This window comes from Electrophorus electricus, chromosome 20 (assembly GCF_013358815.1).
Source record: "Electrophorus electricus isolate fEleEle1 chromosome 20, fEleEle1.pri, whole genome shotgun sequence".
In the NCBI taxonomy this organism is placed as follows: Eukaryota; Metazoa; Chordata; class Actinopteri; order Gymnotiformes; family Gymnotidae; genus Electrophorus; species Electrophorus electricus.
Genome location: NC_049554.1, coordinates 6,875,167 through 6,925,837, shown reverse-complemented (window position 1 = coordinate 6,925,837; position 50,671 = coordinate 6,875,167). Strand labels below are relative to the sequence as shown.

The following is a 50,671-nucleotide window of genomic DNA, read 5'->3' as shown; positions in this document are numbered from 1 at the left end:
GGGCTTGGCTGCATGATAATGCGACCTGGAACCACATTATATTCCCATTTCCAATATATGGCCCTAACGTCATTCTCTTGGAGGTAGATGATCCATCTGAAAAGCCTAGAAGAGGAAATCTGGTGGTTACAGACCTATGTAAGTGTTGGATGGTCAGTCATTACCTCCAAGTGAGCTCCTTCCAGGTCTCCATTGCGCCATAGCCCACACCATGGCTAGGCATCCTCTTTCTGATATGGCATAATATTTCCTCAGCTGCCCAGAACAGTGAAAACCTTAAAGCACAGGTCAAACCCCTTCTTCCCCACCCTCCTCCTGTGTTAGTAGCCATTTTTATGTCCTCAAAGGCCCTTGGACATCTCTCTACCTGATTCCATCTTACCTCATCACATGTAAAGCATGTAAAGCCCTTGTGGAGAAATTGGGTATGTAATAGTGATACAATCCTGGTAGAGCAAGGAATCTCTGAACTACTTGGACTACTTTGGTACTGGCATGTTGCAGACAGTTTTCATTTTCTCAGGGTCAGTCTTATTGTCCTTCCCTGAGATGATATATCTGAAGAAAGAGAGATTTTTGCATCAGGTTACACTTTAAGTGTCAGTCCTGGTTGATTTAAACATTGAAACATTGAGGTCTTTCACGTGTTGCTCTTCATCAGAAACATTAAAACATCAATTATGTCCAAAACAGTTGCTGGCTTTACAGTTTTTACCTAGCCCCCCGACAGTCTCTCAATTACCTCTGCTACAACACTTATGTAAGGCGTGGTAAAATTCTTATTGCTAAGGTTTAGCTACATGACTCAATCCAGGGGAAAGCACCATGTTCAAGTGTTTAAATGCACAGAGGCATTGACAACCCTCTATGAGTAGAAGCTCGGTCTTTTCAATCAAATCTTTGAACTGGATTAGGGTTAGGGTTACTGGTTCAGCATTATTGGCTTCAGAGTGTCAGTTCAGCAATGTGAATTTGCTATCAGGACTGCTATCATCGCTGAGCAATAAGTTTAAAATGATTGTGACTATGAGTGATAAACAGTTAGATGATGTCAGACAGAGCAATGCCAAAGACGCAGAGTAATTGAAGCCAGTGTCCATGGGCGCTGTAACTCCAAAGCGGAGCTGGGGAGTAGATAATTAAATAAAGTCAGGGGCATCATGGCGTTGTAGAACCACAGCTACCCTGAGGTATAGAAACAGACCTGTCAGTTCCAGCAATGATATGACAGCATATTAGCAAGTAAATCTGTTACAAATGCCAAATAGCCTGTGCCCATTCTAGGCTCACAAATAGCTGATGTTAGCAGCCTAAACACAGGCGGAATAGTTGTGGAGTGCATGAAATATCCAGAAATACTGACTGAGCGTGGCTAACAGTGCAGACTTAGTCATCTCCGTGGAGACTGAATGTCATTCTGGGCTCCTAGAGCTTGCAGTGGAAGAGCACATGCAGGTCAAGTAAGGGGAAGCAGCGACAAGCTCGGGCGAACATACACTCCAGAAAATATAACAAAAAGATGAGGAGAAAATAACCCTAAAGTCAGAAAAGCATCTAGAATATGAACATTTGTCAATATGTCTGCAAACTGCAAAAATCTGAAATAACCTGGCAAATGCGAGAAAATTGTGAGAGAGAAAAGAAACATCAGCTGAGCTCAACATACTCTCAACCGGAACTAACATGGACGGACTTTACTACTCATTTGTACATGAAGCACTTTTAACATCACCCTGAATGATTTTATGTGTAACAATTCAAACCTGTTGCTTTGTGAAAACACACAGTTCTCCAGTGAACACACAGTTCTCCAGTAAGCACACAGTTCTCCAGTGAACACAGTTCTCCAGTAAACACACAGTTCTCCAGTGAACACAGTTCTTCAGTGAACACAGTTCTCCAGTAAACACACAGTTCTCCAGTGAACACAGTGTAAACACACAGTTCTCCAGTGAACACACTGTTCTCCAGTAAACACACAGTTCTCCAGTGAACACACTGTTCTCCAGTAAACACACAGTTCTCCAGTGAACATACAGTTCTTCGGTAAACACACAGTTCTCCGGTAAACACACAGTTCTCCAGTAAACAGACTGTTTTTCAGTAAACACAGTTTTTCAGTAAATACACTGTTCTTCAGTAAACATATTGTTCACCAGCAAACACACAGTTCTTCAGTAAACAGACTGTTTTTCAGTAAACACACAGTTCTCTAGTAAACACACAGTTCTCCAGTAAACACACAACTCTCCAGTGAACACAGTTCTCCAGTAAACACAGAGTTCTGCAGTGAACACACTGTTCTCCAGTAAACACACAGTTCTTCAGTGAACACACAGTTCTCCAATAAACACAGTTCTCCAGTGAACACACAGTTCTTCAGTAAACACACAGTTCTCCAGTGAACACAGTTCTTCAGTGAACACATAGTTCTTCAGTAAACACACAGTTCTCCAGTGAACACACAGTTCTTCAGTAAACACACAGTTCTCCAGTAAACACACAGTTCTCCAGTGAACACACTGTTCTCCAGTAAACACACAGTTCTTCAGTGAACACACAGTTCTTCAGTAAACATATTGTTCTCCAGCGAACACACAGTTCTTCAGTAAACAGACTATTTTTCAGTAAACACACAGTTCTCCAGTGAAAACACAGTTCTCCAGTGAACACACAGTTCTTCAGTAAACAGACTGTTTTTCAATAAACACACAGTTCTCCAGTGAACAGTCAGTTCTCCAGTGAACACACAGTTCTCCAGTAAACAGACTGTTTTTCAGTAAACACACAGTTTTTCAGTAAACACACAGTTCTTCAGTAAACACATTGTTCTCCAGTAAACACACTGTTCTTCAGAGATTTACTACAAGAGAATTTTATTAACTTTCCTGCCTAAATTCAAGCTTTCTCTCATTTACCTGCAGAAATAGATGAGGACCGCCTTCCCAACCAATTATACAAGGTAATTTTCTCTACTCTGGAATTTTATGTTTAAATTTTATGTGTCAGAGTAGCTACTTAAAACCAGTACCCTGCAATCAAAGAAAATGTATTTGCAACAGTTCCTCCTTACTGAAGAAAATTAGATACTTTACTTCATACATGCAGATTTGATGCCTTATGCATAGCACTAAAAAATGGGAGGAAAGAAATATGATTGGTGGAGAAGATAAGACTTAGTTACTACACCCTCCTATTAATATTTCACGTCACCCAATTATTTTTGTTGATACATATTTTGAATGCACATTAAACAAAACAACAAACCCCTTCTGGATGTGCCCTCATGGCTGATTCATGTGGCAGTATTTGATGTGCCATCATGAAAACAGGCCCCTGAGGTAGTGAACATTACCAGTTGGAGTTTTGCACACTCACTTTGTTCTCTGCTGTGTTATATTTTGGGGCCTTTCTAGCCGGTGCAGATTCTGTGGCCCTGTGCCCACCACAATGTTGTGTTTATAGCAGTGAAGCGGATTCAGTAGCGGCTTTAGCACTGTGGACAGCAGCTGGTGGCCCAGGATCAAAGGGTTCTAATAGATGCCTCTGTCTATAAAATTCAGTAATACCAAAGTTTTGAGAAATTCATTGTCAGGGCAGAGAAAAATTCTTGATTGTGACTTTACAAAGCCCCAGTTGCTCTTAACCTCTAATTCATCATATAACTGCAATTATTTTCTCCTTTTTGTTTGGTTATTTGCTTGTCGTTTTCCTTTGTATTTCAGCAAGCCCTGTTAAATTCACCACGGCAGAGGCGGAAAGGAGTAAAAGGAACACCCACAATGAAAGGTAGCGTGCTTAATATTACTTCACATGAAACTACAAGGAACAGACCACAGATGGACAAGGTTTGTTATGGAGGTAATGGAGCCGAATATGCAGTAAGTTCATAAAGACTTTAAAGGTGTGAATGACCTAGGGATCAGTCAACAGGTGGATCAATGATGAATGAGGGTCATGAACTCTCACAGACAGTCACCCAGGGCTCAAATACCAAATAAAGCTTCTTCTCATAGCTTCAAATGAATGACACACAAGGGAGCACTGAAAATGTCTACTGGCTAAAGAAACAAACAGCAGTCCATTGCTGCTTACCTATACAAATGAACCATCTGCTACAGGTTCTTATCTGGGCTGGACAGTACTGGGCATGAAAGACCATAGAGCAACATCCATCTACACACCAATCATTTGTGTTATGACCCAATCTTGGCTGCGGATCGTAACATCGAGGAGCAGTAGCGACACAGGAATGAGAAGCAGGAATAATGGAGTGATTTATTTGTAGAGCGAGTGAGCTTCAGCAGTTGGTAAGCCAAAAATAATAAACAAATGGATTCACTCTCCTTCTCTGTTTCACACCTTCTGCTAAGACTAAGAAGGGGGCCGAACTTTCTAGGTATGTGTTGGGGGACAGGGCATGACTCGGGACAGGGCATGACTCGGGAAAATAATTCCTATAGGGAATGATCCACTGTGAATCAATTCAACAAAGAAAATCATACATTTACGGCCAATTTCTACTTCCTGGTTTTAGAATGAAGTTTGTAAAATAAACCTTATAATGGGTGTAGCAATAGGATAATCAAATTCCTTCCCCATATTCTAGAAGTTAACAAACTAGCGATTTAAAATATTTTGTCTAATTGGCTCATATAAGATTGCTAGTAAACAAAATTAGGAGTGGTTAACATTTGTTTGTTTACAATAAGCACAGACTCCCTCGATAAAGTGATGCATTTATTAACATAACATATGAACAATGGTGGCACTCACACACAACTTTATCGACAGACATCATGTACACATTTAACTAAACACAGACTACAACAACGTTTAACGATGACTACATATGTGTTTTGACATACAGCAGCAGGCTAACAATAATCAACAGAATACACACACTAACAGAGGTTTACACAAGACGTTAAACCCCGTTCAGGTACGTGCAATTATGGAGGGCGTGGTTACAAAATGGGGTGAAACCCCTCGCACAGGGACTTGTGACAGCAAATATCACAATTTGGAGATTATATTAGAATAGCCACACGTTATTGGCTAATTTCCCTTTGACATCATAGTAGGTAAAATGGCAAGTTTTTTTGAATCTGTGGGAAAGAGAAACATATATCTGTGAACACATTTCTGTCTGAAGAAAAAGTTGGTTGTCCTGGAGTTTGATGGAATTTATGGTCACAGTTCCTTTAAGCTTAACCAGGCTGGTAAGAGCTTCCCGCAATCCAATCTGTGGGTATTATGACACCTAAGAAGAGGGGGAAGGGTCAGAAAACCAGGCCAGCATAGTACCTTATCAGCTGGGCCATTTATGGCTTTGTTGCTCAGTATCATGGAGCCCAAGGGGTCTTGCTTCCTGCCCGTGGCCCAGGGTGAGAGAACGCGCACCCTGACCAGGTCAATGTTTCATCAAAGTATATCTTCACTACAGATATCACCGACTGACCTCATCATGATTTAATCCAATATCTCCAAGTTTTCAAGGCAGTAGTTCACTACTCTGAACTATGTCCACATGCATGTAGATTCACCTTCAAATGAAAAAAATTACATTAAATGTAGAGCTGGTAATATAAATGTGGAAAGGATAACAGAGAGGTGGATGTGACAATAGAATTTGGAACTGATAAGAGGCTTCAGAAAGCACCATATACTGTAACTCTCTATCCCAAAATGTGTGTCCTGTTTACCCCCTTGAGAAAGTTTCAACTCACACTAATTTCACATCACAGTTGGTGGGCAGGAACTGTTCACTTTTGTTCACTTTTACACTTAGCTTTTACTCTTTATGAAAGTGAAAAATTGTCACAATGCCCTGGGCACCCTGGAGGAGAACCCCCCTCCAACACACACACACACACACACACACACACACACACACACACACACACACACACACACACACACACACACACACACACACACACACACACACCCCCACACACACACACCAGGCATGGTCCCAATCACCCACTTAGTCATTACACACACCTGTACCTTGTTTGCACTCTTTGGTTCTCCGTGTTATTTAAGCCCTCAGGTACCTGCATTGCCAGTCATGCTGCACCTGGAGTCGATGTCTGTGCCTGCTCTCAAACGCCCTTCATTCCTGCCTTTGTTCTACACATTGATTTGTTACCACTGCACTGTCAGCTTTTTATATTCGAGTTTGCTTGAGCTGACCTTTTATGGAGGATAAATATTCTCTTGACTTTTGCTCACCTCTTGCTCCCTCCTTATGACAAACATTACAATAATATAGAATTATAGAGGATACTATATGTTTACATAATACAGTATTATAGAGGATACTGTATGTTTACATAATACAGTATTATAGAGGATACTATATGTTTACATAATACAGTATTATAGAGGATACTGTGTGTTAATACACTATTATAGAGGATACTGTGTGTTAAAATAAAGTATTATAGAGGATACTGTATGTTCAGATAATACAGTATTATAGAGGATACTGTATCTTTAAATAATACAGTATTATAGTAGATATTATATGTTTACATAATACAGTATTATAAAGGGTACTGTATGTTTAGATAATACAGTATTATAGTAGATATTATATGTTTACATAATATAGTATTATAGTGGATACTATATGTTATAATTCATTAAATTGAGTTGGCAATGCCTTTATATGTAGCATTATCTGCTATTTTTGTATGTGTTCATATTGAAATTAGTTATTACATCCTTGCTGATAATCTGAAATCTGTCATACTTGATTATGTAACTGGTTTTACTTCTCCATCTCTAAAAATCATTGTCACATTTGTTATATAAGGGATTTCAGAAGTACTTAAAAACTGCATTAATTAATTTAATCAGTTCCCAATGTGCTGAGTAAAGATCTATGTGAAATATTTCAACTTCTGGTTTTAAGATCTTATATTCACACTTTCATAAATTGGTTTTAAGTTATTATGGTTTATATTTTATCATTGAAGAACCCAGTGATTGAAACACTAGTGTGAGGTGGCTTAACCCATATACTCACAAATGAAAATACTTATAATACTAAATTATCCACACTTTACTTACTTACTTTACTTACTTATTACTTGTTGTTAGTTTTAAAGGGGAAAAAAAAAAACTAGAAAAAAACACAATTAGAAATAGCAGTTACATAAATAATCCAACAGATACTACATGTATCAGAGACATTGTTCATAATTTGCCTTTAGAGTTGCAGTTTCTGGTGGAACACCACCTGTACCGGCAGCAACAAGGTACTGCAGATGACTCTTCTGAGAGCTGTTTGTCAGACCGCCCAAGCCCAGAGGCCACCCACAGTGGGGAGGAGCTTCCAGAGGATGATGGGAGTTGGAGTGCAGAAGACAAGCAGACAGCTGAGGCTTTTGAGAAACTGCGCTGCCAAATGGACGGTAAGGAATGTGTAAAAAAAAAGTGAAAAAAGACGATGTGTGTGGGCTGTATGTATGATAATGTACAGCAATAAGGATGAGACAAACAGTGAAAAATGGACTTAAAGGAATGGTTCAGAAAAAATTGCAATTTCTTTTTGATTACCCCAAGATTAGCCCAGACATGTTTCCTTTATTAGTCTAGCATTAATAAGTGAGGGAACATTTCCACTTTTTCATTTCCTTGGTTTAAAGTATTATTAAGCTATACTAACGATATACTTAAATTCTTTTAAGATAAATAATTAGCTAAAATATTATGGCTAGTCCATTTTACAAATTTTACAAATTCTATTAATTTTAAAGTAGTTTAAAGTACATTAATGACTTAAAGTGAGGCACATGCATGTAGATTTGGGCACATATTTACACAAAATATTTTAGGTGAACACTTTCAATATTTGCCTACTAGAGGAACCTCATTTGCAAGTCTAACAAAATAATGTCCAACACCAAAGTGTTTTGGATGATTGACTACATTTTGGCTATGCGGAATATTTGTGTACATTTTATTTGCTGCTGAGCTATTGCTTTAACAAATAAACACACAAAGTCCATATCTGGCAATACTGTGAGAAGGCCTATAACCACTGTGGTCATGTGAGTTGGGATGTCTCCAAATCATTGTTGTTTTAATCAGTGATACGATGATACACAAAGTACATTTATTTTGTTGCATTTTAGGCATGTTTAAGAATAAAAAGGAAATACAAAATGATACTTTAAAGATTTTACAAAACTCGTTACATGCGTACAAAACATCCAACAAAGGTCTGTTTCTATTAAAGTATACAAAGTACATTTTGGTTGAAATATAAACCTCTTTCTAGAGTTTTCAAGGGTAAGCTTGTCAGAGGCATCAGGAGGAACAGAGCCTGCTATCCCTCAGGAAGAGACAGGCTCTACCACTGTTGCTCAGGCAACCACGGAACACCAAACACAAGCAGGTAAACCCACACATCTTAAAATCTGCTTAAAAAAACCAAACACTCATACTGTTATATCAGATTATAGTAGGTATACCTTATGCATTTTAACATTTAAACTGGTTCTCATGTTTCTTACTTTTGGATCACACTTTACTGAGCCATGAGGCCTTTTCCTTAGAACATACTTAGGGCAGCATGTCCTTTCAAATATTCAAATATCCAAATATTCAAATATCCAATGATTGCTTTGAATTAGTAAATGTGTTAACACCTCATTTTACTACTGTACCAAATAATAATATTCAGCAGTACTACCTAGTTGAGTTTGTTTTAAATCAGATTTTTTCCCCAGTCACCAGAATAACCATAAGATATTTTGTACCTGTAAGGCATATATGGATGGTTCTGATGTATTTTCTTGTATGTATATTTCCCCTTTATGACTCTGTCTTGGCTATATTAGGACAGTCCTCATCCACTGGGAGTCCAGCACCAACTGAAGTGTCGGACATACAGCAGTGAGAAGTTGATACACTTTGGTGACCAAAGGATGCATTAGAATGAAAACACAGAAAGCCTACTGTACTCTGCCAGTGCAAGGAACAAGGCTATCGACAATCCGAAGACTTTTATTAACTACTCAAGACAAGAAAATTGAGATTAATTCTTGACAAAGGCAAATTCATTATTTCATTTTTTTCCTATTATTTCATTATGGTACCAACTTCTTATAGAAATAGTGAAGCAAACTATTTCTATAAGATTTAATATCCATTCTCTGGTGGGGTGTGTGTGTGTGTGGGGGGGGATGTTTTGCAGGGGGGATAAACACCAGAGTAACTTGCATATTTGGCATTTTGTGTTCTCTCTGGAAGTTTAACTCTTGACCCTGGAGGTTTAACTCTTGACCCCGGTGTTGATAGTACCTTGCTCCACCTGCTCTGCCAGGTGAGGTACAGGGACTAAATTGGTATGAAACGTCAGGTTATAGATCCGCATCATTATAGCACTTTACATATCAATAGTCAATTCTAACCCTTCTAGACTATCATTAACTACTCTGATGTTGTAGAGGCAACGTATGTTTCATCTAAGCTTACTGTTTCATTTAGATGGCATAGACTAATAGTATAGACTACTAGCATAGGTTACTGCCATAGGATACTACAGGTAATCATGGTTTTATCAAATCATTAAAATTGGGAAGAACACTTATCTATCTGTCTGACCAACAAGTTCTGGACTGAGATTTCTTTTTCACCATGTTTAGATCTCAGCAATGTCAGGCATCCCTTCTGCTGTTAGAGAAGGACAGTATAGGACTAAACAACAGTCTCAATTGATTGTGGCTCAAACCTTGAATGAGATCTTTAATGCTTTCTTAGAATTGTGCAGTATAGAATAATGCTTTTGTGTAACTAAATTTAAAAAGTCCGCCTTTTCTGATATTTTACCCCAAAAGGTTTTGGACCTCTTTGAGCGAACCTATATTAACTCATTTTTAAATGCCACAGTATGTAAATTCCTTAGAGTAAATGCCATTATGTGGAAAAAAGCCCTGATGGCAATAGCCATTGGACACTCATCAACAGTGCGCACTGTATCACTGTACCCAATATTTGTGTGGGCTTGGATTAAAAAACCTTCATTCACTCTTTTGTTTATTGATTCTATGATTTGATGTAAAATAAATTTCAGTTGTTAAGACATAAGATGGGCTTGTGTTTAACAAACAAATATGTTAATAAAAAATGCAAAACTAACCACTAAAACCTATGGAGCGTAAGCTATGCAAAGGACGCATGAAACACAAATCAGTAAATCATCTGTCCCTTTGAGTCATATAATCCTTCTTACTTGTGCTTGTAAATATGACAATATATTTCCCTGAGGAATAGTTGAGCCCCCAATTGTCACTCTATAATTCACATAAAAAAATTAATCATTGTGGTTATGAAAAGGCAAACTGGTTATCAGCTCCGTTTATCTTGTAAATCGCAGAGTAAAGGTTTGTTTTTACTGTTAAGAATTAAGCTATTGTAAACATCAACTACAATTTTCTCACTAACATTTACAAAAAGACTTTGTTTTGTGTGGCGATACAAACGTTTCAACTTACTGTCTCTCCACGCATATCATAACAGTGACCTATACAGCAGTGACATCAGTGAATATTCAACACTGTGAATTCTGTGGTTTGTTAATCACAATTCAAAGTTTTTTTCTATGTACTAAACACCATATTTTGACAAATATTATATTTTACAATGAAACTAGGCCTGCCTCTGCTACAGATGTAATAGTTTTGTCATACACTAGTGGAAACTGTATAATTGTCCAGAAGAGTTGTGACAGTGTATTGAAAAGCTGGCGTGGGAAATGTCTGCTTTTCGTACCACTGTATGCTGGGATGAACCTGATGGCCCAGACACACTGATGTTTGGTAAGGGCAGGACTGGCGTGATGCCCCCATGTTCACAGTTCTGTCATCTTTTATTTCATGATATAATGACAATATATTGTGACTTGGCAGTTGATAGGATTTTATTACTATTAGTAATTTGCTGTTATATTCTTTTTCCTTTCACCATCTCTTTGAGAATGGCTGCAGGTATTTGTCATAAGACGTAAAAGAAAACAAAGTAGCTGCGTCGCCTTCTGCTTGGCATAAGAAACAGACTTTTTGCTGCTAATGTAAATCTATGCAGGCTGTAAATGTGCATAAACTCCTCCCTTAATTTTAATCTCAGCAGTACCATAAAGTGCGCATTCATGAAGTGAGAACTGCTAACCCTGCATGCAGTGGCAATTCTACAGTCTGTTGGGGCCAGAGGCAAAAACTGAGACCTGCTTAGGGAATTCCTGTCTCATATTCTCATTGCGAACTTTGCACATTGCCACTGCAGTAGTTTAAAATTTGTCAGCCCTCAGGGGCCCACTGGTCTGGGGCCCCAAGAAGTTGGCTGGTGGCAAACAACACCTCTGTGTGCAGCTCACTAGCAAATTTGCCTGCAGCTCAGTTGCTTAAGCAAAAAGGCTTCTGTATATTTTTACATATCTTTTAATAGATCAGCTTTAATTGCTTAATTACCTGCAAAAATGCATCAGCACACAGGAAAACAGAAAATTTCATTTGTCCCTTTGAATCAGTAGTGCTCATTCAGGATTCCTGAATGTCTACATTTTCTCTTTAACTTAAGCATCTAGTTTTGGATCAGTGTAAAACACTAAAACACTTCTGGTCACCTTTGTGAAACACACTGTCTCTATCTTTAAATGTAAAAGATTATCCCTTAATGTTTAAGGTTTTAATTCCTAAAACATTAGTGCTTAAAGCAGAGCAGAATGAGATGAAATTGTTGAATCTAATTAAATATCTTATTATTGTAAGTTTAATTATTGCACGTTTGTTGTTCAGCATTAATTCTAATACACAAACTTGGAATGGTGGAACGGTTGTAGATACAGAAATGAATAACAAGCAAAGGTCTGTAAAAATGTAACTACCAACAATGTAAATTGAAATACAGTTCAATCTTAATTGTATCTTGTTTTCTATACATTATTACTAAGGGGTTTTCTGCAAATCCAGGTCCACACCCCTAATGAGCCAATGTAACAGATGTAAAAACTCCCTTTGAAGCCAAGAGAGGAAAAACCTTGAGAGAGGAAAGCTGAGACAAAGAACCCACCGTCCACAACACTGGATAGTATAGTTTTGATGAAAGTGACCTATATTTAAAAAAGCTGACAATGATATGCTGAACTCTCAAGATCTATAGTCTTGACTTTCACCACCACTGGCAATGTTCGTTCATCTTCTGCTAATGCTGAAGCTAACATTGTTGCTTAGAGACATCGGCACAACATAAGATCACAACATAAGATTTGAACCACTGCACAGGTAGAACAGTAAGTGCCCACTGGCCTGAGTGCTCCAGTAGAGATATAATGCCTCAGCCTGTGGACGTGGCTAAAACCTTCATAATAGGGGATGACTCTGTCAGTGGTGTGAAATCTCAGCAACTCATTGGTTGCTGTGAGCCAGACATCACAGTCTCTGAGTTAAATGAGAATCTGAATAACACAACAGGGAAGTGGATTATTGTGCGTGTTGGCAAGAATGACACAAGAAAGCAGGTCTGAGTTATTAAAAAGGGACTTTAACAATCTCTTCAACACTGTGGGGACTCCACCCTGTCCTCCACCTCCACTCCACAACCCTGTGGGGACTCCACCCTGTCCTCCACCTCCACTCCACAACCCTGTGGGGACTCCACCTTGTCCTCCACCTCCACTCCACAACCCTGTGGGGACTCCACTCTGTCCTCCACCTCCACTCCACAACCCTGTGGGGACTCCACCTTCTCCTCCACCTCCACTCCACAACCCTGTGGGGACTCCACTCTGTCCTCCACCTCCACTCCACAACCCTGTGGGGACTCCACCCTGTCCTCCAACTCCACTCCACAACCCTGTGGGGACTCCACCCTGTCCTCCACCTCCACTCCACAACCCTGTGGGGACTCCACCCTGTCCTCCACCTCCACTCCACAACCCTGTGGGGACTCCCCCCTGTCCTCCACCTCCACTCCACAACCCTGTGGGGACTCCACCCTGTCCTCCACCTCCACTCCACAACCCTGTGGGGACTCCACCTTGTCCTCCACCTCCACTCCACAACCCTGTGGGGACTCCACCCTGTCCTCCACCTCCACTCCACAACCCTGTGGGGACTCCACCTTCTCCTCCACCTCCACTCCACAACCCTGTGGGGACTCCACCCTGTCCTCCACCTCCACTCACAGCTGATTTTGGCTGGGACCAGGTTGCTGCTTTCCCAGTCCTCAGGTACAGTATAAAATCAGCCCAACTCCTCCTCCACCCTCACACACCTCACACATAATAAGATATTATTCTTTTAGCTGAAACATGGTTAAATGAATGTACTGCAACAACTGTACTAATTGAGTTGCCACCACAAAACTTCAGCTTTATAAAGATGCACAGAAAGCTCTATTTATCATTCAATTATCATTCAGTCATCATTCAGTATCTCTGTGCAGTTCTGACAGGGATACCAAAAGTATTACTAGTAATGGTCTACAGGCCTCCAAAGTACAATGCAGATTATACTGATGAATTTACAGATATGCTAACTTTTATTGCCACTGATCTGGACCACTTTGTAATTGCTGGGGATTTTAACATTCTTATTGACAATTATGCCAAGGACCTCTGTGCCATGTTGGACTCTTTTGGTCTCTCTCAGCATGTAGTTGTGAGCACACACTGTCATGGTCACATGCTGGATTTGGTTATATTCTCGACATATCAGCCTCTGTTAAGGATGTAGCTTTGTCAGATCATTACAGTGTGTTCTTTCATATGTGGGCCTCTTTAGAACTCCAGAACTTCCGATGTGCCGCTTTTAAGAAGAGGTTTATAAATGGTAGAACGGCAACACTTTTGGTGAGGAAAATGAACACTGCGCCATACAAATGATCCAGGTTTGTTGATGCGTTGCTTCAACTCAAAAATTGTTAGTGTTATGAATGAAATTGCTCCTGCTAAAGCTAAAGCCAGAAATGCTACAGCAGGTCAAAGTCAAAAGAGAGAATACATAAAGGCTGAACACAGATGGAAAATCTAGTAAGATTATTTTTTACATTTACAACATAATTAAATGCAAAGCAAGACAAACCTTGTTCACCAGCATTATCAACAATAACCTTAACAATAGCAAATTACTCTTCACATTGGTTAACAAATTAACAAATTTTGTGAACACAAATGGCCCCTGAATTAATATCATCTAAAAGATGCAATGAGTTTGCATCCTTTTTAAAATTAAAATTCTCAAAATCAGATAAGTTGTTAGTGTTTCTATCCACCAATGAGTCTGTGACTGGGCCTTCACCACATCATCATGAAAATGTCCTGATTTAGTACTAACAATGACATTTTAATCAACACAATGTGGCACCTTAAACCATTTCCATGTAGCCTTGATGGCTTACCTACTACCTTAAAAAAGAATGTGTTTCACTCAGTAGCGGAAGAAATGATTTTATTGGGTTTTTTTCCTAATATGCTAAAAACTGCACTGTTGAATACTCTTTTAAAAAAGGAAAACTTGTAAGCAACTATGTTAAGTAATTACAGACCAATCTCAAATCTACTGTTTATTGGGAACATCACTGAGAAAATTGTTTTCAAGCATCTTATTGATTTTCTGTCTGCCAATGGCTGTCTAGATAAATTTCAGTCAGGATTTCAACCTACTCACAGTACTGAGACTCTATTCAAGATTATTGACATTTGTTTGAATACAGATTCAGGGAAGCTGTCAGTTCTACTTCTGCTTGATCAGTGTATCTATCTGATATGCTGCAGAGTAGTGAGCCTGGTAGAACCCTTAGGTCATTAGAAACTAGCCAGTTGGTCCTACCTAAGGTAAAAACTAAGCATGGAGCGGCAGAATGTAGCTTCTATGTCGTTTCTAAATAGGACCAGCTATCAGAGGATATTATAAAAGCTTGGTTTTAAATCAAAGCTAGGCTTTTGGCTCAGGTAAGATCAGTACATGTGGCACTGCACCTCAACTGTGGCACTGCACTTTTAACTTTTAAGCACCACAAATTTTATTTTACTTTTATTTTATTGAGTTTTAAATCTTAATTTATTCACTTTAATCTTATTTTAATTTCTCTTAATCTTTCATTTCATTTCTTTAAATTTCTCTATTTTATATCCTTGAACTCTGATTGTAATATTTCAATTTAAATTTTAATACAATTTCTAACATTTTTATTTCTTGCTAGAGACCTTCCCAAGGTGATAGATCTTGGGTTGCAAGCTTGGTCTATTATTATGTGAAACACTTTGAACTGCCATTGTGAATGAAAGGTGCTATTATAAATAAACTTGCCTTGCTTTGCCTTGAACTGCTGCTTATGTTAGATACAGACTGTTACACCGATGTGGAGTGGAGTAGTTCAGTACTGGGTGGCCCACAACACCAGAGGGAGCCAGAGGCTGCAAATGAATTAGTAATCAGCAGTGTGATCTCATACAGGTGTTTGCCTGATTATATAAGTGCTTTGGAAGGGCAGGTTTTGCGAGGGCTTGTTGTTTGACTGATGTAGTGTGTAATGCTGCTAGTACGGGGTGGGTCGGTGAGCCCTGGCTCTCTGTCAGGCTGTTTTCTTTTCATGGAGTGTTTGCACCTGTAAATTTATTTCATCTGGTTACCTGCAGTTCCTGTCCTTCCAACTCACTTGTCACATGTCTGAGCATTTTACCTTATTGTGTTCACAATAATTTTACAGTCTGCATAGTGTAGTGGGTTGAGCATTGTGCTTGGGGTGCCATTTGCTTAATTCAGTTCAAGTCCTGCTTTACTCAGATGAAGCCTTTTACTTTATTTCCAGTTCCCTAGCCAGTCCACCTAGTATTTACCGCCAGGGCAACAGTCCCAGTCAATCATATTAAAATGAGCGGTGCTGCACAGTGATGAAATACAAGTCAAGACAAAGCCAGGAGCTGTTTACAAAAGACCAGACAAAGGTGCTTGTGCTGCTTTTGGTGCCTAACTATGGCAAAATTCAAATTTTGATCCAGTAAAACTACTTGTTTAAGAAAAGCAAGGCACAGGGGAAAATGGACTTCTGAACAAAAGGTAACAAACTGCTAGCAGGGGAGGGAAATGTGCATAAAGGGAAAGTTACTTGTGTGAGGAAAACCACTGCTAGACACTGAACTTTTTTTTTTTTTTTTCTTCTCTCCCTTCTTGCTGTTAAGCATTTGCTTACAAAACAGCTTAATGGATTTTTGAGTTGTGGGCAGAGCCAAACTGTCAATTGTAACTTGAGATGGGATTGGCAACTTCCTACCCCACAGCTGCCAAAAATAAATTTAACTGTTGCAGAGGCTTGATGATGAGCAGAAAGTGCAACAGAGCATTGGGCTAAATTTCAGCATTCTCCAGTAGTTTGCCTCATGCAAGGGTTTCAACAGATGTGAGTTTTTTACTGGTTGGTGAGTTCTAAATTTGATTTGATGTCGTATGCAAGACCTTGACTGTCAGTTTGCACTGGGTTTCAGATGGTGTGCCGCTAGCTTCTGTGTCTAATGCTCTCACCTCAGCAGCACTTGGTCTTGCACTGTTATCATTTACAAAGACCTCCTACCTTTTTGCCAAAGAGCCCTTTGTCATGAAAATACAATTTTCATGCTGCTATGCTATTTTGAAGGATGAGGCCTATAATTTTCTTTGCTCTTCATTAGGGATGAACTATTGCAAATGTATTTCTTTAAGACAGACTCTTTAGACTGATATGAAAATAGTATCTAGTGTTTATAGAAATACAGAATACCACAGGTGTTAAATTAACACTGGAACAATTGCTGTGTACATCTTTTACAGTGGGATGACAGCCTATGATATGTAAATCATATCATGCTTTTCTCTAAGAGAGATGCATGATGCAAAATATTTCCTAATTGCATTTGACAGTGCCATGGTTTAAGACATGGCATTGTCTGTTCATGCTATTACGACTCGGTCTAGGTTGAGCGGTTACAAAATAAGCAAGGGGTGGGTGTCCTGAAGTGTTTGTAACCAGCTACAGTTGATGGTTTAGGGTTAGCATGTAGCATGAACAAGAACAAATGGAAAGATATATTGTTTGGGTTCTGTACAAGACAATAAACAAACAGCACTGAAAATAAACAAAACCCTGAGATGGCTTTTAATCTCTACCATACCTAACAGAAAACAAAAGACAAAACATGCACACAAACACAACACAATTGGCAACCAACTCTACTTTATATGCAAACTATACAATAGGAGATTAAATACAAGACAGATTATTTACAAAGACAAACCAGCCCTTACTGTTATCTTGCTGTTCTCTAAACACTTATTCATTTTTCTTTAAATTTGACTACATTCAACCTCCGCTAGACGTTGGAGGCTATCATGAAAAACTACATCCAAAGAAAATCTACCTAAAATCATAAGTAACATCAAAATGTTTCTTTTTCTATTATGGCCATTTCTGTTCTTTTTCATTGTGCAGAGTGCAGCATGTTTAGCTATTCTTTGTTCATCGTTCTGTGAGAAGATTCTAGTGCTAGAGCTGCACATCCAGACCTTTAGAAAATGATGGAGATATTGATGAATTAGAAGTACAAGCTCTGCAGGCCTTGGGCCACGTTAATGAGCCCTCAACTCTGGCCCTACAGCTCTCTCTTAGCAGTGTGAATGGGTGATGTTACAGCAAAATAACTGAGCTTTAGCTCACCCACAAGAACACCGCACCCATCCTATTGGTGTCCAACAGGTTTGTCCTATTCAGTGAGGCACCCTGTTGAAGCTCTGGTTATTGGGGACTCTATTTTATGACGTATAAAATAAGTTAGGCCCTTAGGGACGCAAGAAGTAGTAACATAGTAGGTCAGTACTAAGTCAAGCGTATGTCCACCAGAGTGCGTCGGTTTGCATACGTTGGGTGAAACCGATTCTAATGTAGAACTAAAGGCCGATCTCAGAGAGTCTTGGGCACTATCAAAGTGAATGTTGAAATCACTGAGTATAATAGCTCTTTCTACTAGCGTGACTGACTTAGAGAGGAAATCTCATTAATAAATTCTGAATAGGGTCCTTGTGGCCTGTAGATACAAATTAGTGGAAGAGGCTGGGTGGGCTTCTTATCACTGGCTACATTATGTTGATAAAAACATTTTGAAAGGACTTGAACTCATAACCAGCTTTCTGGTTTATGCCTAACCTATCAGTATAAATAACTGCAACGACCAGTTAGGTGAGGGCAGTACACCTAGCTAGGGTGCAGAAGGACACACTTGGTTTAAAGCTATGTATTCATTTGGCTTGATCAAAATTTGTTAGACAAAGTACATCAAGTCTGTGATTTACTCTTATCCAAGAGCCTGAACCTGCATCTCTGATCTCACGCTCAAAATCCTCCATTTGCTTACTAGATTCGCTGCCCACACACATTTTGAAGGAAATTCTACGTAAAGTCATTAAACCTTTATTAAATTTAACCAACTCCTCCTTGAACATTAGCTACGTACCTAAATCATTCAAATTGGCAATACTCAGACTACTTATCAAAAAATCTAACCTCGACCCATGTCAGCTGTCAAACTACAGGTTGAGCTCAAACCTTCCATTTATTTCCAAGATCCTAGAAAAAGCTGTAGCCCAGCAGATAAACTCATACCTGAATCAGAACAAGATACGTGAAGTCTTTCAGTCAGGGTTTACGCCTCATCACAATACAGACAGCACTGATTAAAGTAGTTCGACACTCGCTCGATGCTCATGTAAATAATATTTCTAGGGCTGCCTTTCTCCACCTTAGGAACATTTCAGAGATTAAGAAAATGCTCTCCTCACATGATGCAGAAAAGCTTGTCCATGCATTTATTACTTCTAGATTGGACTACTGTAATGCCTTACTATCTGGTTGTACCACTAAGTGCCTAAACAAGCTCCAACTAGTTCAAAATGCAGCAGCCAGAGTTTGATCACATTCCTTTTACATTGGCTCTCAGTAAAATTTCATGTTGATAGTAAAATACTTTTAATGACCTACGAAGCACTGAATGGTCTTGCCCCACAGTACCTTAGAGAACTCATAGTGCATCACGACCCACCATGTCTGCTTAGATCAAAGGTGCAAGGATCTTTACGAGTGCCAATAATAAGAAAATCTACCATAGGGGGCAGAGCCTTTTCCTATAAAATTCCCACACTATGAAATAACCTTCCTGTAAATGTTCGAGACTCAGGCACAGTCTCAATATTTAAGGCTAGACTGAAAACCTATCTGTACAGTCAGGCATTTTATTATCTACTTCCCATCTTGTGTAAAGGTGTAGATTTGGGGGTCCATGCGCACTGAGTTTTGGTAAACTGAGATGTTATGATGCTGTCACTTCACCTGTCTTTTGTCAATCAAGTTTGCTGAGTGCTGCTGTTCCAGGGTGCCCTCATGCCTCATCTTTGCACATTATAGTTCCCTAATTTACACACCTTCATACCTGGACATGTCTAATCTATTGTCTATCTGATGTCACGATGTTACTGAGCCTCAACCTGTCTCGGCTGCCGTGGCTGCTCCCACCACCCACTAATGCGCCCTGCTGTAGACCACCACACCTCCACCCCAGCCAACTTCCTTTCTGTTGCCCTTGACTGACATTATTGCAGAAGATGTGTTTCAGACACACACACTGTCAAAACCAGACTAGGACTTCAAGAAAAGTGGAATAGACATTAGTTGCTTATTTCTTTATTATTATTAATATTATTATTATTATCACTATTTATCCTACTCTATTGTAGTGTCCGTTGCCGGCCAGAGGAAGATGGGGGCCTCCCCTTTTGAGTCTTGGTTCCTCTCAAGGTTTCCTCCTCATGCGCTAGGAAGTTTCTTGCCACTGTCGCCCTTGGCTTGCTCAATGGGGGCTTGGACTTAGATATGTGTAAAGCTGCTTCGTGACAACGGCTTTTGTGAAAAGGGCAATATAAATCAGTTTGACTTTGGCGAAGGGCTATATACACAAAATATGCACAGCAGTTGAAAGAGTAAAACAATCTCAGAGTCTATAAATAGAAGCACCAGTCAAACAGTCAGAGATCTAAGCAAATGGGCAGTTTACTCATTACCATTTTAAGTCCTAAGAATGTGACGTAGAACGCACGAGACCCTCAAGGCGATGATGGCCATTCATGTACTGGAACATGGAGTGTACTCTGAGCAGAGGAGCAAGATGTGGTCTGGAACATAAGATACCTAAGAGGTACCTAAGTGAGAGGACAGGCAAAGTTAAAGGTTCATGGAATACTAATCTTTTGAACTAGGGCCTTCAAACTTGATGTATGCCATTTCTCTAATGATTAGTGTATGTGTGCCCTTGGAATGTTACTTTGACCTTTCCATTCTTGATCTATTTGGGCAAAATAGATCCCCAAACTCTGTGCTCTCCATCTCACTAGGCCTGGTTTATCTGTGCTAAGTTTGGGGTCCCTGGGTTGAATGAGTGTTTACTGGCTAACTAAACAGTGTGCTGACTATATAGGCAAATGTAAAGGGTGACACAAAGACCTAGTTTCTATATGCCAAGTTTGGGATTCCTAAATCACAAGTCTGGTCCAGAGGCCCCTGACACATTTCCTTTAACCTTTATAAATATAACACACCAGGTCTATTTGGGCAAAATCCATGTGTAGCAAATGCACCTGTATGCTCACAGGTACATTTGGTATCTGATGTTTTTAAGTTCATATGTCATATGTGGGTTGCAAGATCTCAAGCACATCAGATCAATTGTTAGTTTTAATATGTAGCACATTCCACACAATGCACAGAATTTTTTGAAAAGTGGAGTGGACCAGTGTTATTATGGACTTTTATAACACCCCCACCCCCAATCTCTGGGCTGCACCTGGAAAGGTGAACTGGGGGGTTGACTGATTGTGATATTTTATTGCCACACATGTGGGTAGTAATTATATTTGGTGCAGCATAATGTAACTTAACTCTGCTGTAACATAAAACACAACATACAAAATAGTGCATATGCAGTAACAATACAGTACACTATATGCAACATTTGAAACACTTAGTGTAGTGTGTGTGTGTATAGAAAGTTACAGTATTTCCATCAGAATGATCTTATAGAGGCTGAAAAGACTATGATATACTCTACTCCAAAGAGTTTAAAAACCTTATCACAGTAAAGTGGGTTGTCTTCATTTTTATGGATCTATAGTGTCTCCCAGAAAGAAGCAGACGATGGATGATGGAATAGATGGATGAGAGAAATCCATAATTCTTTTGGCTACTTAAAAGTGTAACGATGCTGTTGGCCCGAGTGCCGATGGGCGTGGAGCAGGACGCACAGACTCCCTCGATAGTGAAAGACATTTATTAACACAGAACACATACTATGATGGTGGCACTCACACACAACATTAACGACGGACATGTCTATACATTTAACTGGAAACAGGCTACAGCAATGCTCTTCTGTACATTGCGTTGCACCTACAAACATACAAAAGGCAAATACATACAAAAAAGGCAAATACATACAATACATACAAACAGAGGTGCCTGTACAAAAACTCTTAAAGCGCTGTGTTGCAGTGCCTGCTTTAGGCGCAGGCACTGCAGACGTGTCCACGGCCTCTACGGACACGCGGGGGTGCATGTCTGCCCTGATTTCCAACGCAGCCTCTCCCTTGACAGTCTTCCTTTCCTCCGCCACTCTAGGAGCGCCCCAAAAGCGGTCTGCCACCGAGGCTTTGGGCGGACCCCTCCAGTCTCGCTGGCGAGTCCACGGACGGGAAGGAACTCGGGCTTCAGCCCCGCCAGCCGGACATCCCGATGGCTCCACCAACTTGCCCTCTTCACGGTCCTTGTGGAGCACATCGGTACTCCTTGGCCCTGGCCCGATAGCCTCAGGCCCCCCCCAAGAAATTCCCGGGGGTGTTCCCCTCCAGTTCCGGAGTGGACGCAGACATCGGTCGCGGCTCTCTCCCCTGTGTCATGGGATCCAGGCAGCAGCGCAGGGGGTGCCTATGCATCTCCCCCGCTAGGAAGTCCATCATTCGACGAGGGAGTAGGTGTCCTGTGGTAGTTGGTCATTCTGTAGTGGGTTGTCTTCATTTTTATGGATCTATAGTGTCTCCCAGAAAGAAGCAGACGATGGATGATGGAATAGATGGATGAGAGAAATCCATAATTCTTTTTGCTACTTAAAACTGTAACGATGCTGTTGGCCCGAGTGCCGAATGGCGTGGAGCAGGACGCACAAACTCCCTCGACAGTGAGAGACATTTATTAACACAGAACACATACTATAACGGTGGCACTCACACACAACATTAAGGATAGACATGACTATACATTTAACATACATCAGCAAACAATGACCAACACGATACGCACACACTAGCAGAGGTTTAAATAGACAGACAAAACACACAACGTTAAACCCCCTGCAGGTGCGTGCAATCACAGAGGGCTTGGCTACAAATGAGGGTGAACCCCCCCCCCCCCCCCCCTGCATGCAGCAAGCCATATCATGTGACTCGTGGGGGAGAGCGTCCCATGACAAAAACTACACTGAATGTACACCAAATCTACTGAGGGAAGCGATTTTACAATGATGTTAGCTTTGCTAACAATACCTTGCAGTTTAAGAGTCTGAATATCTGTGTTTCCATACCAAACTGTAATGAATAATTTGAGAACACACTCAATGGATTACTAAAATTTCAGCAGTAGATTTCTGCTTACTTTATATATATATATATATATATATATATATATATATATATATATATATATATATATATATATATATATACTCTCAGGCTGTTCTTATTAAGACAATTTAAAATTATATATATATATATATATATATATATATATATATATATATATATATATATATATATATATATATATATATATATATACTCTCAGGCTGTTCTTATTAAGACAATTTAAAATTATATATATATATATATATATATATATATATATATATATATATATATATATATATATATATATATATGTAATTTTAAATTGTCTTAATAAGAACAGCCTGAGAGTTAATGATGAGAGTTAATACTCCACTTCAAAGAGTTGCCAATATAAGTTCCCAAATCTGTAAAAGATTTCACAACTGATATTGACTGTCGCAGGACCTGCCCTGGAATTTTTTCATTCTGTGTCTTCCTTCAATCTGTTTTAGCTGTATGCAGCCAGTGATCATTGCTAGTACACCATGTTACTGATTGGTTCAACTTCTGACAACAATATGTAGCTGACACTTTTATCTAAAAAGTGGAGTTCCAATTAATTGACTGAATATAACTTGAGCATTTGAGGGTTAAGGGTCTTGCTTAGTGGCAATTTGGCAGTAGTGAGAGCTTCCAATTACCACTGAGCTACAACTGCTCAGTTATCTGTTAAAAACAAATACAGTTCTGATGTTATAGCCCAATTATCATTATGAATAGAATAAAATTAGACAATACTCAAGGCTATGATTGAATTGTGATGCAGCTTATCTGTACCTTAACTTTAACTATCAGTTATCTGTATTGTTGCACTTTTGACACATTTGTTGGGTTTGTGTTTCACTCATTTTGTCAGAAGAATATGTCAGTATGCAACTTTAAGATCAGGCTCCTGTCTGGTGCACACACACTTGATGGGCAGAATTCAGCATAACACCTGAATATAACATGTACTGTGTTTCATGTGTAAACACACAGTCATTTCTGAACTTCATGTCCAAGTGCTGTCAAATTATTTGCCATTTTACACACACACACAACACTACTTTATCAGTAACAACTGTACTGAGTACTCACTAGTTACTTTATCAGTAAAAGGAAGGTGGGAGAAAAAAATATTATGTAACATTAAAGTGCATAAATAAATAATGCCAGAGCAATAATTTCTAGAGCATGTTGCACTTTTGGAGGTTACACGTAAAACAAGTAAATGAGTGGACAGTACCTTGTGAACAAGAACCTTGAGTGAACAGTTAGTATATGCACTTAAATGCTGAAGTGATTAGTTTGTGTATGTTCAAATGTATTCTGAACACCATCTGAACATCTTTAACATCTTTAGTGATCTGAGTATTCCTGTAATGGCTTTACTGTACTGGTAGAAGATTCCTCCGTGGAAACGTCACCAGATGTCCCTGGAAGGAAAGAAAACAACTAAGAAAAAGCATGTTTGCTGATCACATATTTAAAATTCTCACTTGTGAGGTGGAAATAAACACATTTAGGATTGAGTTCTCTGATTTTGAACTAATTTTGTTTAAAATTATTTGCATGTTATGCTCTGTGGGAGCAAATGCATGAATACACAGTTCTGGAAAATATTAAGCGTGTGTGCGTTCTACACAAGTCTAATTGAAATAATCTAGAACAAATTGAAAAAATGGTGACTTTCAGGTAAAAAGCAGATCCAGTGGACTTGATGATGAGGATGATGATGATCTCACATTCCCTTAACAAGATGTCAGTGCTGTTATGCCACCTGGTCATCCCTCTTCAGGGTTGTTGATGACAGACTGGACAGCTTCTGATGTCTCAGGGCGTCTCAGACTTGTGCTACCTTTGTCTCTTCTGCTAGGTTTCTTTTATGCTAACTATAATAAACACAACCGCTGTGTTAAGTATTGCAGGCGTACGTACGTCCTGTTTCGATTTCTCTCCATCTGAACTTGTTGTCCTCTGTATGGCGTGTCCATGTCAACCTAAAGCTCACAAGCTCCGTAGTGATGTGAAGTAGACTCCACTGTAGGCCCCTGGAGCTCTCCTTCCAGAGGGAACTAAGGAGAAAACACATTTATCACATCTCACCATAAAACACCAGCATGTGTAAATGCATTGTTTATATCAGTCACTGTTTCCAATTCAATTCCTAAAGGCATCTGAATAAAAAAAAAAAGTCAAAATGATCACCAATTCAAAGCGTGTGTGCCGAGGAGCTGGTTTATTTTACAAATTAGACTAAAACCTTTAAACCACACACACACAGCCATGGAACTATATTATATCTCTCTCTCTAATGCACCAAAACAGAATAATTACATGAATTCAAGCTCGTCACTCTGTTGTGCATGGGTACACCCCTTCCTCATTTGCCTTCTTGATCATAATTTGCAAAAAGTCATGTAAACTCAGGTTAACTTTAATTAGATTAATATGTGCACTAAAGTTTGCACTAAAACTTGTACTATGGTGAAGGGAGGATAATTAGCAAAAAAGAACCATTTTAAATGTTTGGACCTTGACGGCGATAAGAATTCTTGTTTTTTGAACTATTAAATCTAATGAAGACATGCCACACCTCAAAAACACAAGGAAGTGTTAGGCACTAAGCAGTTGCTGAGAACCTCCTAGGTAGAGTTTTAAACAGTAACTTGGAATCTTGCCCTGAAAATGGACAAATGTTTAGAACAAGGAGAGTTTTGATGCCCTCTTGTGGCATTTAGAACTCTGCAATACCTTAGTCACTTTGACTTAATTTCTTTCTAGAAAATAACAAAGAACAGAATCAATAATATTAATAATAATAATAATTATTATTATTCTGTGGCCTGAAGCCTGCCCCCAGAGGCCTGCACTCTGTGCCCATATGCCTGCCCACTGCCCCCAGAGTGCTGAACCCAGGAAATCTTCAAATCTTGAATGTCTCCATTTTTACTGGGATGGTAGCATGGCTGATGCACACATTTAACTGTTGACCTCACAGATATTGGTAGAATTTCTTCACTCCAAATATCAGGCTTTGTTTTTATTTGGGAATATTTCTTTTCTGCTGAGGAATGCGTATGAGATGCATAGGTAACTGGATGTTTGGCATAGTGCACTGAATAAAGGCTTCAGTTCTACAAGCGTATGTGTGATATGCCAAAGTAACCTAATTGGCCCTAATGAACCAAAGCATGCTTACTGGTCAGTAACTCCAGAATTTGTTTTCAGTGTATATATTGTGTAATGAAGTGAAAACAAGCATTCTCCTAGAGACCTTCAAAAATCTCTCTGAAATATTTTATTCATAAAAGTATTCAGACCCTTTATTCAGTACCTTGTAGAGGCCCCTCTAGCAGAAATTACAGCTGCACACCTGGATTTGGCTAGTTTATTCCATTCCTTATTCGAGATCCTGTCAAACTCAGTCAGATTGGATGACGAGCATCAGGGAAGTCTCCACAGATGTTTGATGAGGTTTAAGTCTGGGCTTTGGCTGGGCCACTCAAGCGAATTCAGAGATTTGCCCTGTAGGGTTATTTGGGTTAAATGCTCCAGATCATTGTTGAAACGTAAACTGTCCACCCAGACTGAGTGAACATGTGCTCTGGAGGGGTTTTCTGCAAGGATGTTCCTGTATTTAGCTGAATTCATCCCTCAGTTGATAATGGTCTCTGTCTCTGCTGCTGAGAAGCACCTGCCACAACCATATTTCATAGGTTCCACCATTATGTTTCATAGGTTCCAACACCACATTTTACAGGGTCTCATGCTCGAGAGCTTTGTTGAAACCACCGGTCCAATGTCTGTATGTCAGTGGGGAAATCATCTCATGGGAAAAAGTCTGGTTGAAAACACACTGAAAAGGCGTCAGACGAGTGAGAGAGTTGTGTTCATATTCTGCCCATAGGAGGTGCCAGTTGGTTTTTAGACACAAAATTGATGGAGGAACCTTCCTACCTCCTGGCTGACCCGTTCAACCTCACCATTACACTGGGGATGATTAGAAACTGACTCCATACCTGTGACGTGAATTGGGAACCAAGATCAGAAACAATTTTTTTCCAGTAGGCCAGAGATACGAAACACAGCTAAATACAGCTTCAGTGGTTTCTAGGACAGTAGGTAGGTGGGGAAAAGGAATGAGGCAAAACATCTTAGCAAATCTGTCCACCACTATCATCATGACAGTCTACCCCTCGGAAGCAGGCCTGTGATGAAGGCCTGTGGCAGGCCTGTGATGCAGTCCACTGCTATGCAAGTCCAGTGGCGATGTGGTGCAGGCAGGGCCAGCAATTTATCAGCAGAGAGCGTATGAGGGGTATATAACTGGGCACAGACAACACAGGACATGATGTAATCGTGCATGTCATCAGGATGGGAAGGCCACCAAAACGTTTGGGACATCATGCATGTAGTTCGTGTCTGGATGCCAATTACACAGGGTTGTGTGAGCCCATTCCAGAAGTGTTCCTATAAGAGAGGTGGGAACATATTGTTTACCTGGGGGGGCCTTCCTCTGGGCTAGGGTCATCCTGGAGAGCCTCCTCCTGATCTATTTGAAAACCCCAGCATATAGGAGCTAGGAAGCAGCTGTTAGGTAGGATAGACTCTGGATCTTGGTAAGTATCTCCTTTAGCGTGGATGCGAGGTAAAGCATCAGCCTTCTGATTCTTAGAACTTGGTCTGTACTCAGTCATAATTGTAAGTTGCTTTGTATAAAAGCGTCAACTAAATGCCGTAAATGTAAATGGTCTGTAAGAGACTGTGAAACGAAACCAGGAGAAGAACAATCTCCACCTGGCTTCCCTTGTTTTGAGTTGCCAAGCTGACTTGAGGTATTCCAGGTCTTTGTGATCCATATAAACCAAGAACGGGATGCCTAGCTCCCTCCAACCAGTGTCTCCACTGTTCCAGGGCTAGTTTGTCAGCTCTGAGTTTCCTACATTATAATTTCTTTCAGCGGTTTGCAGTTTCCTTTTGCTTCCTAAGACGTGTCAGGACAGCTGTAACATGTTCCACATGCTCTGCTTCTGACTGCGAAAATATAAGGAGGTCGTCAATATAAACAATCAGGAACTTGCCTACCATGTCCCGCAGGATTTCATAAATAAATGCCTGGAAATCCGAGGGGCTACTGAACAGACCATAAGGCATGACTAGGCACTCATAGTGTCCATGTGATGTTATGAACGCTGTCTTCCACTCGTCATGTATGCGTATAAGATTGTAAGAGCTACGCAGGTCTATGGGTCGGAGCAATGAAGGGAAAAGGGTAGGAATACTTCGTCACTTCCAGTAGTCGATGCAGGGTCTTAATCCCCCTCCCCTTTCCTCCATAAAGAAAAATCCAGCAGCTACCAGAGAGGTGGAGGGTTGAATAAAGCTGTGTTGGAGCACCTCAGGAATATAAGCCTCCATGGCGGCCTCCTCTGGATGGGAAAGTGAGTAGCCCTTGGCTCTCTGTGGTAAGGGAAAGGAAGGAGATCCACTGCACAGTTCCAAGGTCGATGGGGCGGACGTTCAGTGGCCTTCATTTTACTAAACACATCTGAGAAGCACTTATATGGGCAGTGGGATGGATTGTGAATATGGGGACTCAGGGCCTTCTACAGTAGTGGAGAGTACCGGCAGGGACATACAGTGTTGGAGACAATGCTTACTCCATGACAGCAGTTCAGCACCGGACCAAGAGATACTAGAGTCATGGGTGGATAACCAGGGAAAGCCCAGTATAATGGAGTCACTGGACATAGGGAGAAGCATGAAGTGAATCAGTTCACTATGAAATAAGGCAACTTTAAGTGTGACTAGAGCAGTTTGATGTTTACCAGCACCTTCACCAATAGGCTGGCGATTAATGGAATTAACATGTAAAGGGGGTTCTAAGGTAAGTGTAGTGATTCCTAGCTGTGCAGCTAACCCAGTATCTAAAAAATTGCCTGCTGCTCCAGAGTCATCAAAAGCAGAGAGAGAAACACAGTTACTATTGTCGGAAAGAACAACAGGAAGTGTAACCTAACAATTGTTAATGTGTAACAGCGAAGACGTGGTTTATGGATGTAGATTTCCTCTCACTTGTTATAAGGGGACGGCTAGGGCATCAATCACAGAATGTGTTTCACATGAAATGATTCCTGGATCTTTCTCATCAGCAGGATGATCGAAAACCACCTTGAAAAGATTGTAGAATCCAGTTTCAGACTGCAATACTGGGTCCTGGCTGTCCCAGAGAGCGGTTCCCCATGCCCCTGCCTCGCCGGTCAACAGTGATAACACGATTTCCGTGTCTCCTCAGTGAAAAATTGTGTAGCATGATGGGGGGGGGGGGGGGTACATGGAAAACTGCAAGAGGAAGTTCTTGCAATGGTCTGGTGAGCCATCATACCTCTGCTGCCCACTAGTATTTGATGTTTGTAATTTAATAATGAACTGCTGCACTAAATATTTAATGATTTTTAGAAGGTAGTTTTCTCTAAGCAGTAATAAATAACTGGCTTTAATCAGATGATGATAGTTAAATTTTCAAGCACCTGTGTCGGTTGATGGGTTCAGGAGGTTCAGGATTGTCTTGGACCAGAGGTATAATGATCTTCTCTGCCATGTCCATTAACAGTGAGAATGTGGGATCCACAATGAAATCAATAAAGCCTGCAAAGACATTAAAAGAAGTAATCTGTTATTAATTAGAATAATATCTCCCACAGGTAATGGACTTGCTGTATTAAACACATTTCTTATAGATTAAATAACCACAATAAACAGTAACTTGGAAAAGTCTGAGGCAACTAAGAAAATTGTGTTGAAATCTATTTATCATTGCAGTAAGTATTTATTTGCTTAAACAAAAAGTGCCACTATAGTCGATTCTAATTTTTCAAAAAAAATTTTCTCTTTTAACTTTTTAAAACCTGTCCAAGTAATTCCACACTGATTCAGTTATGCTGTGGGTTTAGCTGGGTTGTGCCATGTGCTTAGATGGTTTTGGATCTGCTCAATTCAGTAAGTGGATAGTTGTGGGTCTTAAATATTTGTCATTGTGTTTGACAAAGCAGAAATTAGTGTCTAGTCTCTATTCATGTTATATAATTTAACACACATATAAACACTTGCTTTCAGGATAAATAATTTTAATTTAATTTAAATAATAATGTAAGACATCTTAGACTTAACACAAAAGGTAAACTACATTTAAACCACTGGAATCACTCACATTTCTGTCACAGCCTTGCTACATGCCATTCAGCATATTGTAACTTCAGTAACTTAGTGTTGAAATAACTTCCAAGAGTAAATGGAGCTCATAGATTTTACTGTTTATTTGGAATAAAAGCAAATAGGAGAGAAATCTTTTTTTGTGTTAAACACTGAGCACTTTTTGTCTTTTTTTTTCTTTACTCACTCATGATTCATTCATCACTTTTGTTCCAACTCACTAGTTTGATTTCATTATAATGTTGACCCAGTTAGATGATAAATGATAAATTGCTCCTGGGTATATTTTTGACATAGTGACATGCAAATACTTTATAGACTAAGAACGCTGTCCCCTACCAATCTGAGACTGAGCTACTGGGGCAGTGTTTCGGTCACAAAGCGGTGAGATGGTTAAACCCAGTTCTCCTTCCTTATCTCCCTGTAAAAGAGAGACAAACCAGAAATTCATACCTTACTTTAAGTGTTGTCTGGGTAGAGAATTACTGTACAATTCTCTATATAAGCATACATGAAAGTTTGCATGCTTTTCCCATAGTATAATACATAGTCTTATTTTATTCAGGCACCATTTACATAAAACTTAAAGTTCAAAATTTGAAGGCCTCAGTTTAAAGTAAGTATTAAATTAACATGAAATAAACATGAGTTATTGAAAAACTGAAGTTTAGGAGAAAAACCATGCAGATAATTCACTTTATTCAGACCACCAACCCCCCAAAGCCCCCAGGGAGGCATAAATAAGTGAAAAAACAAGTTAACAAAAATATGACAATCAGTAACCCCAAAATAAGAATATGTGCAAAGGAGAGGAAGCTCATGTGTCTGAAAGTGAGGAGGATGGTCCCTCGTTGAGGCTTGGACTTGGACATTTGTAAAGCTGCTTTGTGACAATATTTGTTGTAAAAAGTGCTATAGAAATACATTTGATTTGATTTGAGATTAGTATTGTTAGTTATGTTAAAAGTGCTGGTGCACATTTTGATGAATAAGTCGGCACTGGGTGGAATATTGACATCTTTCTGCCAATTTGCAGATGGGAAATATATTGTGGAGTCAGTGTGATCAAATAATTTATAAAATTCACAAGTGACTTTTTAAAATGAGTTTTTAGAGGCTGCTGGTTTTCGTCTGTGTCCTCCCCTTTCTAATTGTGATCCCGTGTGAAGCTTGTTCCTGCGTCTCTTGTTCGTCTGTCGTTGTTTAGGTATATCCCGGTTGATCTCGTTCCTTGTTCCTAGGTACTTCCTCCCCGTGCTCCGTTTGGTTACCCTCGCTGTCTTTGTTCAGTTCTCTGCTGTTCGCTCGTTCTTCTGTCTCTCTGTGTTTTTGTCTACGCTGCTTTCCCCGTTAATATTTCCTTGTCCGGTATTCTCCCATTGCTTTGCTTCAGTTTGTTTTCCTCTTAATATATACACAAGTGTTATCTGGTTTTCTTTGAGCTATTATTACTTACGTTTTTTGCTTTGGTTGTTGTTTGCCTACCATTTGTAGTCCAGTTCTGTGTTCTTCCTTGCATCTTCTAGTTTAATATCTCTTCGTTGTTCTCCGTTACTGTTTCCTTTACATTTAATTGTCTCGCTCCCTAGTTCTCGTCCTCACCCTGTTAGCCTGTTACTGTTATGTTTGCCTGTTTGTTCTTTGTTCTATTCTGTATTGTTAGTCTGTGTCACTAAACGTGTTTAGTTATTCTATCCCATCCGTCCCTTCTGTTATGGTTTCCCTATGTAATTCAGTTTTGTCTCATGTTCAGGGCTCTGGCACTCTGCAAGTGTGTTCGCTCTCCACCTCCCTCGCGTTACAATTGCATTACCTGAACTTGTTCTACACAAAATAGTTCCAGATTAACCTTTTAGAAATATCAATGAACTGTATCAGAGACACATATTATTATTATTATTAATAATTACAATAATAATTTTAATTTATATAGCACCTTTCCCAAACTGAAGGCTGCAATAACAATACACGTGGAGACAAAACAAACAAAAAACCCCACATTCATTAACACATTAATTAACAACTGTTAACAGAAAAAAAAGGTGATTAAAAATATTGAGAGAAGAAGGTGTGTTTTAAGTAGGGTGTGTTTTAAGTGTGTTTTAAGTAGGTTGTGTTTTAAGTGTGTTTTAAGTAGGGTGTGTTTTAAGTGTGTTTTAAGTAGGGTGTGTTTTAAGCGTGTTTTAAGTGTGTTTTAAGTAGGGTGTGTTTTAAGTAGGGTGTGTTTTAAGCGTGTTTTAAGTAGGGTGTGTTTTAAGCGTGTTTTAAGTGTATTTTAAGTAGGGTGTGTTTTAAGCGTGTTTTAAGTGTATTTTAAGTAGGGTGTGTTTTAAGTGTGTTTTAAGTGTGTTTTAAGTAGGGTGTGTTTTAAGCGTGTTTTAAGTGTGTTTTAAGTGTGTTTTAAGTAGGGATTTGTAAGAGGAAGAGCAAAGACAAAGAAATTGAATGTTCCTTAGTTTTGGAGCCATGGCACTAAAAGATAAAATATTTGCCTCCTACAGAGACCAGCCTGAATCTGGGGGTGGAGAGGAGACCTGCTTCAGAGGACTAAAGTGTACGGGTAGAGCATTACGGGTGTAGGAGTTCAGCATCGGGAGACTCACGTGCACGGGTGGAGCAGTACGAGTGTAGGAGTTCAGCATCGGGAGACTCACGTGCACGGGTGGAGCAGTACGAGTGTAGGAGTTCAGCATCAGAAGACTGAAGTGTATGGGTGGAGCAGTATGAGTGTAGGAGTTCAGCATTAGAAGACTGAAGTGTACGGGTGGAGCAGTACGAGTGTAGGAATTCAGCATCAGAAGACTGAAGTGTATGGGTGGAGCAGTAGGAGTGTAGGAGTTCAGCATCAGAAGACTGAAGTGTATGGGTGGAGCAGTATGAGCGTAGGAGTTCATCATCAGAAGACTGAAGTGTATGGGTGGAGCAGTATGAGCGTAGGAGTTCATCATCAGAAGACTGAAGTGTATGGGTGGAGCAGTATGAGCGTAGGAGTTCATCATCAGAAGACTGAAGTGTATGGGTGGAGCAGTATGAGTGTAGGAGTTCAGCTCAGAAGACTGAAGTGTACGGGTGGAGCAGTACGAGTGTAGGAATTCAGCTCAGAAGACTGAAGTGTATGGGTGGAGCAGTATGAGCGTAGGAGTTCATCATCAGAAGACTGAAGTGTACGGGTGGAGCAGTACGAGTGTAGGAATTCAGCATCAGAAGACTGAAGTGTATGGGTGGGGCAGTATGAGTGTAGGAGTTCAGCTCAGAAGACTGAAGTGTACGGGTGGAGCAGTATGAGTGTAGGAGTTCATCATCAGAAGACTGAAGTGTACGGGTGGAGCAGTACGAGTGTAGGAATTCAGCATCAGAAGACTGAAGTGTATGGGTGGAGCAGTATGAGTGTAGGAGTTCAGCATCAGAAGACTGAAGTGTACGGGTGGAGCAGTACGAGTGTAGGAATTCAGCTAGGTAGGGAAGTGTATTTAATTAGGAAGAGTTTAAATTGAATGCATTCAGGGACAGGGAGCCAGTGTAACTAATAATGGCTTTCTACCAATCACATACAGACCATTCCTTCACTTGACCACTTCCAGCATCCATGACAGCTATGGATGAACCTTGTGCTGTCTGGCAGTCAGAATTATTTAAACTCCCACTTAAACTCCACCCGTTCCACTTCATCTCAATTGAGGAATTCTAGTGGCTGCCTGCATAACACATTCTTAGCTTTGTATTTTTTCTTAGAAATAAAATCAGATCCTCATTCAACGTGTAATTGAAGCCATTGTGAGAATATGTCAGTGAGATTGAATTAAAGCTAATCTCTGTTATAATAGGCACACAGTACTTAACCTGTCTGAAGAGTTCATCTGTAAGTGCTTTGCTCCAGCGTGAGTGCAGCACCCAGGGCTTGGCTGGATGACTGATGTCAGCCGTGTGTAGGAGGAAGGACAGTGCTTTGGCTTTATCAACTCTAGACTCTCACATCCATGCACACAACACACAAACAGACAAAATCAAAAATTTTCAGTAATTCACTAACAATCAGTTTTCACCAACAATCAAGTCAAGTCAAATTTATTTATACAGCGTTCTTACAACAGTTGTTGTCACAAAGCAGTTGTGCTCTCTGTATGACGCTAAAGGTTCTGTTGTAAGATGATATGGAAAGCTAGCCTGGATAATTTTTCTGAGTTGTCTGAACTGCTGTCTCAGAAGAAGTAACATAAGGTAGAGGGACTGCTGTGCCCATGGACCCAGCCTGCTGCCTCCTAGTGCCCAAGCAGCTATACATACCCTGTTGTCAGTGGAAGAGATCCTGTCCTGTGGATTTTTCTGAAGAGGGGGCGTATGTGCCCCTGGGTCTGGCTCTCCCGTGGCCAATCAGTCCTGGCTAGGAGAAGACTGTTGGCCTAAGAGGGTGCCCATGGGTCTCTCTGACTGTGTGTGCTTCTGTCTCCAGTCTCTGGTGTTGCAGACGTCACTGTCTCCTGCCTCCAGCGTGGAAAACCCCACCCTGCCTCTTGTGTCTGGTGTGGAAGACATCACCCTGGCTTTTATTTCCAGAGTGCAAGATGCTGTCCCCAGTCCTACAGATGCCACTCTGTCTGCAGTCTCCGACTATAAGGGCCCTGCCTCCTAGAGGGTGCCATCACCATGCCATGATCCCAGGAGGGGACTGTCGCTGCCCTCCCGCCCCCTACAGGGTGTCGTCTCCATATCCTGCCAGCTGTGCTGTGAGGGATGCCATCCTTGTGTCCTGCGTGGTCCAGGGCACCATCACTCTAGATAGGCTTCTGCCTGTTCCTGCCCTTGCCAACAATCCCATCCCGACTTCCAATCCTGTTCTCATTTTGTTTCCTGTTCCAGGTTCAGCTCCTGCTACAATCCTCCAATTGTAACACCACCCATTTTCCCGTATCACTACAACTCCCAGCAATTCCATTACAACCCAGAAGAACACCAAGCCAATAACTGACAATTCACAAGATCCTCATCACAGACTATTAATTTCAGCTGTATCTTATTTCCTCTGTCTATTTAACCTGCCAGTTCTCATGGTTTTAGAATTGCCATTGTTTTCCATAGTGCTTATCAAGCGTGCTTTCCGATTGTCTGTGTTTAATGCCGACCCTCTTCTGATTACTTTCCTTTGATTTTGCCTTTCCTTGTTTGCCTGGTGTTTTTCTGGCTTTTGATCTGGACTGTTCTTTTACTCTGTTTGTGATGCTCCATGGTTCTGTTTATCCCAAAGTGCTGGTTCTGACCCTTGCTTGTTTTTTGACTACCATATTGGATTATACCGCTCTGAATAAAACCAAGTGTCTGGCTTTATCTGAGACATTACACCAGCATTGATTTCAGTTTCTGACTTTCATTCTGCCGTGTGCTGTTCGGTGCCGTTTCTGCTGTACGCAGCCCCATGGCAGTGCTGCTGCATCCTGCTCTCATGAAATGTTGCCATGTCCTGCTCCCATCAAGGCTCTAATGCTCTGTTGCCTCGTTGCCTTGTTCCCAAGATGCTGCTGATGTGCTTCGGGACCCTCCAGCCCACTGGACTATCTCCACACCATTGGACCATTGCACCGCTGTGCCTCCAGACTCACTTTCTGCCTCGTCATGTAACTTGCTGACTGCCTCTTTTCCCACTCTACTGCTCTTTTCCCAATTTACTCCCACTCTACTCCTCTTTTCCCACTCTACTCCAACTCTACTCCTCATTTTCCACTCTACTCCCACTCTACTCCAACTCTACTCCTCATTTTCCACTCTACTCCCACTCTACTCCAACTCTACTCCTCATTTCCCACTCTACTCCAACTCTACTCCTCATTTCCCACTCTACTCCCACTCTACTCCTCATTTCCCACTCTACTCCAACTCTACCCCTCATTTCCCACTCTACTCCCACTCTACCCCTCATTTCCCACTCTACTCCCACTCTACTCCTCATTTCCCACTCTACTCCAACTTTACTTTTCCATTTTCTATTCTGCTCTACTGGCTCTCTGCTCATCCTGCTTCCACTGCCAGGCTGGCCCCACACTTTTATTTAATCAAAACTGGATTATTGTAATGGTCTTCTAACTGGATTCTCTAAAAAGTTACTAAATAAACTCCAACTCATCCAGAATGCAGTAATGAGAGTTCTGTTCTTTTAGCTCTGCAGTGGCTCCCAGTTCAATTTTTAATTGACTTTAAAATTATCTTATTGGTGTAGAAAGCTGTGAATGCTCTGCTTAAAAAATCCCTCAAATATGAAGGTCCCATGCATTTGGGACTCAGGGACACTCCCAGTTTTTAAACTGAGGTTTAAAACATACTTATTTTCTCAAGCTTTTTGCATGTTTATTTAAACGTTCAGAGCCCCTGGTGGTCACATAGTGGTCACAGTTTTCTAATAGTCTGTTGATTCTACCATCCAGGCACTTCATGCATTCATTCAGGTGTGTGGTGATGTTATGGGTGGAGACCCTCAGGACTGCAGTCCCCCTCTGATCCTCCCTTTTAGTGATGCTGCTGATGCTGCTAACCCTGCTAACGCTGATCACTGGCACATATCTAAGTGTTTATGGACTGTTCATATGTTGCTCATCTTTAGAGATTGAGCTACATTTTTAACACCTATATTAAACACCTGTTCTTCCACCCATGGCGGTTTTCCTTGCCACTGTTGCCTCTGGCTCACCCGTGTATTTGTAAAGCTGCATTTTGACAACACCTGTTGTAAAAGTGCTATATAAATCAATCTGACCTTGACATTAACCAGAAAATGAGATGGACATGAATATTAATATCTCCCCATGTCAGGAATGTATCATACGTAGTTGTAATTGTAGACAGAAATTCAGAAATCATGTTACAAAAGTCCATGTCTGAACACAGAGCAGAGGATTTATAAAATTACCTTTAATCACCTGAGCCTTGGCACTCAACACTGACTGATTCTTGCCTGGTTTATAAATTTGCCTAGATTATACATTTTATTTAGTGTTCTGCACATTTGGCTTTATTTATTCTTTTATTGTTGAGTAGATATCATTTATTTATTAATTTGCTTTTACCGCTCTTGCTGCTGTAAGCTGTGCTTCATTGCTTTGACCTGAAGAATGTGGAATGACATATCTGTTGCCAGCACCATTTCTATAACCAGGGAACGTAGTTCTCTGTTTAAACAAGTAAAAAAATACATTAGCAAGCATAAGTAGCACACAGTGCCAGCAATGGCATTTTGTCCAAAAGCAAGGCTAGTTAGTCACAATATTCTGCCAATAATTCAGCGACCACAACATAAGCAGTCTCGCGTCCCCTAAGGGTACATTTAAAAAAAGAATCTGTAATACACAAGTTTCTTTTAGAAAAATTAGTTTTTAAACTTTTTTTTACACTGAAATGTAAAAAGTACTTATTTATACAATTCAATTTAAATTTCTGCTTTATGAGCATGTGAGTAATGAACACCATAAGGTGTGTCTTTATATTCTTATCATGCTTATCTTAGCCGAGGTGCTTTCAGTTACTTACACCCATTCTTCTCGTGAGAGATTGGTGAAAATATTCATTTGTTCATTTTGTAAGATGCAGAATGTAGAACTGAGGTGGTGGCTTTCCTGGACTGAGCGATCATTGTAGGTTATAGCCAAGTCAGACCTAAAATAAAGATCATTGAAACATTAAATATTCATAGACTATGCAGTAAATATACCCACCACAGAAAATAACATGCTGAAACTTTCAATGGCTTAAAAAAAATCTCTGAGAATCTCGAATCTTAAGATCATTGTTACACACTACAATACTACACTTTCAAACATCCAAAAAATTGAATTAGCACTTCTGTTTTAACAAAAATATTACTTCATCAGGACTGCTGCTCTGACATGACTTAATTAATGACATAATTCAAAACTTATGTGACAGCAAACAAGGATCAAAGCTGTATAATTGAAATGGAAGCTCTGGTTCCTATGGCTACCCACCAGATTATGACCAGTTCATACTGGAGTTGGTACTGCCAAAACATGTTCCTTTGTATGACTTCTGGACAGTAAGTTTCTTAGACAATGTGTGAAAGGCTTGTCATACTTAATAATGAGGGAGGGTAACAAACTACACACTGATGCTCATGACAACTCATTGACTCATTTGATTTTCCAGGTTGCCTGTGAGTAAAGTAAGTGTAATTGACAGACATACCTGGTAAGAATGTGGAAGCTATTGGTATTTCCTGTGTGTTCATTGTCATGAATGGCAGCAGCAAACAATGATGCTAAGACTTCCAGTTCTGTAAGCCAATGCTGTAAACACAAACAAGCTCTGTTTATGCTGTAATGCTCAAGCCAGATTTTCCCCATATATATATATATATATATATATATATATATATATATATATATATATATATATATATATATATCCTGGATATCAATTCTATTTCTAAAGACAAAATCTGATTAGAATTTTAAATATATTTTGAGAGGTCTTGTTTTATTAATGCAGGTGATGTATCAACATATAACAATATATGCCCTAGAATTCTGCTTGGCCTGACTACCAGTCTACTGACAACCTGTCTACCAGTTTATTGACTATGTCTATTTGACTCCCATTCTACTACCAGCCTACTGACCACCAGTACTGCGCACGCATCTGCCCTCGGTCCTTCTCACCTGTTCCCCAGGTGAAAGAGGAAGAGGAAGATAGGCTCACTATCTTCCTCTTCCATGTACCTCACTCCCTCTGTTGCAGTGTCTCTGTAATTCTTGTTTTATACGACTTTATATCCTGCCTCTTGTTTTTCGCATTCAGCCTAGCATGCGTGAGACTGCTTGTCACTCTTTACATCTCTACCTGTCTGATTCTGGGATTGTGTTATAGACTTTTCTGCCTGGATTTGTTAATGAACATTTTGTCCTTTCTAGTGTCAAATCTGTGTTGGAAAATTACAATAAATGTAAAAATTATTACTACTACTTCTACTACTTACTTTTTTGTTTTTACTTTCAGAAATATTTTTATTTCTAAATACTGTACCACAAGGCCAGTGCGCAGAAGCAGGCAGTGCAGTGTCTGTGTTACATCAGCTGCATGTGTCTGGCAGTGGTACGGGTTGTTGTGTTTGTTGTAACCCTGCTCCAGTTCACACAGAAAAGACATCAAACAAGAAATGGGCACCTATGAAACAACACAAATTGACAAAAGATTCACATATGCAAATTTTCATTGCAATCACCCAAAGCATCAGAAAACAAGGGACAGAGGTTTGGTGGGTGTTGGTGGGGTGATATAGGACCAAGCCTCACAATTACAGTCTCTTACAATGAAGTGCTACTTTTTATAAATTGATTCTTCTTGTTCAATGTTTGTCCTAAGGCCATACTCATAGTTCAATGTTTGTCCTGGGGTCATATTCATAGTTCAATGTTTGTTCTAGGGTCATACTCATAGTTCAATGTTTGTTCTAGGATTATACTCATAGTTCAATGTTTGTCCTAGGGTCATACTCATGGTTCAATGTTTGTCCTGGGGTCATATTCATAGTTCAGTGTTTGCTCTAGGGTCATACTCATAGTTCAATGTTTGTCCTGGGGTCATATTCATAGTTTAATGTTTGTCCTAGGGTCATACTCATGGTTCAATGTTTGTCCTGGGGTCATATTCATAGTTTAATGTTTGTCCTGGGGTCATACTCATAGTTCAATGTTTGTCCTAAGGTCATATTCATAGTTCAATGTTTGTCCTAGGGTCATACTCATAGTTCAATGTTTGTTCTAGGATTATACTCATAGTTCAATGTTTGTCCTAGGGTCATACTCATAGTTCAATGTTTGCTCTAGGGCCATACTCATAGTTCAATGTTTGTCCTGGGGTCATATTCATAGTTTAATGTTTGTCCTAGGGTCATACTCATGGTTCAATGTTTGTCCTGGGGTCATATTCATAGTTTAATGTTTGTCCTAGGGTCATACTCATAGTTCAATGTTTGTCCTGGGGTCATATTCATAGTTCAATGTTTGTCCTAGGGTCATACTCATAGTTCAATGTTTGTTCTAGGATTATACTCATAGTTCAATGTTTGTCCTAGGGTCATACTCATGGTTCAATGTTTGTCCTATGGTCATACTCATCCAAAGAGTGGATATACAGCAAAACTACAACCATGTCTTCAAAATTCCAGCTCTAATGGAGGGTACTAAATGTAGTCTAAAACATCTATAAGATAGATCTTTAGTCTGAATTTGCCAGCATTTAATATTATATGATAAAATGTCAGAATGTAATAGCAGACCTTGAATCGACTGTTGAGCTCATATCTGATCATCAGCTCAGTGAAAAGTGTCTTCAAGGCATGACCTGAGCTGCCAACATCTAATGCAAAGACATCAAAATTCCACCGATCCACCTCCTAAGGGCCAAGAGGTCATGCTGGGAAAAAGGCTAGTGCACTATATACAAACATACTGGTTTGGGATAAACTAACAGGTAATCAAAGTAATCGTACCCTTAGACAGTTTACCACTGCCAGAGGCTGGTCTGTCATAGCAGTAGAGGACATCTTGCGGAACATTCTGCAGTAATGAGATTTACATGAATTGTAAAAATGGAAAGAACAGATGAAAGAGCCGATGAAAGAACAGATGAAAGAATAGATGAAAAAATAGATGAAGGAATAGACAAAAGTGCAAATGCTGTAATGAATGTAATTAATTTCTGTCAGCTTTAGTTTTTAGAATTTGTGACTTGTAATATAGCTAACCCTAACTCTTATGTAATATAGCTAGCCCTAACTCTTATGTAATATAGCTAGCCCTAACTCTTATGTAATATAGCTAGCCCAAACTCTTATGTAATATAGCTAGCCCTAACACTTATGTAATATAGCTAGCCCTAACTCTTATGTAATATAGCTAGCCCTAACTCTTATGTAATATAGCTAACCCTAACTCTTATGTAATATAGCTAACCCTAACTCTTATGTAATATAGCTAACCCTAACGCTTATGTAATATAGCTAACCCTAACTCTTATGTAATATAGCTAACCCTAACGCTTATGTAATATAGCTAGCCCTAACTCTTATGTAATATAGCTAACCCTAACTCTTATGTAATATAGCTAACCCTAACTCTTATGTAATATAGCTAACCCTAACGCTTATGTAATATAGCTAACCCTAACTCTTATGTAATATAGCTAACCCTAACGCTTATGTAATATAGCTAGCCCTAACGCTTATGTAATATAGCTAGCCCTAACTGTTATGTAATATAGCTAGCCCTAACGCTTATGTAATATAGCTAGCCCTAACTGTTATGTAATATAGCTAGCCCTAACTCTTATGTAATATAGCTAGCCCTAACTGTTATGTAATATAGCTAACCCTAACTCTTATGTAATATAGCTAGCCCTAACTCTTATGTAATATAGCTAGCCCAAACTCTTATGTAATATAGCTAACCCTAACTCTTATGTAATATAGCTAGCCCTAACTCTTATGTAATATAGCTAGCCCAAACTCTTATGTAATATAGCTAGCCCAAACTCTTATGTAATATAGCTAACCCTAACTCTTATGTAATATAGCTAACCCTAACTCTTATGTAATATAGCTAGCCCTAACGCTTATGTAATATAGCTAGCCCTAACTGTTATGTAATATAGCTAGCCCTAACGCTTATGTAATATAGCTAGCCCTAACTGTTATGTAATATAGCTAGCCCTAACTCTTATGTAATATAGCTAACCCTAACTCTTATGTAATATAGCTAGCCCTAACTCTTATGTAATATAGCTAGCCCAAACTCTTATGTAATATAGCTAACCCTAACTCTTATGTAATATAGCTAGCCCTAACTCTTATGTAATATAGCTAACCCTAACTCTTATGTAATATAGCTAGCCCTAACTCTTATGTAATATAGCTAGCCCAAACTCTTATGTAATATAGCTAGCCCAAACTCTTATGTAATATAGCTAACCCTAACTCTTATGTAATATAGCTAACCCTAACTCTTATGTAATATAGCTAGCCCAAACTCTTATGTAATATAGCTAGCCCTAACGCTTATGTAATATAGCTAGCCCTAAGTCTTATGTAATATAGCTAGCCCTAACTCTTATGTAATATAGCTAATACAAACTGAGCATAAGGTGCTGCTCACACCTCTCTACAAATATTCCAGCTTGAACAGCATGGACAATACTGCGGAAACTTGGTTTGTAGTCTGGGTAACGGAGGGGTCTGCGTGCTTGCTGCATGAATGTGGAGGCCAGCCAGTTATGGACCTCTTTGGGCACACTATCTGGTCTCAGCTCCTGGAGCTGATCTTCCATGTCCAGGGACTGCCTGTCACACAGAGTTTAATTCTGTAAGCATGAGTGAGCATGTAGTGCATGGTCACAGACACATATTTTAAGTATTTAGAAAATGAAAGAAAGGGTTTTTTGGAGCTCTACTGACTGGTTTCCATTCATTATGAATGTGATAATGGAATGCATTATAATAACCCAGTTGATTCTGTGAATGGATATAAAAGCACCTTACCTTGTTTCGTCACGGTAAAGAGCCTCCAGTAAAGAAGCAGTGTACTCTAAATTCTTCTTAAACTGCTCATAATCCACATTACTCTCGTCAATATCTCTAATCATGCACTTCAGCCTGGAAAATAAGTGTCAGTTTAACCACAAAATCAAGCAGATTAACAGAAGGATGGGACAGTTCTTTTTGTTGCCTAGTAACTGCACTGGTGTATAATATACCAATAAAACATCAAATTATAAAAAGATAACTTTAAAATGTGCTTTATTATGAGTTCTACTGTATTTTGTAAATAGTGGAAAGTTTACACTAGCTCTGTCAGGCTATGTAAAACCTCTGACATGTTCTCTGCTGAATTAACTGTGTAGGAAACAACTCTGAAACCAATTAATCTAAATACCAGACTGTTGCAGGAGGGTTGGCAGTTAGGAAACATTATTAGTGGAAGATTTCCACTGAGAAAGAAGTGCCTCCTGTCCACACACTTTTGGTTCATTGAAATAAAAAATAATTGTGATCTTATTACTTTTATTGTACATTATTCTTATTTTCTATTTTCCTTTACACAAATTTGCACCAGTTATCTAGGATGTAAAATGCTGTTTCCTAAACTAACCCTAATTAACTCTAAGCCTAGAATAACCATAACCCTAACTAACCAGAAACCCTAACTAACCCTAATCCTAGCCCTAGACTAATCCTAAACCTAACCCTAAACCTAGAATTTCATCAAGTTGTTCAAGGTCATGACAAAAAAAGACAAATGACAAATCTTACAATTCAGTGCCACAATTCAGTGGTACAAGATTACTCGGAATAAAATGTAAAAGTAGCATACTAGGTCGTATTACAATCGGTGTTAGAAAACACAAACCTAAAACCATGTCCATAAAGTTCAGAACTGATTATTAGTCAGCCACTGACCAGCCACTGACCATTGGCCAATTTGCATGTCATTCATTACATCACTAAAAGGCACTTCAGTTACTGTCACAAAATATAGGAAATATGAGCTCCATTCTAAAGTTTACAATACACAGAGATACAAAACACAGAGATATTCATGCAGCCATACATGCTGTCAAAAGTCATTTATGACATTTTTACATCTGCTTATACATCTGCAGGTCTGAAAGACACTAATTATGTCAACAAGCCATAAACACTACATCAATTGAAGAAAGGGTGTGTTGCACCAAACAAGACATAAGCTGACAAAAGACAATTCTATCAATAGGTACAAAAGCATAACTGAGGGGACAGCACAGGGCAGCTAATCATGGCACCACAAGATCAAGCGCTAAGCACTAGGCCGATAGAAGCAGGGCTGTATCACACCCAACAAGACCCAACATGCAGACTGTGCAAAAGAGCCTCTGAGACAATCCAGCACCTAATAGCAGGATGCAGGATGCTGGATGGAAAACAAACACTGAGAGACACAGCCAAGCGATGGGGATCATATACAGGATCATATGCAAGACAGAAGCTGGACAGTCCCAAAACCAAATAGTAGGAACCACAGAGAGTGGTGGAGAGAAACAAAGCTAAGATCCAGTGGGACTTCCAGATCCAGAAAGATGAACAAGTAATGGTCAACCAGCCAGACATTGTGATGGTAAGAGCAGAAGTAATAGAAAAACAAGGGGAAGAAAGAGGAAACAGAGAGCATGTGGAAGGATAAAAGTAAAGGTTGTCCAGTGGTGAGAGGTGCTTGGAGCTACAGATTCAAAGAATGACACCAATGATCTCAGTTCACAACTGTGCAATCGTAGAAACAGCAAAATACTGTGGCACTTGCTCAAACTCAAAATAGTGTGGCACACCGTTAAACTCAAAATACTGTGCTGCACCCTCAAACTCAAAATACTGTGGCGCACCCTCAAACTCAAAATAGTGTGGCGCACCCTCAAACTCAAAATAGTGTGGCACACGCTCAAACTCAAAATAGTGTGGCGCACCCTCAAACTCAAAATAGTGTGGCGCACCCTCAAACTCAAAATAGTGTGGCGCACCCTCAAACTCAAAATACTGTGGCGCACCCTCAAACTCAAAATAGTGTGGCACACGCTCAAACTCAAAATAGTGTGGCGCACCCTCAAACTCAAAATAGTGTGGCGCACCCTCAAACTCAAAATAGTGTGGCACACCCTCAAACTCAAAATACTGTGGCGCACCCTCAAACTCAAAATAGTGTAGCACACGCGCAAACTCAAAATAGTGTGGCACACCCCCAAACTCTAAATACTGTGGCACACCCTCAAACTCAAAATACTGTGGCACACGCTCAAACTCAAAATACTGTGGCACACCGTCAAACTCAAAATACTGTGGCACACCGTCAAACTCAAAATACTGTGACACACCCTCAAACTCAAAATAGTGTGGCACACGCTCAAACTCAAAATACTGTGGCGCACCCTCAAACTCAAAATAGTGTGGCGCACCCTCAAACTCAAAATACTGTGGCGCACCCTCAAACTCAAAATACTGTGGCACACCCTCAAACTAAAAATACTGTGGCGCACCCTCAAACTCAAAATACTGTGGCACACCCCCAAACTCTAAATACTGTGGCACACCCTCAAACTCAAAATACTGTGGCACACCCTCAGACTCAAAGTACTGTGGCGCACCCTCAAACTCTAAATACTGTGGCGCACCCTCAAACTCAAAATACTGTGGCACACGCTCAAATTCAAAATACTGTGGCACACCGTCAAACTCAAAATACTGTGGCACACCGTCAAACTCAAAATACTGTGACGCACCCTCAAACTCAAAATAGTGTGGCACACGCTCAAACTCAAAATACTGTGGCGCACCCTCAAACTCAAAATAGTGCGGCGCACCCTCAAACTCAAAATAGTGTGGCACACCCTCAAACTCAAAATACTGTGGCACACCCTCAAACTCAAAATACTGTGGCGCACCCTCAAACTCAAAATACTGTGGCACACATTCAAACTCAAAATACTGTGGCGCACCCTCAAACTCAAAATAGTGTGGCGCGCCCTCAAACTCAAAATAGTGTGGCGCGCCCTCAAACTCAAAATAGTGTGGCGCACCCTCAAACTCAAAATACTGTGGCGCACCCTCAAACTCAAAATACTGCGGCACACCCTCAAACTCTAAATAGTGTGACATACCCTCAAACTAAAAATACTGTGGCGCGCCCTCAAACTAAAAATACTGCGGCACACCCTCAAACTCTAAATAGTGTGACATACCCTCAAACTAAAAATACTGTGGCGCGCCCTCAAACTAAAAATACTGTGGCGCGCCCTCAAACTCAAAATAGTGTGGCGCACCCTCAAACTCAAAATAGTGTGGCGCACCCTCAAACTCAAAATAGTGTGGCGCACCCTCAAACTCAAAATAGTGTGGCACACGCGCAAACTCAAAATAGTGTGGCACACGCGCAAACTCTAAATACTGCGGCGCACCCTCAAACACCAGTGCTTCTGGTAGAAGGCCGAGTGTGTAAAAAGATTTTTAAAAAGATACGACACCCACTGCAAGGCTGTAAGCTGTTCTCCAAAAATAAAACAAACAAAAAAACAAACTACTAGATTAACCTTCTTTGTTTTTGTTATAATGGATATATATGAATTAATATAATTATCACGCATGTATTTTCCTTAAATGCATCTGACCATAAAATTAGCAGAACCAAATGATTGCACATTTCTTCTCTTAAAAGGAATAGCTAAGTAGTTATCAAGAAATAATTCAATTTTAACATATATTCATAAAGTCATCCTTAGTCACTGTATTAGATATACCTACTTTGTACCTGGGCACTTTATTTGATGCACCAATCTCATAGATGGGATTGCCCTTTTATGTACAGCACTGTGTCTTGGTGTGACAGTTTATGCTTTATTGCCATAGAAAAGTAAGTCAAAACAGTAATAATAAAATAAAGAAGCGGAAGAATTTGCTCACTTGTTTTTAACAAGCTAGGTAAAACTGAAGTGAGAGAAGTCTCCTTTTATTCACAAAGTCAAGCTGCTAAATAACAAAACAACAAATCCTTTTTTCCCCCCACAGCCTTCATATTTAGCAAGGATTGCAATAGTTCTGGAAATGTTATAGAATTACAAATTATTGGATTAAAGTAGTATAGTGAGTCAAACTGGAACTGATCATGATTTAAAACATTTTAGCCTGAGAAAATGCTAATCTGTGACCACTTGCAGAAAAAAACAGATTTAGAGTATCCTTTCATGTGAAAACAACCCATTTTACAAGCAATACAATAACATTAATACTAGCCAGAAGATAATTATATAAAACCTACAACAACATAGCAAAACAGCCTGTATGTGGTTTCCCCAGTGTGAAAGTTATTAAAGTAATGAAATGAAAACATGTTAGTCCCCAGACTCAGAAACCATGTCAGAAGTAGCACATTCCTTACCTGGAGAGAGGGGTTTGGAGGTGTTTCTGTTTTACTTTGATTAGCTCAGCCATTTGGACGAAAAATGACCAAAATCCCCGTATAATGACTACAAATACATTACAAAGAGAAACAAATGTGTGTGGGGAAAAGGTAAGGAATGATAGAAGTGAGAGTTAGGGGAGAAAGAAAAAAAACCAAAAGCAATTATTAAGGCGAAAGCCCCCCCCCAGAAATAGAGTATGCAGAAGTCCTATGTCCCAAGACTAAGCTAAGTCTCCGAAGGTCCATCCCACAGGAGGGCTCTCTAGGCTGCAATAGGTCCAGGGTGTGACTAAAGGCAAAGAAGTATCAGCACATAAAAATGGCTGGATCTAACTAAATAGATCATGGCTGCAGCTAGCCTAGAACAATCAATAAGAGTTAGTTGTCTAGTTTCATTTATTTTTTAAGGATTTCCCTGAATAAGGCAATACATTCTCCAAGCCATCAAGAAAGACAAACTGGCAAACATCTTGTATTTATTACAGGAAGAGTACAGGGTCTTCATGCTGAATATGCTGGTACAGTAATTGTTTTGGTAAAGCAAATCACTGCATTGCTGGCTGTCACATATGCTGACATAAAAGACCTTATTTAGAGGTATCTGTCAGGCAGGCTTGCAGTGGGAAACAGCCAACATGTTTGTTCTGCTTAGCTCCCATGCTCCCATGTGCAGCTCACAGCACCAACAGCACCAGGGAGTGAAAACATTTACTGGGCCGGAATACTTCAGAATACTTCAGAATCAGTAGAGCTTGTTTTAAGTGCAGCGCTCTTTGCATTGAACTAAAGACAATTTCAACATTTGCAATATTATCTAAACATAAACAATGGGGGCTATAAGGCTATGCTTAGTTGGATAAAAAAGTTTTAAATTGAGTTTGTTTTTCTTGTTATACAATTTTTCTAAAGGTTTTGGAGGTTTTTTTTTGGCTAAAATGACTGTATCTGTATTTATATATGCATGTGATTCAAATAATGTAAAACATTAGGTTAATAAAAGCATCTTTACTGTTTGGGGCTTAAAAATCAGACACGCATATTCTCAGGCTTACTCATTTCTCACACCAGTATATACTAACAAACTGAATAGATATCACTTCAAAAAGATCTTACAGCATGATGGTGGATTTCCATGTATCCATGCTGATATCCAGGTTTAGAGTTTTTCCATGTGTTGGTGTCATTATTCCTCTCCGTGTGTCTGCCTACACTGTACCTCTCTCTGGTCACACCTTATTTTCCATGCGTCATCATTAGCGCCTCTGGAGAGAGCCTTGTGAACAAGGGCAAACTGGAATATTTAAGTTCCGCTTGAGGGCCTCAGAGCACACAATGCCAATTATAACAGATTACTAAACATACAGAACAGTATACAGGCAAACTAATGTAAAATTCTGCTTATATACTGTATAAGCATGTATTAAAGGCAATATGTGCATTTTTCTTTTAATGCATAATGGTAGCCTAGTGGATAGAGCTTTCGATCAGAAGGTTGTGAGTTCAAATCCTGGCTTCATAGAGCCACTGTTGCTTTGAGCAAGGACCTTAACTCTCTCAGCTCCAGTGGCTGACCCTGTGCTCTGATATGTGGAAAGAAGCAGTTAATTGTACTGTACACTTATATGTATATATTACATAAAGACATTCCATCTGGCTTACACCATCTTCTTCTAGCTCTGTCCTTTACACTATATCACTATAGTGTTTAACCATGCCTAATAATCTATCCACTCTTTCTGCCAAGGTACATTTTCTCATGGTATCATGACGTTACTCAGATTTGGTCCGTCTCAGCTGCAGTGGCTCCTCCCACTCTGAGCCCTTCCCTGCTGTGGCTCCTCCCACTCCGAGCCCTTTCCTGCTGTGGCTCCTCCCACCTCCACTCCAGTCTCTCACCTCTGCTGGTACACAACCCCACCAAAGAGAAGGCTCTCTGCTGAGTGGGCAGCTGTTCATGGGCCATAGTGGGCACCATGCAGGGAAGAGTTGCGCTCTTGTGGATTTTGCTGCTGGCCCGAGTGCCGAAGGGCGCGGAGCAGGACGCACAGTCTCCCTTGACAATGTGACACATTTAATGACATTAAACATGTACAGCGAGGGTAGCACTCACACATAACACTGACGGAAAACATGACTGTACACTTAATGTTAAACATAGAACACCGATACATTAATATACCATTACACAAAACAACGTTTTGGATTGACGCAGACATAGCAACAATGACCAACAAAGGAAGCACACACAGACAGGGCTTTAAATAGACACATCAACACTTGACAAAGCCTGTACACATGTGTGCAATCCCAGGGGGGCGTGGTTACAAAACAGATAAACAGATATGTGGATCCCCCGCACGTGGCCGGCCGTACCATGTCGCCTATGAGGGATGAGCAGTCCGTGACAGATTGAGATCAGTGTTGTCATTTCTGGGATATATTGGATCCAATTTTCCATCTTATAGGTCAAGGGGCACCGAGTGACTTTATCGCCACTGTACCTCAAGGTGTTCCAGGTCGTCCAGGTATGTTATATGATCCTATAAAACTTCAGTTCCCACTCTCTTGATCCGTTTTCATCTATTTGGCATTCTTATATATATATATATATATGTATTTATATACATAAATCCTGGTCAGGTAGATCAGAGAGTAAATTTTCACAGTAATTATATTCTGCCTGTGTACTGTTTTCCTGTTTTATGTATTACAAGTCAGTAACATATATTTCACATGAAAACAGGGGCAATGGTTCCAGAGAGGTTTGGATGAACCACTTCAGAGAACATATCAGTCAGCTTTATCCCCGGATCAAGATGTGAAAGGGAGGGAGGGAGGGAGATGGAGAGAGAGAAAGAGAGAGAGAGAGAGAGAGAGAGAAAGAGAGAGAGAGAGAGAAAGAGAGAGAGAGAGAGAGAGAGGCAGGAAGGCGACAGCTGTACCTCCGATGTTTTCTATGTGCATTCACGTTCTAACACATCGCTCTGGAAAAGCCTGGTTATGAAGTGCAGTTATTATAACCACCACACGGTGGAGCCATTTCCCCTTGGCATCTGCGGTTCAGTGCGACTGTTCTTCCGTGTAGCATTGGTGAGAATTTTTCTTGTAGTCCGGCACCACCCGCCTGCACGAATGATCCAAAGTCTCAAAGGCCCTGAACGCCATCTGTCTCATTACCAAACATTTCAATATAAATAGTAATGTTCTAAATTCTACTTTCAATTATTAGAACATTAAAATTTTAAGCTATTATTGTAGTTCCCTGTTTAATCAAGTCTATCCGAACGTCAGACTGTGACCATGAAGCTAGCTGAGTGTTTCACAGGTGAATTAGTAAAAGAGATTTAAATGCAGACACAACACTGACAGCAGCAGAGGGTGAAAACACGATTGTTAAAAAACTAATTAAACAAATGATTTGTGACTGTAGTTGTGAGCTTTTGATTGGATGCTGGTGTCCGTCCTGATTCTGTGGCTACGTTTGTTCGCTCCGCCCCATGTACATTTACTTCTCCATGATGAAGCATGCTGACCATTCAACTGATCTGTAATGTCTAGCGACAAGACTTATTTTGTAGGTTCAATATTTAAGGTGTGAGCAGAGAAAGCATAGACTTTTACTGGTAGAGGTTTTTTGTTTTGTTTAGTTTTTGTGGTCATAGGTCTTGCTAAACACGAGCCTCCTACTTAAAACACATGTTAGGATCATTGGTCATTCGTTGTTCTCCAACCTTATTAACTGTATGAATATTATTAAAC

The 50,671-nt window shown here is 39.9% G+C and overlaps 2 protein-coding genes across 2 annotated transcripts in view; one reads left to right on the top strand and one right to left on the bottom strand.

Annotated features, from left to right (window-relative positions):
* LOC113581438 (protein phosphatase 1 regulatory subunit 1A) overlaps positions 1-10,044 on the top strand; it is a 23,260-nt gene extending 13,216 nt beyond the window's left edge. Inside the window, exons 3-7 of the mRNA XM_027016586.2 lie at positions 2,925-2,962; positions 3,726-3,789; positions 7,224-7,424; positions 8,294-8,410; positions 8,856-10,044. Coding sequence (XP_026872387.1) covers positions 2,925-2,962; positions 3,726-3,789; positions 7,224-7,424; positions 8,294-8,410; positions 8,856-8,914 — 479 coding nt within the window. The 3' untranslated portion in view covers positions 8,915-10,044. The remainder of the gene's footprint in view (positions 1-2,924; positions 2,963-3,725; positions 3,790-7,223; positions 7,425-8,293; positions 8,411-8,855) is intronic.
* A 13,838-nt stretch (positions 10,045-23,882) lies between these two features.
* On the bottom strand, positions 23,883-46,941 carry LOC113581429 (calcium/calmodulin-dependent 3',5'-cyclic nucleotide phosphodiesterase 1B-like). The gene is made up of 14 exons (XM_027016565.2): positions 46,889-46,941; positions 42,472-42,585; positions 42,091-42,273; positions 40,429-40,495; positions 40,216-40,332; positions 38,961-39,101; positions 38,124-38,224; positions 37,452-37,577; positions 36,992-37,093; positions 33,780-33,900; positions 30,279-30,360; positions 29,258-29,375; positions 24,663-24,799; positions 23,883-24,160 (listed from the first exon to the last, which is right to left on the bottom strand). Exons 1-14 carry the CDS (start codon positions 46,939-46,941, stop codon positions 24,084-24,086), a joined length of 1,539 nt encoding a protein of 512 aa, XP_026872366.1. The 3' UTR covers positions 23,883-24,083.
* Positions 46,942-50,671: the final 3,730 nt, after the last annotated feature.

Excerpts from the sequence above, each read along its gene's own strand:
- LOC113581429 (XM_027016565.2), bottom strand. The coding sequence starts at position 46,941 with ATGGCTGAGCTAATCAAAGTAAAACAGAAACACCTCCAAACCCCTCTC. Across the intron at positions 42,274-42,471 it reads CTTTACCGTGACGAAACAAG|GCAGTCCCTGGACATGGAAG; the intron begins GTAAGGTGCTTT and ends TCTGTGTGACAG. Across the intron at positions 40,496-42,090 it reads GCTGGAATATTTGTAGAGAG|AATGTTCCGCAAGATGTCCT; the intron begins GTGTGAGCAGCA and ends TCATTACTGCAG.